General features: G+C 37.3%; 2 protein-coding genes and 1 non-coding gene across 3 annotated transcripts; 1 reads left to right on the plus strand and 2 right to left on the minus strand.

Moving 5' to 3' along the window:
* Window positions 1-7,747: 7,747 nt before the first annotated feature.
* LOC110933794 (proline-rich receptor-like protein kinase PERK14) lies at window positions 7,748-8,179 on the minus strand. Its single transcript, XM_022176998.1, has one exon. It carries the CDS (start codon window positions 8,177-8,179, stop codon window positions 7,748-7,750), a length of 432 nt encoding a protein of 143 aa, XP_022032690.1.
* Window positions 8,180-23,914: 15,735 nt separating this feature from the next.
* Window positions 23,915-24,021, minus strand: LOC118491803. The gene has a single exon (XR_004892248.1). It is a non-coding gene; the product is annotated as a small nucleolar RNA R71 (small nucleolar RNA).
* A 13,307-nt stretch (window positions 24,022-37,328) lies between these two features.
* On the plus strand, window positions 37,329-38,152 carry LOC110934951. Its single transcript, XM_022177633.2, has 3 exons — window positions 37,329-37,472; window positions 37,561-37,773; window positions 37,944-38,152. Exons 1-3 carry the CDS (start codon window positions 37,379-37,381, stop codon window positions 38,000-38,002), a joined length of 366 nt encoding a protein of 121 aa, XP_022033325.1. The 5' UTR covers window positions 37,329-37,378; the 3' UTR covers window positions 38,003-38,152.
* Window positions 38,153-72,089: the final 33,937 nt, after the last annotated feature.

Here is a 72,089-nt window from a genome sequence, read left to right on the forward strand (position 1 = left end):
CTTAAGGTCGGGTTACCATCAAGTACGGGTCCGAGAGGAAGACGTTCCCAAAACTGCATTTCGGACGCGATACGGTCACTATGAGTTCTTAGTTATGCCATTCGGGTTAACCAACGCACCAGCGGTCTTCATGGACCTCATGAACCGCGTGTGCAAGCCATACCTTGATGACTTCGTTATCGTTTTTATTGACGACATTCTAATTTACTCCAAGAACAAGGAGGATCACGAACGACATCTACGCCTTATACTAGAACTCCTGAGGAGGGAGCAGTTGTACGCGAAATTTTCGAAGTGCGATTTTTGGATTCGGGAGGTACATTTTCTGGGGCACATAGTTAACGAGATGGGCATACATGTGGATCCTGCCAAGATTGACGCCATTAGAAATTGGGCGGCACCAAGGAACCCTTCGGAGGTGCGACAATTTCTCGGTCTAGCAGGTTATTATCGTCGTTTCATTCAGAACTTCTCAAAGATTGCACAGCCCCTCACCATGTTAACACAGAAGAAAGTAGTCTATTCTTGGGGGACGAAACAGGAGGATGCTTTCCAGCTTTTGAAACAAAGGTTATGCAGCGCGCCAATCTTATCTCTACCAGATGGCACTGAGGATTTTGTAGTTTATTGTGATGCTTCGATTCAGGGTCTCGGTTGCGTGTTGATGCAACGCGAGAAAGTGATAGCTTACGCTTCTCGACAGTTGAAGGTTCACGAGAGGAACTACACGACACATGACTTGGAGTTAGGAGCAGTAGTGTTTGCACTAAAGATTTGGAGGCACTATTTATACGGCACGAAATGCACCATCTATACCGACCACAAGAGCCTTCAGCACATCTTCGACCAGAAAGAATTGAATATGCGACAGCGTCGTTGGGTAGAGTTGTTCAACGATTACGAGTGTGCCATCAAATACCACCCAGGTAAAGCTAACGTGGTAGCTGATGCACTTAGCCGCAAAGAGACAAAGCCTAAACGTGTTCGCGCACTACAACTCACTATTCATTCCAACCTTCCTGATAAGATTCGTACGGCCCAGACTGAGGCATTGAAAGAAGGGAACATCGAAGCTGAGGGTTTGCGCGGTATGGAAAAGCAGCTTGAGCAGAAATCTGATGGTATCTACTACATCATGGAAAGAATATGGGTTCCTCTGTTTGGTGATCTTAGAGAACTTGTGATGGATGAAGCACACAAGTCACGATATTCTATTCACCCGGGGTCAGACAAAATGTATCACGATCTTAAGGTTATGTATTGGTGGCCGAATATGAAAGCCCTCATCGCCACATACGTGAGTAAATGCTTAACTTATGCTAGAGTTAAAGCAGAACACCAGAAGCCTTCGGGTCTACTACAGCAGCCAGAAATACCTAAGTGGAAATGGGAACAGATCGCTATGGATTTCGTTACTGGATTACCAAGAACTCAGGCGGGAAACGATGCTATATGGGTAATTGTTGATCGACTCACGAAATCGGCACACTTTATAGCAATTAAGGAAACAGATAAGTTTTCGCAACTTGCAGCAGTGTATCTTAAGGAGGTAGTTGCTAAGCACGGAGTGCCAACTTCTATCATCTCAGATCGAGATCCACGCTTTACTTCTGAATTATGGCAGTCTATGCATAAATTGTTCGGTTCGAAACTCGACATGAGCACCGCTTACCACCCACAGACGGATGGTCAGAGTGAGCGCACTATTCAGACACTTGAAGACATGCTGCGGGCATGTGTGATCGATTTTGGGAAGGGGTGGGAGAAACACTTGCCACTAATAGAGTTCTCCTACAACAACAGCTACCACACAAGTATTCAGGCAGCTCCGTTCGAAGCATTGTATGGGCGGAAATGTCGTTCTCCTCTCTGTTGGGCTGAGGTAGGTGACAGCCAACTCACAGGTCCTGAACTCATTCTGGAAACTTCACAAAATATAGCTCGGATCAGGGATCGCATGGCAGCAGCGCGTGATCGTCAGAAAAGTTATGCTAACAAGCGTAGGAAGCCTTTGGAGTTCGAAGTTAATGATCGAGTCATGTTGAAAGTTTCACCGTGGAAGGGTGTTGTACGCTTCGGGAAGCGTGGCAAGCTTAATCCACGTTACGTTGGGCCATTCAAAATTCTAGAGCGAATCGGCAAGGTCGCTTACAGGCTCGAGTTACCTGCGGAATTAGGCAATGTACACGATGTGTTTCACGTTTCCCAACTAAAGAAGTGTCTGGTTGATGAGACACTAGTTGTGCCATTTCAAGAGCTCAAGTTGGATGACAAGCTGCAGTTTGTTGAAGAGCCTATTGAAATCATGGACCGGGAGGTCAAGGTGCGTAAGCACAGTCGAATTCCGATTGTTAGAGTTCGTTGGAATTCAAGGCGTGGACCGGAGTTCACGTGGGAACGCGAGGATCAGATGAAACTAAAGTACCCTCACCTTTTTCCCAAAGACAAGGCAGAGTCAAGCAAAACTAGTGAATCTCGGGACGAGATTCCCTTTCAAGTTGGGGATGATGTAACACCTGGGGAAAATCCGCAACAATCTTGAATTGTCACTTCACTCTCTCGTACCTATTTGCTAAATTTCGGGACGAAATTTCTTTCAAGTTGGGGATGATGTGACAACCCGACTTCTTGAGGTTAGTATTATTCTATTCCCCGACTCCCGTGTTGTATTTACATAACCTAGATCCTTGTGTTAGTGGGTATATGTGCAAACTTGTATTTGTTTATGGGTAACGTATTGGAATATTTGAGTTATACTAAGACATCTTTCAACCCAAGATCATTCGACCGAAGGATCCTGGAACCGAAAGATCCAACCTTCGAAGGATCCAACCTTCGAAGGATCCAACCTTCGAGGGATCACGAAGCATAGGAACCAACTTTCGATAACCTTCGATCCGAAAGTTCATCTTTCGAAGATCCTTCGAGCCAAGGCCCAGTCTCTCGACTAAAGGCCTTAACCTTCGGCCCAGGCCCAAAACCTTACGTATATTAAACGACAGTTACGTAGTAATGCACAGAACCAATCGAAATTCCAAACCCTAGTTCCCTCTTGTGCGACGGCAGCAGATTTCAGAATCCCTTTTCCTCTTTCGATACATTGATAATCTCGGTTAGTCTTGTATCTACTAATCGTTGTGTTTATGAAGTTTACGTTAAACGATTATGTTGTCTTGAATTGTTAGTTGGGGTAATACCATTGATAGTTGAAAGATGATTGTGTTCAATTATGATTGCTTATGACATGATACTAATTAGTCGAATTGGTGTATGATGGTTTCTTGTTATCTTGAGTTGATGATTGACACACAACCGACCGAAGGACATACTTGTTGTTTTGTGTTACATATTAGCCGATTAACAAATTCTGATATGATGAATGTGTATGTGGATTAGGTCGTTAGACATTATGCGTAAAATCTTGGTGACTAGTTAGCATGGATGTTGGTTTCGATTAAGGTCTTGTTTTGTTAGACGGTATAACATAAACTGCTGGGGTAAACGGGTTAGATCTGGATACATGTTTACGGTGATGCTTGATGCTCAATTAGGGTTTGTGCCGTAACTGTTTGTTGAATGAAAACTGCTGTGATTGAATGATAACCGTAGCATCGAAAGATAACTGTTGATCGAAACATTGTTGATGATCGAAAGATAACTGTGTTAGTCGAAACATATCTGTTGTACTCGAAACATATCTGTTGTGCTCGAAAGATAGCTGGGTTTGTCGAAAGATAGGTCATGTGTCGAATGATATCTGATATGTCGAATGACCATGTGTCGAATGATATCTGATATGTCGAATGATGATGTGTCGAAAGATGGTTGTTGTGTAAAACAGAAACATGAACCGAAAGATAATACTTGTGTACACTAGTTTGTGATCAATGTGAAACGATATGTGATGTGCTTGTATACAACTGACTGTTAAATGTAAATATCATAGGGCTTGGTAAATCACCGTGGTTAAACGAATAATTAATTCTACCGAGCAATCCCAGGTGAGTTCACTACATTCGAGCATGCGTCCCAGTGGTTGGGGACAGTCAGTGGGTATCCCATGGGGGGGATAAGTCTTGGGTAAAAACGGGTATATTGGTTAATATTCTCACCTATCATCTTTTGTAAGTCCCTCATCGGGTATTAGTTAGTAGCGCTACTTAGGTTTGGCACCCTCACCCCGTGCCTGTAGAGGACGGAGGTGAACTAATGACCCAGTCTGGCCCAGTACTAAATAGGAGTACGTGGGAAGGGCAGTCCGTGAGCCGTCCGTGTTTGGAAATGAGATATTAACAATATTACTTGCATTTGGGTATTAAACTGTTTTACATACACCGGGTAACAAACGTTTTCTAAAACTGTGAACTCGCCAGCTTTGTCTGATACGTGTGTTACATGCTCGCAGGTCCCTAGGTACTAAGACAGCAGGAACTTGCTGGCTGGAGGACGTGAGTGGTCATGGTTGCTTGCTGGATTTATTATCAGACTCTTTATATTATGTTCGTTTGGGATAACACTTATATTACGTTTCATTAATGCTTCCGCTAAACTTATGGTTTTTGAATGATGTATGTTGGGATTTTATTAACTTTAAACAACGAAGTTTTATTGCAAACTTGTGATTCAATGTAATTGGTGGCTCATTGCTAGTCGTCACACGCCTAACAGGGGCACTCCCTAGGTGGTAATTTTGGGGGTGTGACAATAATGGAAGGTATCATTCTGATATCACAACATGTTTAAGGCATATTAACTTAGGAAACCTGTATATGACTCTTATGGTTACTCGTTACGCACTTTATGCGTTCGGATCGGCGTAGGTAACTAGTTTACCCATTTTAGTCGAAACGGGTCAAACCATATCATTTCAGTCTCAAAATCCAGAATGTGATTAAGTTACCCATATTAAACAAGTATGCAAGCTTGTTGGGTCAAAACCACATTCTAAAACGGTCTTCGCCTTATCGTGCGTTTAAACCGTAATCTTCATTTGAGAACTAATCAGTCTAGGCTTAGGCCAAATTAAAGACCCGTTAGAAATCTAATAGGTTATTAAAAACCTTCGTTCCAGATTTAGGAGCCCAGTAAAAGCTATCTGTACTTGCTTGGTGGTATACGGCTGGGATTAAATTTATTTAGCTCAGGTAAATACGTTTAACTTATTTTCCCTATACGGGCTTGGGGTGCGGTATATAAAATACCGCTTGGTCGGGGAATTGACCTTAACCGGTCTTGGTTATGTGCAGTCAAATTAACCCGTTTGAAAATGCTGTTTTGTTTGTTTAACGCCTTTGGGGGCTACATGACCATGTCCCAGATATCCTTGGCATCATTCAAAGAATGGCCACGACCTTAGCACTCGGGTGTAGGCGTACACCCGTAGTGCTGTACAACATGTATAATTGTCGGTACGAGAGAAGTCTTGCGGCGGAATTATATTAAGTGGTGTGTCTATTAATCTTTAACCCGGCACGACCCGGGCTACTGAACGCAGAACGAACATGTAATTCTTTTACAAGATTATTAAGCAAAATAATTATCCCAAGTTATAAAAAGTTTTATGCCACGGGCATTTAAATAAATTTTTAAACGTTTTCAAAATGAGTCAGTTAAATTGTATTTACCAGTGAAAACTGACGTATTTTCCCAAAAAGGCTAAGTGCAGGTACTACACGTAATAGGCTGGTTTCTCCTAGCATCAAATAGAAGTCTCACAAGCTTAGATGTTAAAGTCTGTTGAACAAGTTTCCTCTTTGTTTTAATCCGCCTGTGGATCTATTACTTTCCGTTTGTAATACTTGGATATTAATTCATTTCGGATTGTAATATATTTATCTTTTGCTTCCGCTGTGCATTATAATTTGTGTTGTTTGACTATGATGATATCAACTACGTCACGGTAATCCCCCACCGGGCCCACCGGTGACACGTGGAAAAATAGGGGTTTGACAATAGGTGTCCTTAACCAAATCAACAAACTTCTCCCAAGAGAGATTGTACAAGTGAACCTTCCCAGTGGACTGCACTAGAGCTTTCCACCATGTGAAGGCATCGCCCTTAAAAGATTGTGATACAAACATAACCACATCCTCCTTAGCGCACCCGCTAATGTCTATCACAGTCTCCATCTCGTCTAACCATTTCATACAATCAATCGCCCCCTTTTCCCCTGTAAAGTCTCTCGGCTTACAAGAGACAAAGTACTTGTAGGTACAACCCTTGGTGTACCTAGGGGTCGGCTTGAGGACTACCTGCCTCTTGGGTTCACTACCCTGATTAGATGAGTGCTGAGACTCACTTTTCTTGTGAGTATGTGGCTGAGAATGGGTTCTTGAATGAGTTTGAGACCGAACAACACTCGGCTCTTTAAACTTAGCATCTACCGCTTGAGAAACTGCCGCGGTGATCATTGCTTGCAGTTCGGCACCAGTGATATTAATCCTGGTATTGCCTTCTGCAGGATGACTGTTTGCTTCATCCGAGCCAGCCATTTCTGAATACTAAAACAAACAAGGATGATATTTAAATTATATATTGATTCACCGCATTGATGATCAGATGGTCATGGTATTATTAAACCATTTAGACCATTTTAAAATAATGATTACTAATCAAAAGAATATAATATTCTCTTATATTTATTAGACAGGGGGAAACATAATTCACAACTGTCAACATCATAAAAGACATTTAACATTAGGCTCGTCTCGAAGGACATTTAGATAGCTTAGGAAGCTTGTCACAGGGACGATTTAAGATATAACCAACGATCTCTTGGATCAGTGATCTTATAAGGGTCGAACAAAGTTCATCGCCTTTTTGACAAGAAGTTTAAAACTATCATTGTCATTGTCACACCTTTGCTTATAAACATACATCTCTAATGGATGTCTTGGTGTACACATCATATTGATGTTTATTAGCCATGATTCGCATTGACCATTTAGGCTATATATATAAGTGACTTGGAAAATCCAAGTACATTTTGGAAGCTTGTGTGGTCTCTCGTACCGCACAGCTAGGAATGCTAACATGTTTTCAAATGTTAACAGAGATTTTATTGTCTTAAAAAGGTAGTACCATCATAGCTAGTTAATACTTTGGCTAGGTTATACCTCTAAGAACTTCTTTGGCAGATCAATTATAAATTGAAAAGATATAACACGATGTAAATAAAATACATATTTAAAAACCAAAGATAAACTTCATTAAACATGAAACTAGTACAAGCGCCCTAAACGGGTCTTAGAAAGAACAACTGCCCACGCAAGGGCTTACAGGAAAAGGAAATAAGTCCACACATGGACTTTAGTACAGAAAATAAAACAATGTCCTCGCAGGGACTTAATTGAAAGACAATACAAGAAAATTTATACAGTTCCCTACTTCTTCTTGCCTTTAATAAGGTTTGCAAGGCTCTTCATGAAACTATTATGCTTCTCCTTGGTTTTTCTAGCTTTCTACTCAACCCTATCTAACCTCTCCAGGATTTCATGAGTTTGCTGCTGCTGTTGTAGCTGCTGGGGAGGAGGAGGTTGCTGGTACGGCGGGTATTGATAATCCTATACTGGGTATCCAGTTGGATAAACTGGAGGGTAAGAAGAAGGGTAAAGATGATGGTATTGAGCAGCGGTAAGGTAGGGATCCTGGTTTCCATAGCTGATGGATATCCCGATGTGTTTTCAAAAGGGTTATACCTAGAAGAACCTGGGTAAGTCGGGATAGGGTTGTCGAAACCCATAGGCGGCTAAGGTGGTGCAGAAGAAGCTGGCGGAGGATCAACCTCCGGTGCCGCGTTCGACGGCCCACCCATTTGGGGGTCCTCTGGAATAGGAGGGTAAGAACTCGAACCCTGTGGAGAACTAAAACGAGGTCCTCCTCGCACTGACATACGTGCGTTCCTCCTTTGCCTCGGAGGCTCGGGAGGTGGCTGAGGTGGCTCCTCAACAGGAAGTGGTGGAGGTGAAACTGCCTGAAGCTGGGGCTCATCCAAGGGAGGTTGAGCTGGTGAGCTATGATACGATGGAGTAAAGTACCAATCATAGGTGGCCCATTTCTCCTGAAACGAATCGGGCCCACAGTATGGTGATCCCTGAAATGGAGATCCACTTGAAATGCTTATTGGGTGGCCCGGCGTTCCGGTCTGCATTTCCGGATCTGGATCATCGTCCATCTCCATTTCCTAAGAAAAATGGTCCTCAGGGCCCAAAGGGTTGTAGCCAAGGAAGTCGTTAACATAATCATTCGGGTTGAACTGCCCCGGGGAATAGAGGGAATCCGAATGATGGAAAGAATGTGATTGCAACGAGTGGTATGATTAGTGAGATTCGTGAGAGTGATGGGATTGTTGAGAGTGGTGCGAGTGTTGGGGCTCATCTGGGATAAGTGGTCCAAAAGATGGGTGAAAGGAAGGTGAAGAGCTTAACGAGACAGAATGTCTCGCCGGCTCAAAGGAGTGACCCCACAGATCGTGTGAGTCAGAACTAGAAAGGGACGCAGACGGAGTGCGTCGGTGAGATGGTCCTGCTGCTGATGGTCCCCCTCGCATGGGACCATTTCCTCTTCCTCTAACTCTGGGAGGCATTTTGATGAACTTCCTGTCAAAGCAAGAAATCAAAACAAAATAAAATATAAATAGCAAAGGAAAGTTAAGAATAAATCCTTGGTCATTTGCCTAGACTCGAGAGTCTAAGGAATGTGCTTATTGTGTCATTGAGATTAAACATAGAAGGTTAGTGTTTAATTCACTCAATGTTGGCTCTGATACCAACCTGTCACACCCCGATATTTCCACATATTACCGGTGGGCCCGGTGGGGAGTATCGTGACGTAGTTGATATCATCATTGTCAATACACACAATATTATAGCACAGCGGAAGGCTTGGTGAATAAACTATTACAAACCATAATGTCTGAGTGTTCGAGTTTATGAATATACAGAATGGAATGTAATAAGATCCACAGGCGGATCATAAATGTACAAAGAAACAAAAACAACAGACTTCAGGTATCTTATGGATTTGCAAGATCCTCTATGACACCCTATAGCTCCAGCCTATTTCGAGAAGTACCTGTCAATCAGCCTTTAAGAAAATACGCCAGTTTACACTGGTAAATACAATTTAGCTGACTCATTTTGAAAACATTTATGAAAATTGATTTGAGTACACATGGCACAAACCATTTATAACTTGGGACAATCTTTAATAAAATCTTGTATACAGTTTTACATGTTTGTCATACATGTGGGGCCGGTTTGGAAGCCGGACATGATTAACTGACTCACCAATTATAAAATCCACAGAGGAGTTATCCCCAACTTGTGGGTAATTGAATATTTAGCATTTGCATCTGTCAGGTACATGCCTGTACCCCGTGCATAGATCGTGGCCATTAATAACTTAAATGAGCCGAGGATATCCAGGACACGGTCGTGTTAACCCCCAATGTTTATGTTATCAAACAAAACAGATTAAAATGGGTTATGCAAATTTATTAATCACAAACCGATTAAATGATTTCATACCCGACCAAGCGGTATTATTATAATACCGTATCCCAAGCCCGTATAAGGGAAAATAAGTTAAAACTATTTACCTGATGCTAGCAGTAAAATTCCTAAAGCTTTTGAAGGCACCTTCTACTGGAAGCTATTTAATCTGTATAGAAGGTTTATTAACCTATTAGGATGCTAACGGGTCTTTATTTAAGTCAAGGACTTAGACCGGCTAGCTAGAAGAAAACCTTACAGTTCTAAACGCTAGATTAAGCGGAGACCGGGATAGAATGTGATTTAGACCCGACAAGCTTGGATACTTGTATAATATGGGTAAACTAAACACATTCTAGAAAATGAGATTTAAATGATAAGGTTAAGCCCGTTTCGGCTATTTTACGTAAACTAGTCATGTAAACCGATCCGAATGCATAAATGCGTAACGGGTAACCAAATAAATTATATACAGGTCTTAATCATTATTATGCTCAAAATATGTTAATATATCAGTAATATATTAACATATATGCCCAAAAAGTAATTTAAACCAAAATAAGTCCCATAAGGGCATTTTGGTAATTTTAATGCCCATAAAAGAGTTTAAATACTAAATTGAGTTCCAGGTCTGATTTAATCAGTAAAAACATGCATTTTTATAAGTTATATCAGTAGGGTATTATATATATGTGAAATATATCTTATATAACCAAACTATGCACCGTAGGGGCATATTGGTAATTTCACATAAGCTTTAAAGGTCAAAATAGACTTCTGAGTTTAAAAACTTTGGCTTACTGTATAATTATATAATTTAGCTTAAAACATCAGTGGGTAATAAGTTTTATATGCCAAAAATAGTTTTGACCCATACTAGGTGCTAAAAATGCTTAAAAGTTGGTTTAAAGGGGTTTTCGGGTTAAAATAGGAAATCTGAGTTTTTGATATGTTTATAAGGTTCAAAATATTCTATTTATCATATAGAATCAGTAGCAAAAGGTTTGGCATTGAAAAGTTATGTAAAACTCATTTTATGCATGAAAAAGGGTAAAACCGACAATTACCGAAATCAAGCTATAATCCTATGTTATGCTCAGCCTAAAAATAAACAAAAATCTTCAAAAATCCCAAAATATTATTTTACATCAGTAGGTAAAAAGTTTGGTGCCAAAAATCGGGTTTAGATAGGCTTTATGCTAATTACGCCATTTAAGTAATAAAAACTCCTTAATTACGCTATTGAGCATAACTCATATTCTAGACCTCAAACTGATGTCAAATTTTCGGGACATGTCTAAATATCAGTAGCAAAGGTGTTAGTCCATTCACATTGCTAAAAATCTCAGTTGTGTGTCAAAAGGGCGTTTAAGGCATTAATAAGCATAATTACGATCAAGTGCATATAATTCAAACCACTAAGCATCATGCAATATAACTCCAGAGGGTTATACTACTAAGTAATGTGGTCCTAATGGAAGCTTAAAACATGGAAGAATTAAGCTTAAACGGGTCAGAACTGAAAGTCAAAACAAAAGTCAAGCTTTTGCGACTTTCGGTTATAAACTGACCTTAGACTATTAATTGCCGGGTTAGGACTGATAAAACATGTTTAATTATTAATTACCAAGTCATTAGAATGTTAAAACATAATTAAGAACCTCTGGTTTATTAATTTTAATCATTTTTGCAATTTCTGTCCAGTTTGACTTTTTGTCAAACTACTTTGACCCGACAATAGACCAGTCAAACGAGATAATTAGGAGATGCCCTTTTAAGGGTTAATCACCTACACTAATGTGGTCCAAAAACTACTTTCAATTTGATTGGTGGTTAAACTATAAGTAATTAAAACGAAAGTCAAACTAAATTTACGATAAGTTTGACTTTAGAGTACTTAAGCTAATTAAAACGATTAAACAAGAAATTAGAGGCTTACTAAAGGTCCAAGCAGTCTTTTCTACACTTCAAAGTCTTCTCCTTGTCCTAAGAGAGCTCCAGATGTTGTAGATTAGCAAATGTTTGCAAGAGTGCTTTGGAACTCAAGAACTAGCTCCCTTATATAGTAAAGTCCTTGAATCTAGATCACTTCCAGGTGTAATGGGACATCCTAGGATCACCCCAGGTGTCCTAGTTGATGAATTAAACCGACTTATAGCTCCTTAGGTCATTACAAACTAGGCTAAGGCGGTGGAACAACCAAAACCCGCACCTGGCATGAATTTTCTGTTACTGGCACTCTCTGGCGGGCCGCGTAAGCCATACGGGGGGGGGGGGGGGGGGGGTTACGCGGGCCGCGTGACCTGTCTGAACTGGTAAAACAAGTTTCGATGTTGGCAGTTTTAGTCCCTTGTGCTTTTAAACCCTTTTTAACTTTATTTTTGGAAATCAAGGCCCTTGTAGTTAGTTTGTTGAAGTCCAATGATGTGTAAACAAACTTCGTTAAGCTCGGGTTCGTTAAATATCTCTATGAAAGCAAGTTTCGTCAAGTTGACACTTATAGCCCAAAGTCTTGAAAACATGCTTAACAATATCGGAATCATGTGAAATTTTTATCACTTATTCTTGGGAGTATATTTGAATATTTCGAAGCCACGGTTTCGTTAAAAGGTCACTCAGAGGTCAGAATTGACATATTGACACTTTAACCCTTGTAATTTTATAATCTTCCGATTATTTTCACAAACGGCTTCTTATATCCAATTGATCACCCGTTTAAGAATATTTTCTTCACGTATGGTCATTCAGAGGCACAAGTTTGGCATGGACACTTTCAGTCCATTCGTTTACATATTTTCACTGTTTGTCAACTTTAGTCCTTCAAACTCCATTTTTCGCATATTTAGAGTTTAGGACACGTGTTTATACCTAATTGGACACGTTTTTACGTGGTGTTACACATCTGGTCCATTTGGCGACCGTGAGATGTTATCTCCTGACCAAGGTACCGATCAACACTCTGGGCTATCCGGCCGATAGACGATCCTCCATATTTACTACCACAATGCTGCTTTTTCCAACGTGTGACAAAATAATCCACCAGGCATAGATGGAGGCCGCACGGACAAAAAAATAAATAAACGATAGAGGTAGAAAGATCAGCCTTCGTGAAGTGCTCATAACTCTTGCCACGGGCCGCGGTGCACGTGCTAAAGCAACGATGCAAGTAACGAACTAACGGGTCCTGAACCAACTTTGCGCCTGTGTAAAAACCGGTGGGAATCATATATGGTAATACGGTTCCTCTGAATCCAGGCGTATTGAGTTATACGCTTCCTATAGTGTACTTGAAGTAAAACTTTTCAGACCAATGATTAGGGAACCAGAGGAATCATATACGACAATACGTTCCCTGGAGGAATCATATAAGGAATCACCCATGCCAGTCATCAGTCACCCCATGTCATCATGCATCCTGCAGTGTCAGAAGTCGCATTTGCTCATCCTGGTTACGCAAAATTCTATCGAGAAGACAGTTGGTTGACCAAGGCAACCTAATCGCACGATAAACTCTTTGTGGATACTAATGATCCCTTCTTCATGCTGGGCGAGACCTCAACATCATCATGCCCGCCCTCCTGCTCAGCCTATCATTAAATGGGCTCTAGTTGGATCTTGGAACAAACGTTATTAATGTATGCCTCTAGTTATTTTATTAATATATATATATATATTAAAAATAATTCGAGGCAACCTAGTTGAACCGAACTGAGCGGACCTTTGCTCATGCTCGGTTCATTTCAAACCGAATTGATCCGAACCGAGTGCTTTTTTCAATCGAGCTGAATCGAACAAGCAAATTCCGAACATTTTTTGATCGAGCATCTGTAACACCCCAAAACCTGAATGTTAATTTTGAGCATGTTTTGTTTTACTCGATGTGACATGGTAACTAAGTTAGTTAACTTAGTTATAGATATAAGATAAATATTAGGAATGGAATCTTTGTGACTAACAATTAACAAATTCAAGGGTTAAAAAGAGGATAAATGGAAAGTGTTTTATTTAAAAGAATGAAGTTGTGGCAAGTATGGGAACATGGTGGATCTTGAGGGACTTAGGGTGCTAAAATAGAAACTAAATTTATTAAATAAAATATCACACACACAAGATGTGTGTGTGCGTGACTTCGATCAGGAGAAAGAGCAGAAGGATGAACCCTAGCTCTCAAGAACATCAACACAAATTCAGCCCAATCAGAGCAAAAATCGAATGGAAAATCATGCATGAATGAAGAATTAGCATCACCCAACATTAACAAACATGTGGTAAGTTGTAGATTGGTATTTGGTGAACTTTTAAGAAATGGGTTATGAGCAAATCCGTGAAATTGTATGAAACTAAGCATGAATGGGTGTTAGAATCATTAAATAGAATATGTGTTATGCAAGGTTTTGAGTAATTTGATGTTTTGGGGTGAAACCCACTTGTAGTAGTAGAGATGATGATATGGATGATTATGCATGTTCAATACTTGTGTGATGTTGATATTGATGTTGTATGTAATGAGTAATTGTTAGATAATGGTATAAAAGTTATATGATTCTAGTTGAAATTGATGATCTATGTAATGAACTAGGAAGAGTATGCATAAAATACTTGTACTATAGGCTTAAATGATGGCATGCACACCAAGTGTTTGATGAAATGCATAGGTGGAATTATTAGATGAGATTGGATGTAAACAATGAATGAACGTGTATAGGAAGTGATAATGGTGTGTTGAATAGTGAATCAACAACAGAAGTGTGCTTTAGATATGATTCATGTAGAAGATTTGAATTGCTAGTATCATGTGGTAGTAGTATGCTTTAGGAGTGGTACCTTATGCTTAAATGATACAATGGACACCATGTGTTGCTGGACTTTCTAAATATGGCTATGAATTAATTGTGAAAAACGTGAATGTATAAGGAAGAAGAAATATTAGAATGATGATTTAGGTTGGCGAATCGTGGATTATGTTGCTACATGTAGGATTACATAAATACTAGTATGAATGGAAGTTGTTATGTGCATGTGTGAAATCTAGGTGAATGTGGTTGTATGTGTCTTACTACATGAGCGTGAGGCGTATATAGTATAATGGTTATGTTCTAACATGCCACGATCTGATGTATGTGTGTATTTAGATTGGAGTTTAGGTTGCTTGATAGTTGACTTTCTGAAAGTCAATGAATGTAGAAATGTTGTGACTAGGCTTATCCAACATGATTGTGTGATTAGGAAGGTAATGTGATGCCTAATAGATCACCATGTGTTATTTGAAGATATGTTAAATTATGTGGAATTGGAATGAAATAATTATTAAAGTAGGACTTGTGTATGTTATAATAGACTAGTTAAAGTCAATATGACCCATGTGTTGGAAATGGATGTTATTACGTATGAGTATATATGCTAACAATGTTGTAAATATGATAGCTTGAAAGAGTAAGAACCATGTCAAGATGGACCATATCATGGGAGGCAAACGGGTCAAAGAGGAAGCAAAGAAACTAGCATAAACATGACGAGCACAAGGTAAGTGACTTCCGACTCACTTCTTAGTATGCATATAGAGTTTTTATGGTTATGAATATGGAGAAAATTATGTAAGGTTATGAAATAATGGAAGTTTTAAGATAAAGTATTGATCTAGTTAGACGAGGGTAGATATGTAAGTCGAAGGTATTTTGATGTGAATAAACGGGTTGAATAAGTATGTATAAGTATGGTAGCGGTAATGAAATTCATGAGGATTAACGACCCGGGGCAAGGATTCTTAGTCTAATATGTAGGGAAATGTTTTACGGACAATTAGAAATAAGTTTCAAGTGAAACGGACGCAAAACGAGCAAGTTATGTGAGTTTTAGTTTTTAAATGGTAGGCTGAACTGGGCTCTACCATAGCTTACGGTAGCCACCGTAAGCTACGGTAGGTTCTAGGCCTTTCTTCCTGCCGTATGGCAGTAGATTTGTACCGTAAGGGTTTGTGGCCACCGTAAGCTACGGTAGCCACCGTAGCTTACGGTGGAGGTCAGGTGCACTTATAAGATTTCGTAATCATTCGTTTTTCCTTCGATTTCGGGCCCCATGAACCCATTCCAAGCCTTGATAAGTTTTTATAATGCACCTCAACCCTACCAAAGGGCTTGGCAAGTTACGGGTGCGAATGGAACTCATTCTCAAAGATCTGAAGCATACCCGAATGATATTTTAAAAAGTATTATTGACGTGTGAGTAGTAACGGGATACATGAGTGAGTATGCGGGGCTATGAATTAAGTACGTGGGTACGTATGTGTGTATGTATGTATAGTTTTTACTAGTGAGGGTATGCATGGGTATAGTTGTGATTCGTTTTATATGTGGATGCATGTATGTAGGTATAAATGTATGCTAGTAGGCATGTAAGTATGTTCGTGGGTTTTCAATACGACTGAGTAATGATGCTATTAACAGTGTACCTTGAGAATAAAGTATAATGCAGGTACAATGTTGTAATCTCACCATGGAAATGGATACTCAGACGGAAGCGCCTTACATAGAGGAATGACGGAATGGAAAGTAAAAGAGTATGAATCTTGATACGTTTATAAGGTGTACTAACGTGTGAATTGGTATGGTGAGTGTAGGTTGTACGAGGCACGGAGTATCACTGAGGAGTGAAGATCAAGGATCGAGTCACAAGTTAGATTGTACGGGATGCTCGAATAAGTAATTAGCAAACATAGTTTATGTTTCCATTTCGCAGATGAGATCTATTGATGTAATATTGTAAGATTGTCACTTTTAAATGGACTTCGAGTAAATTAAGACATTTTTAAATGAAAGAAATTTTATGGTATCAATTTCCGCTGCGTCTTTTCAGTAAAAGCGTGTTAGGGCGTTACAAGTTGGTATCAGGGCCATGGTTTGAGGAAAATCAAGTATGTGGGGGTAAATACTTGAACTCAAACCAGAGTGCTCTTGTGACAAGGAACCCGTACAATCCAAGACTCGTTCAAAATTTAAAGATAGAAGCTAATGTAAGTGTGTATTTAAGCATGTATATTATGAAAAACTAACAATATGTTATGTGAAGGGTAAGCATAGTTGTTGGAGAGGATGATCTGCGAGTACAGTCTTGGACCGACACCAAGGCAAGTAGTATGATAAATTGATTCCAGGTATGTATATTTAATATGTGTAAGTCATGTAATGGTAAAATCTAGCAAGTAAAAGAAATATTTTAAGTGAAATATAATAATGGAATGACAATGAAGTTTTGAAAATGTTACACGTGCCGAAACTTAATTCTTCAGACATAAGGTGACGATTACACGAAGACACGAAACTAGTATGCGGATTGTGTACCTGGCCAGTACACAAGAAACATATGACGTTCGTGAGACCGTGATAATTGTTACAGGTATGTCCGCTAGAACTAGGTAGTAGGTGGACGTGGGGGTGAAGAGGAATGTAAGACTTTCAGGAATGAAAGTATGAATGATATGTTAGAATCCGCGAGACGGATTCGAAGCATGAAAGGAATGAAAGCATGAATGATGTGCTAGAATCCGTGAGACAGATTCGAAGCATGAAAGGAAAGAAAGCATAATGATATGTTTGAATCCGCGGGACGGATTCAAAACATGGAAATGAATGAAAGGTGGAATGAAAAGTCCGAATTTGTAAGTAAATGGGACCGAAGAAGTAAATATTTTTTTAGCAGATATTAACTAAGCTATGTTTTAATTTTTTTTTTTTACTATATATTTATGTAAATGCGTTGTATGCAAGATGGTTAGAAGGGCAAATGAGTCACACGGGTCAAATGGTGATTACCATTTGAACCCGGTATTTAATGTTTTGATTGTTCAAGTCTTACATTTGTAAGTAAGCATAATGCATGATCATCCAATACCACAAATTGGAAAGAAATAACCAACACAAGGAATGGATAACGAGTTAATGGAACCAACTTGCATCGGTATGTGTAAAGATTATGTTTTTTATAGGAGCTTATAGCTCGACTTGAGGAGGATGTGTCAGGAGTGGACAGTTGGTAAGCATAGGTCAGAATGTAATTATAAATGGACTACCGAAAAGTCAAACAAAGTAAATGGATAGTTATTTAACTAGTATTAGTTAATAGTATGAAATATTTGATTCATTAAGTAACTAAAAACCGACGAAAGCTATTATGGTAGCAAGAAACCTTAGTAGAACGAGGTAAGCTTGAAAAGAGTTACTTGCTAGACATGTAATTAGATTGGCTTTTGGAAGTTAGAATGAATGACGGTTATGACCCAAGTGAGTGCCTCGGGTATGGACGAGGATGAAGGGTTTTTGCAAGAAAATGTTAAAGTAATGAAATAATTTTTGTAAGAATGTTCGAACGGAAAGTAAGTACAACGCGTACTATGATACTTGTATAACACTAGGTACTGAGTGGCAGTTGACCTTGAAGAGTCAAATTGCAGATGTCGGTAAATAATTATTTATGAAAGTTGAAAAGTATTACGTAAGAGACGCAATGTGTAAAGTGAAATACTAGTAGTAAGGATTTCGGAATGACATAGGTGATTCAACACTGAATACCATGAAGGGCCGAGTAGAAATAGTATGCCAAGGAATGAATATGTATCGACCTGTTATGAATAAGGAGAATAAAGAAATTAAAATGTTAGGTAATGGTCATGTATTGACCTGTTTAAACAGGTTAAACGTACCAATGTTTTGAGAAATAAGTCGTGAAAGAATTAATATAAAAATAAGAAATGCAATAAACATTATGTTTGAACAAAGTTGAATGTAACTGTGGAAATTCTGATAGAATATATATAAAACAGTAAGTATCGTTGAAAATACTAACTTGATGCTAGGCTTGTTGGCCATGTTCATTTGAACAAGACATTATTGAAAGAACGCATTTAAATGGAAGCTTAACAAGGAACAAGTATGATCAACCCAAGTATCGCATGACTCACAATGAACTGGGTCAATTCGGGTCACAGGCAATTGGATTATGCAATGGAAACGAGGTTAGTAAAACGTTTAGCTTGCGATTATAAGTAAGAATTGGTACGTAGAATGTTTATGGTATGCGTATAGTGATACGCCGACCTTTCAATGAATGTGAAAGTAAGTAGAAGGGACGTTAGTAACGGGGGGTTAGGGTATGATCGTGGTGAACATAATGAAATAATATGTACGATATAATAATAGATTGGAATAATTCGTAAAAAGTGAAAATGACACTAATAAGAGCTCTGGATAAGTTTCCGACCTTCATGTATTTGTGAAGGTAAAGTTTGCTTAATTTAAGTAGGTAGGGACAATGCGTACAATTACATTAATTATGAATAGAAATTAGGCCAAGATTTTGAATGTATTCATAATGTATTATGCACTCTGAATGGGTACAAAGAAAAGGTAAGAGTAAGAATGAGCAAGGTTTCGGGGACGAAACCTCTTTTAAGGATGGTAGATTTGTAACACCCCAAAACCTGAATGTTAATTTTGAGCATGTTTTGTTTTACTCGATGTGACATGGTAACTAAGATAGTTAACTTAGTTATAAATATAAGATAAATATTAGGAATGGAATCTTTGTGACTAACAATTAACAAATTCAAGGGTTAAAAAGAGGATAAATGGAAAGTGTTTTATTTAAAAGAATGAAGTTGTGGCAAGTATGGGAACATGGTGGATCTTGAGGGACTTAGGGTGCCAAAATGGAAACTAAATTTATTAAATAAAATATCACACACACAAGATGTGTGTGTGCGTGACTTCGATCAGGAGAAAGAGCAGAAGGATGAACCATAGCTCTCAAGAACATCAACACAAATTCAGCCCAATCAGAGCAAAATTCGAATGGAAAATCATGCATGAATGAAGAATTAACATCACCCAACATTAACAAACATGTGGTAAGTTGTACATTGGTATTTGGTGAACTTTTAAGAAATGGGTTATGAGCAAATCCGTGAAATTGTATGAAACTAAGCATGAATGGGTGTTAGAATCATTAAATAGAATATGTGTTATGCAAGGTTTTGAGTAATTTGATGTTTTGGGGTGAAACCCACTTGTAGTAGTAGAGATGATGATATGGATGATTATGCATGTTCAATACTTGTGTGATGTTGATATTGATGTTGTATGTAATGAGTAATTGTTAGATAATGGTATAAAAGTTATATGATTCTAGTTGAAATTGATGATCTATGTAATGAACTAGGAAGAGTATGCATAAAATACTTGTACTATAGGCTTAAATGATGGCATGCACACCAAGTGTTTGATGAAATGCATAGGTGGAATTATTAGATGAGATTGGATGTAAACAATGAATGAACGTGTATAGGAAGTGATAATGGTGTGTTGAATAGTGAATCAACAAAAGAAGTGTGCTTTAGATATGATTCATGTAGAAGATTTGAATTGCTAGTATCATGTGGTAGTAGTATGCTTTAGGAGTGGTACCTTATGCTTAAATGATACAATGGACACCATGTGTTGCTGGACTTTCTAAATATGGCTATGGATTAATTGTGAAAAACGTGAATGTATAAGGAAGAAGAAATATTAGAATGATGATTTAGGTTGGCGAATCGTGGATTATGATGCTACATGTAGGATTACATAAATACTAGTATGAATGGAAGTTGTTTATGTGCATGTGTGAAATCTAGGTGAATGTGGTTGTATGTGTCTTACTACATGAGCGTGAGGCGTATATAGTATAATGGTTATGTTCTAACATGCCACGATTTGATGTATGTGTGTATTTAGATTGGAGTTTAGGTTGCTTGATAGTTGACTTTCTGAAAGTCAATGAATTTAGAAATGCTGTGACTAGGCTTATCCAACATGATTGTGTGATTAGGAAGGTAATGTGATGCCTAATAGATCACCATGTGTTATTTGAAGATATGTTAAATTATGTGGAATTGGAATGAAATAATTATTAAAGTAGGACTTGTGTATGTTATAATAGACTAGTGAAAGTCAATATGACCCATGTGTTGGAAATGGATGTTATTACGTATGAGTATATATGCTAACAATGTTGTAAATATGATAGCTTGAAAGAGTAAGAACCATGTCAAGATGGACCATATCATGGGAGGCAAACGGGTCAAAGAGGAGGCAAAGAAACTAGCATAAACATGGCGAGCACAAGGTAAGTGACTTCCGACTCACTTCTTAGTATGCATATAGAGTTTTTATGTTTATGAATATGGAGAAAATTATGTAAGGTTATGAAATAATGGAAGTTTTAAGATAAAGTATTGATCTAGTTAGACGAGGGTAGATATGTAAGTCGAAGGTATTTTGATGTGAATAAACGGGTTGAATAAGCATGTATAAGTATGGTAGCGGTAATGAAATTCATGAGGATTAAGGACCCGGGGCAAGGATTCTTAGTCTAATATGTAGGGAAATGTTTTACGGACAATTAGAAATAAGTTTCAAGTGAAACGGACGCAAAACGAGCAAGTTATGCGAGTTTTAGTTTTTAAATGGTAGGTTGAACTGGGCTCTACCATAGCTTACGGTAGCCACCGTAAGCTACGGTAGGTTCTGGGCCTTTCTTCCTGCCGTATGGCAGTAGATTTGTACCGTAAGGGTTTGTGGCCACCGTAAGCTACGGTAGCCACCGTAGCTTACGGTGGAGGTCAGGTGCACTTATAAGATTTCGTAATCATTCGTTTTTCCTTCGATTTCGGGCCCCGTGAACCCATTCCAAGCCTTGATAAGTTTTTATAATGCACCTCAACCCTACCAAAGGGCTTGGTAAGTTACGGGTGCGAATGGAACTCATTCTCAAAGATCTGAAGCATACCCGAATGATATTTTAAAAAGTATTATTGACGTGTGAGTAGTAACGGGATACATGAGTGAGTATGCGGGGCTATGAATTAAGTACGTGGGTACGTATGTGTGTATGTATGTATAGTTTTTACTAGTGAGGGTATGCATTGGTATAGTTGTGATTCGTTTTATATGTGGATGCATGTATGTAGGTATAAATGTATGCTAGTAGGCATGTAAGTATGTTCGTGGGTTTTCAATACGACTGAGTAATGATGCTATTAACAGTGTACCTTGAGAATAAAGTATAATGCAGGTACAATGTTGTAATCTCACCATGGAAATGGATACTGAGACGGAAGCGCCTTACATAGAGGAATGACGGAATGGAAAGTAAAAGAGTATGAATCTTGATACGTTTATAAGGTGTACTAACGTGTGAATTGGTATGGTGAGTGTAGGTTGTACGAGGCACGGAGTATCACTGAGGAGTGAAGATCAAGGATCGAGTCACAAGTTAGATTGTACGGGATGCTCGAATAAGTAATTAGCAAACATAGTTTATGTTTCCATTTCGCAGATGAGATCTATTGATGTAATATTGTAAGATTGTCACTTTTAAATGGACTTCGAGTAAATTAAGACGTTTTTAAATGAAAGAAATTTTATGGTATCAATTTCCGCTGCGTCTTTTCAGTATAATACTTTTTATTTTTAATCTTTTGCACTTTGCCTAAGTCTCTTACATCACTTGGTGAAGACAAGTGTTTAGTATAATACTTTTTATTTTTAATCTTTTGCACTTTTTATTTGGTTTTGTATTAATGACTTTAATAACTAGTTGCTTATGATGAAGGTAATCTTTCCTTATCGTTTGTCCGTGGTGTCTTGGCATTATTTTACTGTCTATATAAAATAAAAGATTTTCACCATTCATATCTCCACGGTCTATATGGAGATATGTTGGCTACCTGGTCGGGGGTTAAGGGAACGGTTTGGTAAGGGTCTTGCCCTTGTTCAGCGTTTAGAGGTCCTGCAAGGGACCTGGGTCAAATTTAGTAGGATCTCCTTCAATGCCCATAGGTATTGGATGGCGGGGATCCAAACTCTTTGACCCCCTCATAAGTTAACTACTATTAATACTATAACCCGGCTATTTAGGACTGTATCCCTGCTAACTCAGACTACTTAGTCGAGGGTAACGTCACCGCCAAAAGCGGGGCCTACCATAATTTGCATTAATAACTTAATTCATTATCTTCCAATAATCCAACCCTTTAGGATTGTATCCTTGCTGACTCAAACTACTGGGTTGAGGGTAACGTCGCCTTCAAAAGAGGGGCCTACTACAATAACTAAGATAATCTCTTAAACAAGTGCAAAAGTGCGAAAATAATCAAAGGTTATACTAATACACGAGTCGGATCCAAGTGATTCATCTTGTCTGTCTGTTTTTATTTTATTTTTATTTTTCAGCATTTAGTTAGTTTTTATTTTCTTAGTTTAAAACTTTTTCCAACTTTTTGATTTGATTAGACGTTGAGGATAAACCGGTACTAAAAGCTCTTGTGTCCTTGGACGACCTCTGGATCTTACCAACACTATACTACGTCCATGATGGGTGCACTTGCCCCTATGTGTGTTTAGTGTTAGTAAATATCGTGTTTTATAAATTTAAAACTTGGCTAAAAGTGTAAAAAGGGCTTAAATATACATCTAAAAATATGTTACACTACACGCACATCAAGTTTTTGGTGCCGTTGCCGGGGACACAAGGATTTTAAGAAAACTTAAAATCAACGGCCTAATCATATTTTTATCTTTCTTTTTAATTTTTTAGGATTTTCTTAGTTTTTCAGCTTATGCAGAGCTCAGCACGGGCCGTGCCTTGTCGGACACGGGCCGTGCCCAGCATAGTCACTGGCAGTTTTTAGTTTTCCAAGTTACAGAAGGCTGACCACGGGGCCGTGTCGATGCAACACGGGGCCGTGTCCAACTCTCCAGTAACTGGGATCTGGAAAACAATCACTGTAACTCCGACCACGGGCCGTGTTCACTGAGCACGGGGCCGTGGTGAACCTTCTGACCAGCATTCTTTTCTGTTTTTATTGCAGGACGTGGAACCAGACGCCATCCTACACAGTGTATGAGCTCCAGTTCTAATAAGGACATAAAAGAACCTCTAGAAGAACCCGAACGCTTTCTCAGAAAAAGACTAAAAGCCAAACACCAAGAGAAAGTTTCGGGAATCCACCTCCAATGGCGGACCAACGTACTCTCATGGATTATCTACGACCCACCGTAGGTAACCTAGGCGCCGCTATCAATGCACCGAATGTTGAAGCCAATAACTTCGAACTTCGGCCGCATTTGATACAAATGCTCCAAAACTCCGCAACCTTCCATGGGCTTGCGGACGAGGATCCCCATCTACATATTACTAATTTCTTAGAAATATGTGATACCTTTCGGATCAATGGAGCATCAAATGACGCCATCCGCATTCGAATGTTTCCTTTCTCGCTAAAAGACCGAGCAAAAGCTTGGCTCAACGCCCTCCCAGCTGGATCGGCAAACACCTGGGATGAACTAGCCCAAAAATTTCTATATAAGTATTTCCCTCCCGCTAAAACGGCTAAATTAATGACTGAAATTAATACATATTCACAAGAGGACGGGGAATCCTTATATGAAACTTGGGAAAGGTTCAAGGAACTATTGCGAAAGTGTCCACATCATGGCCTTGCGATATGGCAACAAGTATCCACTTTCTATAATGGGTTGTTGCCACACACAAGGCAGACACTTGACTCTAGCTCCGGGGGACTTTTAGGTAATCGCCGCCCGCATGAAATATATAACCAAATTGAGGAAATTGCTCAAACCAATTTTCAGTGGCACACTCCCCGAGGCAATAAATCTATTGCCCCGGGCGCCCATAAGGTTGATGAAATCACTTCTTTACAAGCCCAAATCGAGGCCCTTTCTTCAAAAATAAAAAAATTGGAAATGACAAAAACAGTCTCGGTTATGGCTTGTGAAGGGTGTGGTGGACCACATTAAAATTGGAGTTGTATGAAAGAAACAGACGATCAACAAGAGTCGGTAAGCTACATTGATAATAGACCTAGGCCGTTGGGTCCTCCAACGGGCACTTACAACCAAGGATGGCGAAACCACCCAAACCTTGGTTGGAGAGAGCCCGGCAATAGTAGTAACCAACAAACCCAACGAACAAACTTTCAACAACCAAGAAATGAGTCACAAAATTTCACTCAACAACAAGGTGGACGAGAAAGGCTGGAAGATACTATATCTCGCCTCATCTCCGACACTGAAAAGAAAAACTCGGAAAGGTTTCTACAATTAGAATCAAATTTTAGAAATCAACAAGCTATTATTCAAAACATAGAAAAGCAATTAAATCAACTAGCTCAAAATTTTTCCGAGAGACCACAAGGTGCATTACCAAGCAATACCGAAACAAACCCAAAAGCGCAAGTTTATCTCATCACGTTGCGAAACCGCACCGTGGGGCCTGCGAAAGCGCCACCGCCGACAGAAGAGACTATACCCCCGCCTCTGCAGGAAAAGAACTCCCCTCCATCATCAGAGCCTACCAAGGCTCCTCGAGTTCCGTACCCCGGTAGGTTAATTCGTCAAAAGACCAAGGAGCAATTCGCAAAATTCGAAAGTCTATTAAAACAATTGCATGTCAATATTCCTTTTATTGATGTTTTAACCCAAATGCCCAAATACTCTAAGTTCATGAGGGACTTCCTCACTCATAAAAAGAAAATAGAAACTTTGCAATTAGTTAACTTCGGCGAAGAATGCTCTGCCCTCGTACTCAACAAACTTCCCCAAAAGAAAATTGACCTTGGAAGCTTCACGATTCCTTGCTCAATCGGGGACTCCCCCGTTCGTAATGCATTAGCCGACCTTGGGGCTAGCATTAACCTCATGCCCTCATCAATGTTTAAAAGACTCGGCCTAGCAACAACGAGTCCTACAAAAATGAGCATACAACTTGCTGATCGATCCGTCAAATTCCCGCAAGGTGTCATCGAAAATGTCCTAGTAAGGGTAAACAAATTCGTCTATCCGGCCGATTTTATCATACTCGATATGGAAGAAGACACCGAAGTCCCCCTCATACTAGGGAGACCATTTCTCGCCACCGCACAAGCAGTGGTAGACATGAATGACGGAACGCTCACCCTAAGGTACGGGGATGATGAAGTAAAATTCGGGGTTGGGAAGAGAATAGAGGACGACGACCCGGTCAACTACATGAAGGTTATTGATTCGAGTTTGGATGCTGCTCTCCGATGGTGCAACATGGGATGCCAAACATCCCACTCGGAAAATATATAACCTCACACTGGGTCTAGCCAAGGACCCTTATAAACGTGGCGCACCAGGGAGGCATTCCGCGGAACTATCCTTAGTTTAGTTTAATCTTTTAGTTTTAATTTGCAGCAATAAAACACACTCGTGGTGGTAAGGGATAAAAAGGGGAACGAGAAAAATGACCCCATGCATAAGAACAAGGCAACCCGACATCAATCTCTCCGTTACAGAAGGTTTAACACGGGCCGTGTCCAACCAACACGGCCCCGTGCTGAACCCCCTGTAGAAAAATGCCCAGTTTAGGTAACTGGACACGGGCCGTGTTCACCAGACACGCCCCCGTGTCCAGGCTTCTGTTTCTTTTCTCTAATTTTCGTTACTGGCACCTGAACACGGGGCCGTGTCCGGTCCCCACGGGGCCGTGTCCAGACTGCCAGTAACATAAATTTTTGCTTTTAACACCATATTACATATCTAATCAACCTAAAAATTTATTTTTGGGACACATTGAGGATAATGTGTAATTTAAGTGTGGGGGGGAAGCTAAAACCTTGAAATTTTGCAAGTCCTAATAACAAGCCTTACACAAAACTCTATTGGAACCGCTAAACACCCCAAATTTTTTTTTCAAAAATTCTCATTTTTTTACTTGTCTAAAGTTTAAGTTAGGAATCCTAAGATTAATAAGGTTATATTTTTACAAATTTACAACCGAGAGCGTCGTGATAACAAGAACCAACATAAGAAAATTATGAAACGGCATGACAAGCTTAGTTAAAATTTGATTATATATACTTGATCACATAGAAAAACCCATTCCCACAAAAAGTGAGTTTTGAGCCTTTATTGAGCATACAAATTTACATATTTAGACTAAATGCTCATTTTTCGTTTCTTGTGTGAATAGCCGCTTGGTTCTTACGACTCTAGAACTTGCCACGACAATTCATTTCCAGTCCTTACCAACTTAAACCCAAGTAAGTAAATGATGGAGGCATTAGGACTAACCATTTTTCTTTCTACACCATTATTTTTCAATTTTTTTTACCACCTACCCAAAATCCCCCTAGTTAACCCCTTTGAGCCTAAACCTTTCATTTCTTTACCCTAAAACCTTTTTACCCACCAAAAACCCTTTTTATTTTTACCCTTTATTTTAGTAACAAGCTCGGTTTTTCGTGTGACTAAAAAAAAATGAATGATGAAGTTAGAAATAAACAAACAAAGCTCTTAAAACAAAAAGCTTGTTTGGAGAAATACTTCAAAATAAAAAGTCACTAAAACAAAGTGTTTTACGAAAACCGACGCTTTTTACGCTTTTCGCCCTTTTCTACTAACCCATTCACCCACCTTTAGCCCAAGCCTTTACCCAAAAAGGTCCTCTTGATATTTACAAAGGTAACAAGTTAAAAAGGAGGAGGATTGATTGCTTGGTAAGCTTATGGTAGGAATAAGTTCCATGCCGCTCTCGAGTGATTCACTAAAAATACACCTTCGGCCGAGTGTGAGTGATTTTTCTCGTGAGGTATGTGAACTTGTATATAAATGGAATTTTAAAAAAGGCATGTTATGCCCAAATAAGTAATTTCTCCTATGAAACGTTCTAACCAAATCATAACGAATAGGATTGTAAATAAATAAAAATAAAACCCAAAAAGATCTTGGATTCCCAACACTCTATGACAAGCCAAAACCTTCTCTTCTACCCATTCCATTTGGGAGTGTAAGCCACATATTAAAGAGTTTTGCTTGAGGACAAGCAAAAGTTCAAGTGTGGGGGTATTTGATGTGTGTAAAATGCAACATATAAATTACATCAAATGAGGCATAAAACTAACCCTTTTTAAGTACTAATGTTGGAAAAAGAGTGTTTTTGTCTTCCTTTTGTATTTTCAGGATTAAATGAGCTCAAATTCACAAAAGAAGCAAAAAGACAGCTAAATCTAACATAAATACAAGAAAAGGAACACAAGTGGACTGCCCGACCCCTCAACGGCATCCTCCCAAGCAAAATAGAGAAGGCAGAAGACTGAACACGCCCCGTGCTCAGCCAGCACGGGGCCGTGCCCAAGAAGCAGCAGAAAAGACAAACCTATAGAAGCTTCTATTGCCCACCACGGGGCCGTGTCCAGTGAACACGGGGGCGAGTCGAAAGTACAGCAGGCGCATTAATTGTAATTGCGAATTACAATTAATGAAGAGAGAGATTGTCAGACGGGCACGGGGGAGTGTCCAGCGGACACGGGGCCGTGCCCAGCCTTATGTTCAGCCTATAAATAGGAGTGCTTGGTTTCATTTCAACTCATCCCTTGGCACACCACCTCTCTCACACTTCATCCACCACCCACCACCATCACAACACCATCATCCACCACCATCATCCATTGTCCATCATAGAGTGTGTGAGTCGTCTCGGGATCCAAGATTGATTGTAAGAGTTCTTGACAATCAAGGCCATGTTTGCCTAAGTCTCTTACATCACTTGGTGAAGACAAGTGTTTAGTATAATACTTTTTATTTTTAATCTTTTGCACTTTTTATTTGGTTTTGTATTAATGACTTTAATAACTAGTTGCTTATGTTGAAGGTGATCTTTCGTTATCGTTTGTCCGTGGTGTCTTGGCATTATTTTACTGTCTATATAAAATAAAAGATTTTCACCATTCATATCTCCACGGTCTATATGGAGATATGTTGGCTACCTGGTCGGGGGTTAAGGGAACGGTTTGGTAAGGGTCTTGCCCTTGTTCAGCGTTTAGAGGTCCTGCAAGGGACCTGGGTCAAATTTAGTAGGATCTCCTTCAATGCCCATAGGTATTGGATGGCGGGGATCCAAACTCTTTGACCCCCTCATAAGTTAACTACTATTAATACTATAACCCGGCTATTTAGGACTGTATCCCTGCTGACTCAGACTACTTAGTCGAGGGTAACGTCACCGCCAAAAGTGGGGCCTACCATAATTTGCATTAATAACTTAATTCATTATCTTCCAATAATCCAACCCTTTAGGATTGTATCCTTGCTGACTCAAACTACTGGGTTGAGGGTAACGTCGCCTTCAAAAGAAGGGCCTACTACAATAACTAAGATAATCTCTTAAACAAGTGCAAAAGTGCGAAAATAATCAAAGGTTATACTAATACACGAGTCGGATCCAAGTGATTCATCTTGTCTATCTGTTTTTATTTTATTTTTATTTTTCAGCATTTAGTTGGTTTTTATTTTCTTAGTTTAAAACTTTTTCTAACTTTTTGATTTGATTAGACGTTGAGGATAAACCGGTACTAAAAGCTCTTGTGTCCTTGGACGACCTCGGTATCTTACCAACACTATACTACGTCCACGATGAGTGCACTTGCCCATATGTGTGTTTAGTGTTAGTAAATATCGTGTTTTATAAATTTAAAACTTGGCTAAAATTGTAAAAAGGGCTTAAATATACATCTAAAAATATATTACACTACACGCACATTAGAAGCGTATTGAGCTATACGGTTCCTATTGAAGAACGTACAAAGTTTTTGAGGGATGTGTAGATACCATCGCCCTTTAAAGTTACTATCCTCGTGATACACATTTATTACGTTTTGTTTTTGTGCAAACTAAAACTATGTAATGATGAAATTGTTAAGATATATGTTAAAGTTTTATAGATATCTCATGAAACTGGAACTAACTCAACGCAACTAATTTTTAGTGTACACATCATGTTAACGTAGTTCACTTGAGAGCTGAGGACGTCAGTGGTATGGATATGAAGGCTACCCTACTCAAAGACTGGCATCTAGTTTGTTTATGTTTTGCTATTGAACATTTACGTTGGTTAAGGATTATGTAATGTAATTGACTTGGATGTTATGCTTCATTATTTTTAAACGTCGTCCATTGCATACAAATGAATTTTCAGTTTTAGAGCTATGTTACAAAGTTTAAACGCAACATATATGAGACCCCCGGGAATGGGGTGTTTCATTGTCGAACTTGCTACCCAAATCACATAGGACCTTACATGATAAACCACATATTAGTGACAAGTATAACACAATAACTAAACAAATTCTTTATAATACGATACCGAATTATTATGAGATTATAAAACCATCAAGAACCGATAAGTAATTTCAATAACAAAGGTTAATTAAAAGTTTTGTACTTCAAAATGTTATCAACTAATAAACTGAAACAAAATTTGCCGCTCCCTTCTATAATACTTCAACCTTTTCACTTGTCTAATACAAGTATACAACCCAATTACGCAGGGGCGGACCCTTAGGCTTGTCGGGCGGAGCCCGGGCTACGGCTCAACTTTTGACTAGAAGTGTAAAAAAATTTTTTTTTTCCGATTTTTATACATAGGACACCCCTGAACAAGTACGAGGACACCCCTGAAAAATTTTTTTACAAAATAATAAGCCCAATTATATAGGCAAGAATTATTTTCAAAAACAAATTACCATATTATCTTTCATGAGCCCAATTCAGAATTATTGTGCTAACATGTTTCTGTGGCAAGAAATCAAGAATTATTTAATAGCCCATATTATGATTCATGAGCCCAATTCAGAAATAATAGCCCAACTACTTATTTTGGGCGGCAGTTTAGGCATATCAAACGTCAGTGACAAACTCCAATTATCAATTTCTAATTCTAATGATCTCAATATCTCATCAAACGAACAAAGAGGCAATTAGGCAAAACCAGTCCGCCCCTGAATCCCTGATTATATACGACCGAACAGAACTGAACAATCGTACGATTATATACGACCCCTGATTCGATTTTCGACTGCAGCAATAACATAACAGGTTTGTTTCGATTTCGATTTTCGAACATATAATTATTACTTGTTAGTTTGATGAATGATGATGATGATTGATACTTTGGCAGCGAATAAAAAATCGAAGCTCGATTGCTCGAACAACAGCGATAGAAACTTTGGCAGCCCATTCGCACTTTGGCAGCCCATTGATTCAGCAGGGGCGGACCCTTAGGCTTGTCAGGCGGAGCCCGGGCTACGGCTCAACTTTTGACTAGAAGTGTAAAAAAATTTTTTTTTTTCCGATTTTTATACATAGGACACCCCTGAACAAGTACGAGGACACCCCTGAAAAATTTTTTTACAAAATAATAAGCCCAATTATATAGGCAAGAATTATTTTCAAAAACAAATTACCATATTATCTTTCATGAGCCCAATTCAGAATTATTGTGCTAACATGTTTCTGTGGCAAGAAATCAAGAATTATTTAATAGCCCATATTATCATTCATGAGCCCAATTCAGAAATAATAGCCCAACTACTTATTTTGGGCGGCAGTTTAGGCATATCAAACGTCAGTGACAAACTCCAATTATCAATTTCTAATTCTAATGATCTCAATATCTCATCAAACGAACAAAGAGGCAATTAGGCAAAACCAGTCCGCCCCTGAATCCCTGATTATATACGACCGAACAGAACTGAACAATCGTACGATTATATACGACCCCTGATTCGATTTTCGACTGCAGCAATAACATAACAGGTTTGTTTCGATTTCGATTTTCGAACATATAATTATTACTTGTTAGTTTGATGAATGATGATGATGATTGATACTTTGGCAGCGAATAAAAAATCGAAGCTCGATTGCTCGAACAACAGCGACAGAAACTTTGGCAGCCCATTCGCACTTTGGCAGCCCATTGATTCAGGTTTGTTTTATTGTTATTCAGTTATTTGATTCATAATTGTTTGAACTTTGAGTGTTATTTGATTCATAATTGTTTGAACTTTGAAGTGATGACGAAACCAAAATCCAAAAAACAAGCTTTAATTGGGAACTTTTTCAAAAGAAAATTCGAAGAAATTAATGATAATGAGTCAAGTCCGAGTGTTGATAATGAGAATATCCAAGCAAATGATGACGTTGATGGCGATGCAAGTCCGAATGTTGATAATGAGAATATCCAAGCAAATGATGACGTTGATGCAAGTCCGAATGTTGATAATGATAATCCTACAACTTCAATTCCAACAACACGAGGTATTATTGATTTAAATGATCTTCCTTCGGATCCACATGATAGGCCACCTATTACTAGTTATCACCCAAATCAAATAGATGACATAAGAAGGTCATATCTTGTTAAAGGAGCTTTTCAACCTCGTAGTCATAAGTTTCCCATTAAAGACTGTTATGGAAAAAAAAGACGTTTTGTTGTTAGTTGGTATAATGATTGTAGTTGGTTAGAGTATAGCATCAAAGCAGACAAAGTATATTGTTTATATTGTTACTTGTTTAAAGAAGACGTTGGTAATCAAGGCGGAAGAGATACATGGTCTTCTAGTTCTAAAGGCTTTTGTGATTGGAGTAAAAAGGGGTCATTAAAGGAACATGTTGGGAATGTTGATAGTCATCATTTAAGGGCGGCACAAAAATGTCATAATCTCATGAATCAAAAGAAACATATGGATGAGAATATGAAGAAGTTGACTAAAGAAGAAATGATTGCAAACTATTATCGATTACTTGGTTCCGTTATGAGTGCTAGATTTTGTTTAGAAAACTCTTTACCCTTTCGTGGCCATGATGAGTCGGAAGAATCTAATTCTCAAGGTATGTTTCTTTCGGTGTTAAACTTGATTAGTACTAACCACCCGGAAATTGGAAAGTACACATTAGGGAACGCAAAAAAGAACAATAAACTGACATCGCCAAAGATTCAAAAGGAGATTATTGAATGCTTTTCAAAGGAAGTAACAAAAAGCATTTGTGCAGAAATTAAAGATGATGTGTTTGGGTTGTTGGTAGATGAATCTAGTGATGTTTCTTTAAAGGAGCAAATGGCTGTAGTTGTTAGATTTGTTGATAAACTTGGGGCTATTAGAGAGAGTTTAATCGGAATTGTTCATGTGAAAGACACGACTTCTAAAACTCTTAAAGAAGCCATTGATGATTTATTAGCAAGCAACCAGTTAAGCATAAAGCAAGTAAGTAATAAAATTCATAGATTCTTTACATTATTGTAATAATCATTATTTTTAATGTTATAATTCTTTTTTGTTTTAGGTGAGAGGGCAAGGTTATGATGGTGCAAGCAACATGCGGGGAGAATTTAATGGGTTAAAAGCGTTGATTTTGAAAGATAACCCGTCAGCACATTACATCCATTGTTTTGCTCATCAACTTCAGTTGGTTATTGTGGCTGTTGCAAAAAAACATAGCGGTGTCAAAACTTTCTATGAGTTCCTTTCCATGGTTGTCACTACGGTTTCAGCTTCTTGCAAACGAAAAGATATGTTAAGGGAGGAAAAAAAGGCTAGAGTGGAAAAAGAATTACTTGAAGGTGAAATTAAAACGGGTAAAGGATTAAACCAAGAGGTTTCCCTAGCACGACCCGGTGGTACGCGATGGGGTTCACATCATAGAACCATCATCAGTTTGCTTAGATTGTTTCCGGAAGTTGTGACCGTACTCCAATATGTTAAAGAAGATGGAGATTGCAGTCAACAACGAACAAATGCAAAAGGTATTCTATCGTATTTTAAAAAACTCGAGTTTGTTTTTTATATGCATTTGATGGGAGATATATTAAGTTACACAAATGCTCTTTCAAAACACCTTCAACAAAAAGGTAAAGATTTATTAGAAGCGGCCAACTTGATAAATGGTACAAAACGAGCATTAAATGCTTTAAGACAAAATGGGTTTGAGCCGATGTTGGAAAAAGTGACTTCCTTTTGTAAAAAATACAACATTACAATGTTGGACATGTCGGAAAGTTATGGTAACCCAAGAAACCGAAAGAATGTCATTACAAATCGACATCATTTTGAGGTTGACATTTTTAATGAGGTTTTAGACATGCAAATTCAAGAATTAGGAAGTCGATTTAGTGAGGTAACAACTACTTTGATAAAAAATATGTCGGGTTTAAATCCTTCTAACGGTTTTTCTAAGTTTGACCCATTGAAGATATTGGCGTTTGCTAAGATGTACCCGGATGATTTTACTACACAAGAAATAGGGACGCTTTTGGGTGATATTGAGTCATTTCGTCACACAATAAGCGATGATGATAACTTTGACAACTTGAATGGAATAAGTGATCTTGCGCGTCTTATGGTTGAAACGGGAACGCATATTTCTTGTCCTATAGTTTATCGGGTAGTTAAGTTAGCTTTGCTTGTACCGGTTGCAACCGCAACCGTTGAAAGATGTTTTTCGAAATTGAAGCTTGTCAAGACGGATTTACGCAATCGAATGGGCCAAGAATATTTGAACAATGCTATGGTTTGTGCGGTCGAAAAGGATTTTCTTCGTGAAGTAAAAGACGAAGATGTGATGGAACGATTTCAAGCTATGAAAAAAAGAAGAGGACAAATCTATTAGGTAATTCTTTTACTTTATTTATTTATTGTCGTTTTTTTTTAATATTGTATAATTGCACGGTAAAAAAAATTTTTTGGGATACCCCTGAGTTAATGTTCTAGTTCCGCCACTGTGATTCAGGTTTGTTTTATTGTTATTCAGTTATTTGATTCATAATTGTTTGAACTTTGAGTGTTATTTGATTCATAATTGTTTGAACTTTGAAGTGATGACGAAACCAAAATCCAAAAAACAAGCTTTAATTGGGAACTTTTTCAAAAGAAAATTCGAAGAAATTAATGATAATGAGTCAAGTCCGAGTGTTGATAATGAGAATATCCAAGCAAATGATGACGTTGATGGCGATGCAAGTCCGAATGTTGATAATGAGAATATCCAAGCAAATGATGACGTTGATGCAAGTCCGAATGTTGATAATGATAATCCTACAACTTCAATTCCAACAACACGAGGTATTATTGATTTAAATGATCTTCCTTCGGATCCACATGATAGGCCACCTATTACTAGTTATCACCCAAATCAAATAGATGACATAAGAAGGTCATATCTTGTTAAAGGAGCTTTTCAACCTCGTAGTCATAAGTTTCCCATTAAAGACTGTTATGGAAAAAAAAGACGTTTTGTTGTTAGTTGGTATAATGATTGTAGTTGGTTAGAGTATAGCATCAAAGCAGACAAAGTATATTGTTTATATTGTTACTTGTTTAAAGAAGACGTTGGTAATCAAGGCGGAAGAGATACATGGTCTTCTAGTTCTAAAGGCTTTTGTGATTGGAGTAAAAAGGGGTCATTAAAGGAACATGTTGGGAATGTTGATAGTCATCATTTAAGGGCGGCACAAAAATGTCATAATCTCATGAATCAAAAGAAACATATGGATGAGAATATGAAGAAGTTGACTAAAGAAGAAATGATTGCAAACTATTATCGATTACTTGGTTCCGTTATGAGTGCTAGATTTTGTTTAGAAAACTCTTTACCCTTTCGTGGCCATGATGAGTCGGAAGAATCTAATTCTCAAGGTATGTTTCTTTCGGTGTTAAACTTGATTAGTACTAACCACCCGGAAATTGGAAAGTACACATTAGGGAACGCAAAAAAGAACAATAAACTGACATCGCCAAAGATTCAAAAGGAGATTATTGAATGCTTTTCAAAGGAAGTAACAAAAAGCATTTGTGCAGAAATTAAAGATGATGTGTTTGGGTTGTTGGTAGATGAATCTAGTGATGTTTCTTTAAAGGAGCAAATGGCTGTAGTTGTTAGATTTGTTGATAAACTTGGGGCTATTAGAGAGAGTTTAATCGGAATTGTTCATGTGAAAGACACGACTTCTAAAACTCTTAAAGAAGCCATTGATGATTTATTAGCAAGCAACCAGTTAAGCATAAAGCAAGTAAGTAATAAAATTCATAGATTCTTTACATTATTGTAATAATCATTATTTTTAATGTTATAATTCTTTTTTGTTTTAGGTGAGAGGGCAAGGTTATGATGGTGCAAGCAACATGCGGGGAGAATTTAATGGGTTAAAAGCGTTGATTTTGAAAGATAACCCGTCAGCACATTACATCCATTGTTTTGCTCATCAACTTCAGTTGGTTATTGTGGCTGTTGCAAAAAAACATAGCGGTGTCAAAACTTTCTATGAGTTCCTTTCCATGGTTGTCACTACGGTTTCAGCTTCTTGCAAACGAAAAGATATGTTAAGGGAGGAAAAAAAGGCTAGAGTGGAAAAAGAATTACTTGAAGGTGAAATTAAAACGGGTAAAGGATTAAACCAAGAGGTTTCCCTAGCACGACCCGGTGATACGCGATGGGGTTCACATCATAGAACCATCATCAGTTTGCTTAGATTGTTTCCGGAAGTTGTGACCGTACTCCAATATGTTAAAGAAGATGGAGATTGCAGTCAACAACGAACAAATGCAAAAGGTATTCTATCGTATTTTAAAAAACTCGAGTTTGTTTTTTATATGCATTTGATGGGAGATATATTAAGTTACACAAATGCTCTTTCAAAACACCTTCAACAAAAAGGTAAAGATTTATTAGAAGCGGCCAACTTGATAAATGGTACAAAACGAGCATTAAATGCTTTAAGACAAAATGGGTTTGAGCCGATGTTGGAAAAAGTGACTTCCTTTTGTAAAAAATACAACATTACAATGTTGGACATGTCGGAAAGTTATGGTAACCCAAGAAACCGAAAGAATGTCATTACAAATCGACATCATTTTGAGGTTGACATTTTTAATGAGGTTTTAGACATGCAAATTCAAGAATTAGGAAGTCGATTTAGTGAGGTAACAACTACTTTGATAAAAAATATGTCGGGTTTAAATCCTTCTAACGGTTTTTCTAAGTTTGACCCATCGAAGATATTGGCGTTTGCTAAGATGTACCCGGATGATTTTACTACACAAGAAATAGGGACGCTTTTGGGTGATATTGAGTCATTTCGTCACACAATAAGCGATGATGATAACTTTGACAACTTGAATGGAATAAGTGATCTTGCGCGTCTTATGGTTGAAACGGGAACGCATATTTCTTGTCCTATAGTTTATCGGGTAGTTAAGTTAGCTTTGCTTGTACCGGTTGCAACCGCAACCGTTGAAAGATGTTTTTCGAAATTGAAGCTTGTCAAGACGGATTTACGCAATCGAATGGGCCAAGAATATTTGAACAATGCTATGGTTTGTGCGGTCGAAAAGGATTTTCTTCGTGAAGTAAAAGACGAAGATGTGATGGAACGATTTCAAGCTATGAAAAAAAGAAGAGGACAAATCTATTAGGTAATTCTTTTACTTTATTTATTTATTGTCGTTTTTTTTTAATATTGTATAATTGCACGGTAAAAAAAAATTTTTGGGATACCCCTGAGTTAATGTTCTAGTTCCGCCACTGCAATTACGAGTCTACGTAGTATGCTAGCAATTTCATAAAACATAATAATAATAATAATAATAATAATAATAATAATAATAATAATAATAATAATAATAATAATAATAATAATAATAATAATACCATTTAAACTTACAAAAGAATAACTTAGAAATGAATCGTGAAAAGATTATTTAAATATATAAAACCAAAACTAGATTTTCCAAAATGGAAAGAATCGATCATCGAGCAAAAGCTTTAACCAAAGCATATTCCATACCTTTTTCCTTCAAAGTTCAACCCTAAAGTAATTATAAAAATACCATTTACCTTTGCATCTACAAAACCCTTTTGTGACAAACACCCATTACAAGAAAAGAACCTAACCAATCATTATTAAAGCAGAATAAATTAATAAAACATGTAGAACGATCTAGCATTCTTGTTTCAGTACCAAGTCTTACAAAATTTAAGATAATGGCTGACGAAAGAGTGGCGTTTCTTCTTATATTGATATGGAATGCTGTGCTATTGTTCATCTATTGGGAAATGCATAAAAGCCATGTCGAAGGTTTCATAATCTATACCAACCTGTGTGCAATATATGTGCGTGTTATATATATATGCTCTTAACATTTTAAATGTACATGTTGTGTTAGGTTCAAGATCTGACTTGTTGGCTTATTTTTCATCAATTTACTGGTTGACGGAAAATGCAATATTATTCTGGGGATTTGGTTTAGCATCTGCATTTGGTGCAATTTTTTTTCTTGCTGCGAAAACTTTACCTGAGGAATACTTTAGAAAAATAGCAAAAACAATAATTCTTGCTACTGGTATTACTATTGTGGGTCTTGCTATGTTGACAAGAGGTACATTTTATTCACCCTATATATTGTATAGGAAATGATCTTATTCTAATAAGAAATATCTATCTTCAAAAGAAACATATATATCATAATATAGTGTGCATGTGTGTATAGCATTCAAAATCTAAAATGTACGAGCGAGTCTAATTGGATTTCTTATTTCTATTTCTCAGGAAAATTATATGGAGGGATTAATTACAACGAACGCAATGAAATGGAAACCTTGCCGTAAATTTTAATTGAATTTACTATTTATTGGTGTTTTAGTTTTTATTTTCTCTTCTTTTTTCTCTTTCTTTTAAAGCAATAAATATCATCTTTATGATAAGAACTACATAATTGTACATGTGAAGTTCAAATAAAAAGATTTGATTGAAAATCATTTGTATTTAAGTAACATATGGCAAGAAAAATCGTCATCATATGATATTTCCAAATGACTGGAAATTCTGATGATAGTTTTGATTTATTTGAGATGCAGGTGTATATATTTTCATCTCATAAATATTGATAATAAATTTGGTTGAACCGCTAAGTGCAATCTCAATCTCAGAAAAACGAAACCAAGCCATATTGTGGGTTAGGTGGGTGGGTCGGACCACCTGATTTTATAGTTAGTTTGTGAGAAGATCAAATATAAATAGTCTTAACATAAAAAAAACTATTAAGAGATGGATAAAGAAAATTTAAATATTTTTTCCCTACTACTTAAAAATGATGTTTAATTACAAAATCTATTATCTATTATCTATAATAAATGAATATATTTGGGCTGAGGTGGCATGATATTAGAGCCTTTTGGAATGCTTTTTGGCGGGAAAATAGGACGGTGCTCGCGGATCTTTTTTTTGAGCAACCCGACCCAATGAATTCGGACAGTATATATTTATGTAACCCTAATTCCATTTTCATTCTTCCTTGAGAAGCAACTAATCTCTCTATCTCCTTCTTGACGGTCATTTCTTTTCTAAAACCTAGGTATGATTTCCGTTAAATATCTTCTTATCATTCAATTGATTGTATCATCTTTGAAAACCTCAAGTCCATTTCGGATCCGGATGTTGTTCAAGGTAAGACTGTTTATCTGTTTTGTTCCATTCTTTTTCGAGGTAAGCCCTAATATTCGTGATTCTTTGGGTTTTTTAGATATGGACCGACGGGTGTTGACAAAAAAGGAATTACTGTTTGTTTTCGGAAGGATGTTTGGGGGTTTAGCTATGACATGTTGTGCTGATAAACTTTCTGATGTACCGACTGATCTTTAGGTCAAATTTAAACTTTCTTATTTATTTATTTATTTTCGGTCTTGCAGTTCTCTAATGGAGGAAGATGTACTTGATTATAAATGGCATATTTACCATCCCATACGACACTGCAATTTGGTGAGAGATGTGGACTGAGGTTGTTTCTGCCATGAAAATAACTTATGTGGTAGTTTGTTAGTTTCATTTTTATGACACATTGTTCATTGTTATTTATTATTTTGCGATTTTTTTGTCAGGCACCCAAGGCAAAATGGGTTCCTTTTTTAAACGTTTGTAAGTTCTTATGGATTTCTTTGAGTACATCTTTTTGTTATTTTGTCTTTTTGATTTGTCAATGTCTCACCACTTAGTTATATATGTTTTCAGGAGTTGGAGAATATATGTTTGGAATTTCGCATCATACATGCCTGTCACGTTGACTTGTGATCACCATGTTATTGATGGTATGTGTTGTTATGGCTATAATTATGTGTCTAAGTGGATTCGGTTGGGTAACGGGTCAGATGGGTACATTTGTTGATACATATATTTGTTCATGTATATTATTTAATCAAAAACAATTAATTATTAACTAATAAGAGTTCTATTTTTTATATTGGTTGCTTTTTGAACTAGGGGAAAATGGTAATGGGTAAACCCGAACCATGACCTTTTTGCAAAAGTGCCAAAGGATCATGGTTCGGGTTGAAAAGAAAGATTACTAATTTAGTCAGCTAGAAGCCAAATGTCATGGTTGGAAAGAAAGATTTTTATTTATTTAAAGTACCCAACAAAATAATATTTGGCATGTGTATTTTTAATCAAGTTATATGTTCTTAAAGTTCAGAAAAGAAAACACCGACCAAAATGGTATAGCTCAACCTTTATCCAAGTCATTGAAAAGGCTAATGTAAAAAGATCAAAACGGCCACCTTCTGTTTTAATAAGTTGGTTTTGTTACGTTAGTTAAGGTCTCAAGAAATGCAGAGACTGGGATGCGACCATGAGCTGACTTGGAGAATCCAAAGTTGAATTGCTACTCTAGATGGTTCAGTAAGTTTTTAAAATCTTTCGCGTACATACCACCATGGTGTTGCTGTGCTGCTGTATGTATCAGAGTGAAAAATTTGCATATATAATTAAATACAATCATTTAAGGGTCTATAATGATATCAAAGAAATTAAACGTTTTATGTTTTGATACATATAGTACCATACATTGTTATAGTCTAAATCTCTATAGTTAGTATCAAAAATTAGTTATTTTTAATAGGATGTTGACGGGCATGATATGCCAGTCTTGTTGTCAGTTGACATGAATAGTAAGTTGGGAAGCACTATATCAAGTTCCCGGCCTCAAAAGAATCTGGTACTTGAGTCACCCTTACAAAATGTATGCTAGCAATCTTGCCTTGACGGTTAAGCATGAGGATATGAGAAATCACTTTAGCAAGTTCTGTGAGGTGATCAGCACAACATGTGACATTTGTGCACTTTCAATCTTTGTACAATTCCGAACAATTTCTTATTCAATGAAACCTTGTGTTTATTTCCGAGATTATATAATTATTTGTGACATTGGTGCCTTTCAATCATTGTACGATTCCAAACATTTTCGTAATCAATAAAATCTTGTGTTTTATTTGCAAAAATGTATAATTATCAATCATTAAACAAATCCGGATATTTTTATTCAATAAAATCTTGTATTTTATTGGTAAGAATGTAAAATTGTGCAATGATTAACAATTTCGGTCATTTTCGTGTTCGATAAAGCTTAAATACTTTATTTGAGAAACGCGTAACCGTACAACCGAACGAACCGACATCCACGATATTTCCAGACAAAATCCAAGTTACATATGCCTTAACACCTTTATGTAACCTAAAAATTGGGTTAAAAGGGGCTAAAAGCGACAAAATGCGACAATACAAGTCCAAGGGCCAAATCTGCCAAAAAGCAAAACTTGGCCCCTGACCACAGCTTGCGGACCGTATGCCCACACCCCTTACGATCCGTATGGGGTGCCCAGCACAGCAGCAACCTGGCAGCTTCATGTTGCAAGCCTTGCTCCCCAAGAACTCGAAAATTCCAGCTTCTTGCCTTCAATTGACATGTGTTGCTAATTCTTTATTTCAACTTGCTCAATTCTTATTTTCTTTCTCCCACTCTATTGGAGCTTGCTTCCAGCTTTTGGAGGCCTCCTAATCTGAGTTCTTATAGTGTTCTCCTACACATGTAAGTACTCTTCCTAGTTCTTTCATTATTTTGGCATTTTTGAGCCAAAAGTCAACATTTTGACTTTCTGTTTGACTTTCGGTTCTGACCAAAATTGGTCAAGACAAAGTTCAATTGAACTTTGCAACATGATCGTAATCACGAAGGTTATAATCCCTTGCGATTGCACCTTCTGATTGCCACATTTACTAGGCGAAATGACGAGTCAAAGTTTTAATCAAAGATGCGCATAAGTGCATTTTACGACGAAACTATTTTTGGGCATTAAAACTCCAAGTTTTGATACCAAATCAGTTTTTATAACTTAATTAGACATGATTCAACATGTCTAACTCATCACTTCTAGTTTAGTGCTTTTATTTGGGTCATAAATCGAGCGGTTTGACCACCGCTTTGACTTTCGAATCCGACCCGTTTGGTCGATCTTAGGATTCGACCAAGCACATTTATAGGACCATAGTTGTATAGAGAATAACCCTCTGAGGTTATACCTTATGGTCTTATGATTTGATTAGTTATATGATGAGTTGATATTTATGCACTTAAAAATGACCAAACGCCCTTTTTGCGCATAAATTGGTTTTAAGCATATGTAACCAAAGGTTTGACATCTAAATTGATGTTGTAACATAATCAAACGTGTTTTGGTATATAAAACTCATCATATGAGTTATTTGACCATCCGATCATATAATTACGCTTATAACCCGTTAAAGTAGCGTAAACTACGTTAACGAGTCATAACGGGTCAAAAGCACTTAGGATCCTTTCCAAATCAGAATGTTAAGTTTTGTAAACCATATCATATGAGTTCCAACACTCATTTGGTTTATAAGACTTCATTCTATCCCATCCTCCGATTAATGTCTCGACATACTAACATAGTTATCCGACACACTAGGATGCACTTGAGCTTTGTTTATTCCATTGATCAAGGACACTTTCGCAATCCCAAGTGAGTACATAGCTCCCCTCGTTTACGCTTTCTAAATTTTTTGGGATAACTTATATGTGCTAAACCATTTTCAAGTTTTCAAAACAAAGTCTATGGTTTATATATAACACTACGATTTCAATAATGTGAATAACTTGTTGGTGCGTTATCCATGACACAAATGACATTCATTAGCTTTGGCTGAGCCAACTAGTAGTATGTTATGGTACCATAGGATTGACAATCCCATTATCGGACTGTCCACTGGATTTGGTGGAAGTTTGGGTAATGACAGAAACTGTTATGATTAACAAATCATTTGTTGGTTTGTTAATCTATTTAAAGAGACCCTTTGGTGGTCTATTAAAGATACCCTTTGGTGGTATAGTCAACACAGGTTTGAATGTGTTCATTAAAGAATGACACAATTTTCACAATTAAAACACGGACGATTGGTTTATAACACGGATGATTGATTTATGACACGGACGAATGGTTTATAACACAGACGATTGGTTTATCACACGGACGAATGGATGATTGGTTTATGGTAAGTGATTTAGATAACGAGACGGGTGTAATATGATAAAAGCATGGTAGATACGCCGCTAGTACTTCCTATATATAAGTGCTTTTATCGTATTACATATCGTAGCGTTATCCAAATCACTTGAACAAATGGTTTTGAACGATGTCATGCAACAATTTTCACTTAAGGATATAAACCACATGAAGTTTTCTTTTAAATCGATTTACTACTCGGTTTTACAAAAGAAATGTTTTGGTTAAGATTCATGGCTACAAGGTTTTCACAAACTTAAACCAACATGTTTTAGTTGGTTAGTTATATTGCAATATCAAACACTTTTGATACAAGGTTTTTATTTAGCGATTCTCGTAGTCGGACGAGGTATTGCAATATGTATCAAAGCCATAAATTTGAGACACTCACAAAACCTATGTACTTGCCAGCTTTTTATGCTGAGTCTCTTTTCACATATATTTCAAGAGCCAATGCTTGATGATTTGATTGCATACTTCACATAGGATGGACGCGGGCTTTAGTGACTTTAAAACTTGAAAGATAATTTATTTGTATTTTGTTTCTGCTTATCCCAAGACAATGTAAACAATTAACTTAATAATACAAAACTTTAAATACCATGTGTTGTGAAACAATTCCTGTAACGTGACTCCCTGATATTTCCGCCGCGTTTTGTTGTTTTACGCAATCGGGGTGTTACAGAGATTGGTATCAGAGCCATGATTATAGGGAATTAGGTTATTAGTAATACTTTTGACCTAGACTATAACCTTTCTAGGACCCTAACACAAGTTATCTTGTGTTTGGATCTTAAAACAATATCATCACATATCCATAGGTGATTACCAAAACAAACCCACAAATTACAAATTCGTTGTGAAAATCAATCATCTATCTTTAGATGATTTATTTTTAGCTTATATGCCATCAATTTTTTTTAAATCTCGTCAAAGTTTGGGTCTTATTAATGTGAAGACATGCAATCTAGAAGGGTGGGTGCCTGTACCCTGAGTTTTCTGTCTAAGGCTAGAGTGTTCGTATAAATTCGCATTATCGGACCAGTCACTCTTACCTGGGAACTCTTGGGGTGAGTGTCCACTTATAGTCTAAAACATGTCTTCGCGATTGATGCGTGTTAGTGTATATATGTTTTAGATGTATATTTTAAGCCCTTTTTACACTTTAGCCAAGTTTTAAATTTATAAAACACGATATTTACTAACACTAAACACACATATGGGCAAGTGCACCCATCGTGGACGTAGTATAGTGTTGGTAAGATACCGAGGTCGTCCAAGGACACAAGAGCTTTTAGTACCGGTTTATCCTCAACGTCTAATCAAATCAAAATGTTAGAAAAAGATTTTAAACTAAGAAAATAAAACTAACTAAAATGCTGAAAAATAAAATAAAAATAAAAAAATAGACAAGATGAATCACTTGGATCCGACTCGTGTGTAGTGTAACCTTTGATTATTTTTGCACTTTTGCACTTGTTTAAGAGATTATCTTAGTTATTGTAGCAGGCCCCTCTTTTGAAGGCGACGTAACCCTCAACCCAGTAGTTTGAGTCAGCAAGGATACAATCCTAAAGGGTCGGATTATTGAAAGATAATTAATTAAGTTATTAATGCATAATGTGGTAGGCTCCTATTTTGAAGGCGACGTTATCCTCAGCTAAGTAGTCTGAGTCAGCAGGGATACAGTCCTAAGTAGCTGGGTTAAAGTTTTAATAGTAGTTTAACTTATGAGGGGATCAAAGAGTTCGGACCCCCGCCATCCAATACCTTTGGGTATTGAAGGAGGTCCTACTAAATTAGACCCAGATCCTTTGCAGGATCTATACACTGAACAATGGCAAGACTCTTACCAAACCGTTCCCTTAACCCCCGACCAGGTAGCCAACATATCTCCATATAGACCGTGGAGATATGAATGGTGAAAATCTTTTATTTTATATAGACAGTAAAATAATGCCAAGACACCACGGACAAACGATAAGGAAGAATCACCTTCAACATAAGAAACTAGTAATTAAAGTCATTAATACAAAACCAATTAAAAAGTGCAAAAGATTAAAAATAAAAAGTATTACACTAAACACTTGTCTTCACCAAGTGATGTAAGAGACTTAGGCAAACATGGCCTTTGATTGTTAATAACTCTTACGATCAATCTTGGATCCCGAGACGACTCACACACTCTATGATGGATGATGGTGGTGGATGATGGTGTTATGGTGGTGGTGGGTGGTGGGTGAAGTGTGAGAGAGGTGGTGTGCCAAGGGATGAGTTGCAAGAGCTCCAAACACTCCTATTTATAGGCTGAACAGAAGCTCGGGCATGGCCCCGTGCCTGCTGGGCACGGCCCCGTGCCCATCTGACACCCTCTCTCTTCATTAATTGTAATTCGCAATTACAATAAATGCGCCTGCAGTAAGTTGACTACGCCCCCGTGTCCGCTGGGCACGGCCCCGTGGTGGGCAGTAGAAGCTTCTATAGGTTTGTCTTTTCTGCTGCTTCTTGGGCACGGCCCCGTGCTCGCTGAGCACGGGGCGTGTTCAGTCTTCTGTCTTCTTGTTTTGCTTGGGAGGATGCTGTCGGGGAGGCCGGGCTTGTCACTTTTGTTCATTTTCTTGTATTTATGTTAGATTTTGCTGTCTTTTTACTTCTTTCGTTATTTTGAGCTCATTTAATCCTGAAAATACCAAAGGAAGACAAAAGCACACTTTTTGTTGGGTTTTTCACATGTTTATCAAAGTAATTTTATCCGAATAAAATTAAAACGCAGCGGAATATCTATTTAAAACATGTTACTTTGCAAGATTTAAAAACATTTTAAATGCAAAAACCCAAAATCGGATCCATATATGAAATGCATGCTATCAAAATACAACCATAGGGTGTTTTAGAATACTACCATTCCAAGAGCAAGGTGATATGAAGAGGATGATATACTTGAATGGAAATCTTCAAAGGAGAAGATCTCAAGCTCGCATACCCCAAGCTTCCAACGAACACCTTATGTTGCTAGGATTTCTACACTTGAAACACAAAAGAATCCCTCTTGATCAACACACTTTGGCCGAAAATTTGAGAGAGAGTTCTTGTGTGTTCTTGCACTTGAATTCTTGAAAAATAAAATGATGGTTACAAGTCTTGGAACTCCTTTTCTCAAAAGGATGAGAGAGATAGTTGCCACCCACAATGGCCAATCAAGGAGCATCTATATATGCAAAATGCATGGACTATGATTGGACCAAAAAAAAAGTGTGAGTTCCCATGAGGGGGGGCGGCCCCTAGCTTTTATTTTAAAAAAAAATTTCTTTTATAAATTTAAGTCTTGTTTATTTTATAACCTTTTATAAAATATAACATCTCATGTTTACAAGACTTATGCAACCTTTTAAAATTGTTATTTAACCCATTAAATAACAAATAAAATATTCTCTCATAATAAATTATCCATATAATTTACTAGCTTGTCAAGTGCAATTTATTTAGAAAACCGATTTCTAAATATTGTAAGTGTTAATATTTATTTGTTTGATCATATCATAAATAAATATTGTAGGTGTTTGTCTAGCTTGTTATTGGGTATGACCCGACTTGGATCATAACGCACTAGCCACATCAATCTAATATGTGTCTTGGGCATACAGTGTCCAACAATCTCCCACTTGCACAAGATACATAGAAGATTGATGCAAGCAGTAAATGACGCCTAACAACGGTTTACTACCCCTAATACGTATGATGAAGTGCCATTCAATAACATCATCTCCTTCAAGTCCCTTACTTGAACATGATTTAGGTGAATCTATCATTTATCCTTTCGTTATAGATGTCATGTCAAATCCAGAGACACAGTGTGATCATTCTCTGTTGATTTAACTTTAACAGGCCTTAGACATCTTACTCTCAACGAATAAGAGGAACAAATCCCTTCTTGACTACATACATCTCTCACAATCACCTCGTACCACACCTGAGCTTAGCCTTGTGTACTGTCTTATTACAGACAGCGAAGAACTAAGTCAAGGTACAATATTTAGTGAATATCAAGACCCAATATGTATCTCAGGTCAGAGGATACTATGATATTCGCCTTTGCTCAAATTTACTTATGATCAATGACAAATGATTCCATGCAGTAACATTTGAGAGCGGGTCAGTCCAATATTTGTATCCCACAAATATCTATGAACTTTGGCAGCAACACTTTGCTCTATATTCATACCTAATGAATATCCACCAATCCAAGTTCATAATAGTCTTACATTCATATTTGTTCCCACAAGTATGATCGACTACGGACATTTAGAATAATTAATTTATTCACGGATTTAAACATGCTAAAATGGAACATAACTCAAAATACCATAAAGAGTTAAAATAACAATTGTTCCAATATCCAAATACAAAATAGATCAAATCCAATCACTAGAATATCGAAGTCCTAAGGCACAAGTATGACCCTCATGTTTTGGCCGTTCAAGGAGCTTCGTGAGTGGATCTGCAATGTTTTGATCGGTGTGAACTTTGCGAATACATATCTTTCCCTTTTCAACTTCATCCCTTATGTAGTTGAATCTCCGCTCAATGTGCCTAGTCTTTTGATGTGCACGAGGTTCCTTGATTTGAGCAATTGCACCCTCGTTATCACAAAAGATCTCTAGGGGGTCTTGAATGGTAGGGACTACCCCTAGGTCGGCAATGAACTTCTTTAACCACGCAGCTTCTTGTGCTGCCAATGAGGCGGCGATGTATTCTGATTCTGTAGTGGACAATGCTACAACATCCTGTTTCGAGCTCTTCCAAGAGACTGCAGCTCCATTCAAAATGAAGACATACCCAGATTGTGATCGTGAACCATCTCGATCAGTTTGGAAACTCGCATCCGTGTAACCTTTTACAACGAGTTCCTCTTCACCAGATCCATAAATTAGAAACATATCCTTAGTCCTTCTAAGGTATTTCAATATGCTCTTAACAGCCATCCAATGACTGTTACCTGGATTTTGCTGGTATCTGCTTGTCATGCTTAAAGCGCATGACACGTCCGGTCTAGTACATATCATTGCATACATTATGGATCCAATAGCAGACGCATATGGGATTCCTTTCATTCTTTCTTGCTCACCCTTTGAGCTTGGACATTGAGTTACATTCAATATTGTCCCCTTTTGAATAGGTACCAAACCTTTCTTTGAGTTCTCCATCTTGAACCTTTTCAAGACTTTGTCAATGTATGCACTTTGGTTTAAACCTATCAAGCGCCTTGATCTATCCCTATAGATCTTTATTCCCAAAATGTAGGCAGCTTCTCCAAGATCTTTAATGGAAAAACATCTTCCAAGCCATGCTTTTACACCTTCCATGGTTGGAATGTCATTTCCAAATAGTAGAATGTCATCGACATACAATACTAAGAAAGTGACGGTGCTCCCACTAGCTTTCTTATACACACAAGCTTCATCGCCGTTCTTGATGAGCCCAAAATTCCTAATCTCTTCATCAAAACAGTGATTCAAACTTCTCGATGCTTGTTTCAATCCATAGATTTATTTCTTTAACTTGCATACTTTGTAAGGATGTTTTGGATCGACAAAACCTTCAGGCTGAACCATATAGACATCTTCATCAAGATATCCATTGAGGAAAGCCGTTTTGACATCCATTTGCCAAATCTCATAGTCATAATATGCAGCTATGGCAAATAATATCCTAATCGACTTTAGCATCGCCACTGGCGAGAAGGTCTCATCATAATCAACCCCTTGAGTTTGAGTGAAACCTTTTGCTACAAGTCTCGCTTTATAAGTATCCAAGTTACCATGCATAGCTGTTTTCTTCTTGAAAACCCACTTACTTCCAACTACTTTGGAGTTAAGAGGTGGCACAACCAATTCCCAAACTTGGTTGTCATACATGGATTGCATCTCTACGTTCATGGCTTCAAGCCATTTGTCGCAATCAGATTTTGACATTGCATCATGGTATGTGGTTGGTTCATCTGAATCTACCACATAGCATCCATCCATGAAAAATCCATATCTTTCAGGTGGATTACTAATTCTACCAGATCTGCGAACGTTTTGTGTATGTTGATCAACCATTTGATCATTTTCAACAACCTCTTGTTGAGTGCTAGTATCAACCAAGAGTGTATCGGGTTGTGGTTCTTGATCCTCATCAAGTTCCACTGTTCTATTAGTTCCTTCCATAAGGAACTTATCCTCCAAGAATTTACCCTTTCGAGCAACAAATACCTTTTGCTCTGTTGGATCGTAGAAATAATATCCTATATCATCTTTAGGATATCCTACGAAGATACACTTAATGGATCGTACTTCTAACTTGTTTGGGGTGTATTGCTTCACATAAGCATCACAACCCCATACCTTCAAATATGATAATGATGGAACTGTTCCATGCCATATTTCAAAAGGTGTCTTATCCACTTTCTTGGTTGGGGCCATATTTAATATACGAGCCGCAGAGAGCAAAGCGTAACCCCAAAATGATAGAGGCAATGTGCTTCTAGCCATCATAGATCGAACCATATCCAATAAAGTTCGATTCCTCCTCTCAGACACACCATTATGTTGTGGTGTTCCAGGTGGAGTGAGTTGTGAGATGATCCCACAGCTCCTAAGATGATCTTGAAAAGCATCACTAAGGTATTCACCCCCTCTATCGGAACGAAGAATTTTGATTGTCTTGGTGAGTTGATTCTCTACTTCGTTTTGGAAGACTTTGAACATTTCAAAAACTTCATCTTTGTGTGTTAGCAAGTACACATAACCATAACGACTGAAGTCGTCGGTAAAAGTTACGAAGTATTTTTCACCATTCCTAGTCATTGGCTTAAAAGGACCACATACATCTGAATGTATGATGCCTAATAAATCTTTTGCCCTTTGGTTTGTGCCACTAAAGGGTTTCTTGGTCATTTTTCCTTGTAAACAAGATTCGCATGTATCAAATGAACCAATTTCATTTGTTTCCAAAAGACCATTCTTTTGAAGTGTTTGCATGCGATTTCTATTTATATGACCAAGACGACAATGCCAAAGATAGGTCTCACTCAAATCCATTTTGAGTTTCTTGGTGTTTGCTTGGTACATCGAATTACCAAATGATGTATTATCATGAACCAATTCATAAATACCATTTGAAGGCGTAGCTTTAAAGTAGATCATGTCATTCATCAAAGCATAAATTTCATTGTTCACAAACTTCAAATCAAATCCATATTGTCTTAAAAGGGAAACAGAAATAATGTTCCTAGTCAAACTAGGAGCATACAAAACATTTTTCAAACATATTTCCAAACCACTTGGAAGTTTTAAAACATAGTCTCCTTGGGCTTCAACTTGAACCTTCGCTCCATTGCCCATGAAGAGACTAGTGTCTCCCTTCTTGTAATGCTTATTTCTTTTGAACCCCTGCAACGAATTGCAAATATGAGTTCCACATCCGCGGGGCCGGCTTAACCAATTTGGTGGCCCAAAGCAAACTATAAATTCGGGGCCTTTTATCCGTACTTTCAATCTGATATAATATAACTATTCAATTGAAAACAATGAATTTACTTCATCATTAAAGTCTCACTAAATAGAAATAAGCAATTTTGATCTCAAATGAATCAACAAATATAAAAAAATTTAGTCTACAAGTTGGAACTGCAGATACCTTCTGATTACAAATATCAAAAAAATTAAACGATATTTAAAATCAACATGCCCTTAAAGTATCTAACTACAGATGCTTGAACACAAGAGGATTAGGAAATATCTGTTCAACAAAGGCTTGAAATAGTCAACAAACAAAAGGAACTGTGATAGTTGATAACTTTATATCTTAGGCTTTAAATTGAACGAGCAACCTATTTATCAAATGCTTAAACATAAAATAACTAGTACACATAAAATTAAAAGATCTAATAACTGGGAATAATTGGTAAATAAATAAGGTTTAACAAAAAGAATGACTTGTTCAATAAAGGCTTGACTCTTCAACCCAACAATCTGTGAGTGAGAAAACAGACCACATATCACATTTGCAACAAGTAAGAATAGAAATAAGAAAAAAAAAAGTCTCAAAGTTCACATAAAGAACAAAATAGAAAGGAGGAAAAAAGAAAGAAGATTACCAATAAACAAGTGAAACTATAATACATGTTGTTGTGGATATCTATATTTCGAATCAAACCCCTAGATGATCAAAATCTTCATACAATTCACAATTGACCAATATTATAAATCACGAAGTCTTGAAACATTGAATCGTCAAAATTAAAATCCTTGGTTCAATTGTTTTCTACCGAGTCCTGAGAGTCAATCATGAGTATTTCCATAACCATCCTCCTCATTTGATTGGATATCGGTGTCGGTTGCTCAACCCTCAATGATCGCCCCTTTGTTTGCCATAAACATCGTCCCCTCGTTTGCCTCGTTTTTTACAGACTTGTGGTGTGAACAAACCTAAACCCTTTTACTCTGGGTCTTTGAGTGGTGGCCCTTGAAGGGTGGTGGCCCAAAGCCCTTGCTTGGGTTTACTATCCCTAGGGCCGGCCCTGCACATCCGGTATCTAATACCCATGTGTTAGAAGAAATAACATTTAGATCAATATGTATCATAAAGATTGTACCTGAGGTTTGCCCTGCATCCCTCTTGTTTTTCAACTCTTTGGGATAGGTTGGACAATTCCTTTTCCAATGTCCTATCTCTCCACACTCAAAGCATGGATCGCTTGTGGCAACTTTTGCCTTCTTCTCTTTTGGTTTTGGTGGTTCTGCTTTTGCCTTTCTTTTTCCCTTCCCTTTGACGTGTCCCTTTCCCTTGGCAACATTTGCTTTGGTGTCGGGGTGATGCCCTTTCTTGCCTCCCTCATTAATCGTTAGACGTGTAAAGCCTTTTTACCCATTCCTGCTTCGGCCGTTTTGAGCATTGCATGAAGTTCACCAATGCTCTTGTCCCATCCGTTCATGTTATAGTTCATAACAAAGCTCTCAAATTTCTTTGTTAAGGAGTTGAGGATCAAATCCGTAGCCAACTCTTTAGAGACGGGACAATTGAGCCTCTCGAGGCGATCAATGTGGCTTTTCATCTTAAGGACGTAAGATGAGACCGATTGGGTTTCCTCCATTCGACATGCATGAAGCGCTCGAACCGTTTCAAAGCGTTCTACCCTTGCTTGTTGTAGGAACATTTCCTTCAATTGGGTAATCATGTCGTATGCCCCATGATGTTCAAAGTCCTTTTGAATCTCGGGAATCATAGTTCCCAACATGAGGCATGAGGCTTGCATGGAGTCCTCGGTATACTTAACCCAATCATTGTAGGCTTCTACATCTTCCTCGTCAGGTTGATCGGGAATAGGATCGTCCAACACATAGGATATCTTTTCTTGCTTGAGAACAATTCTCAAGTTTCGAAACCAATCCATGAAGTTGTTATGGTTGAGACGATCCTTTTCAAGGATGGTTCTTAGTGATAGGTTACGGACGGTTTGGGTAATCGGGTTTGCATTGTTAGCGACCATCTACAAAATTTAACAAAGTTCAATTTTAGTATTTTCGATATTATTAAAATTTTAATCATTAATACCCTTTAAATGTCTCATAGACAATTAAGAATTAAAATCTAGAATCCAACGTTACATTTAAATATTGGTTAGGTGACCTTTATCCCATTATTTAAATTAACAAGGTAGTCAACGTTTGACGATTGCAACCCTTTGCAACTTCTAGCTATATGGGATCGGTTAAACATCTTTATGTTTAGTTGGCATGTTTAATCCCATCAACACCTTTGTTCCCCATGCTTCGGTGACCCTAAGTTCATGGTTTCCAAATCAAGTCGTCCAACTTATACACACGTGTGAGTTTACACACATAAGTGGTTAGGTGACCTTTATCCCACAAACATGGTGAACCCACCTCAAATATACAAGTTTCCTCAAATGTGGTTAGGTGACCTTTATCCCACAAAGAGTTCCCAAGTAATTCGAGTGTTGTATAAAAGGATGGTGTTTGACTTGTTTTATAAAAGGGATTTTTATTTTTCAAAATTCTAGTTTAGAAAAATTTTATGTACCATGTATTTGCATGCATTCAAATCAATGGTACTTTAGTGAAAACCAATTTTTCAAGGTTCTTTTAATAAAACTCATTTTATTATAAAATTATTAATTTTTAATAAAACCTTTTATTAATCGTTTTAATGATTTTGTAAGAACCAATTTTAAGCTTGTTGTTGATTTTTTTTAGTTTGTTAAGCATGCATATCCAAATATCATCCAAACAACATTAATAAACAACCACACAAGCACAACACACATATCAATAGGTGCATAACCATAGCCAACTATTTTGACCATACTTGGTAGCCGAAACAAGTGTTGTCAAAAGGTCCTTCCTAAGGGTGAATATAGACACAAATAATGTGTCGTTGAACTCCCACTTGATCCCGCATCCAAATGCTTCAAGTCTTCATCTTGTGTTGTGATTTCTTCACATTCTTTGAGCTTCCAAATGTCTTTAATATTCAGCTCCAAACTCCTTTGGACTTCAAAAAATGTGTTTTGGTTATCGGGCTAAAATCCCATTAAGAACTATGAAGTCCTTTATGCCCGAAAATGGCAAAACCCAAAACCGCGTTTTTGTGTACATCTTCTTTTACATAAAAGTATCCTAATACATTTTTCTAGTAAAATAAAATGCATCTAATCTATTTACTTACATGCCAAATGAAAATAAATAAATTACATATTTTTACAAATGGAAGACAAAATAATAATTATTACAACCCATTGAATAATAAAATCACAAACACAAATATATCCACACAAGGTCATGGCTAGGTTATGAACACCAAAATATATATCCAAATATATATAAATTTGAAGAGCAAAATGGTTTCCTTTTACAACCTATATTTTTCGGCCAAGAATGAAAACCGAAAAATGTGGGTTTTGTCCAAACAAAACAAATCATCCATATGACATAATTTTTTCAAGATTCCTTTATGCATGTAGGAAGTAAATCTTGGAAAAACAAAAGGAAATCCATGGATAAAATTTCGGCTATTGGGTTTCTCCAAACCCGAAAACCCGAAAATTTTTAAATCCGATGAAGCAAACACTCATATAAGCGGCTCTAGATGCCATTGTTGGGTTTTTCACATGTTTATCAAAGTAATTTTATCCGAATAAAATTAAAACGCAGCGGAATATCTATTTAAAACATGTTACTTTGCAAGATTTAAAACCATTTTAAATGCAAAAACCCAAAATCGAATCCATATATGAAATGCATGCTATCAAAATACAACCATAGGGTGTTTTAGAATACTACCATTCCAAGAGCAAGGTGATATGAAGAGGATGATATACTTGAATGGAAATCTTCAAAGGAGAAGATCTCAAGCTCGCATACCCCAAGCTTCCAACGAACACCTTATGTTGCTAGGATTTCTACACTTGAAACACAAAAGAATCCCTCTTGATCAACACACTTTGGCCGAAAATTTGAGAGAGAGTTCTTGTGTGTTCTTGCACTTGAATTCTTGAAAAATAAAATGATGGTTACAAGTCTTGGAACTCCTTTTCTCAAAAGGATGAGAGAGATAGTTGCCACCCACAATGGCCAATCAAGGAGCATCTATATATGCAAAATGCATGGACTATGATTGGACCAAAAAAAAAGTGTGAGTTCCCATGAGGGGGGGCGGCCCCTAGCTTTTATTTTAAAAAAAAAATTTCTTTTATAAATTTAAGTCTTGTTTATTTTATAACCTTTTATAAAATATAACATCTCATGTTTACAAGACTTATGCAACCTTTTAAAATTGTTATTTAACCCATTAAATAACAAATAAAATATTCTCTCACAATAAATTATCCATATAATTTACTAGCTTGTCAAGTGCAATTTATTTAGAAAACCGATTTCTAAATATTGTAAGTGTTAATATTTATTTGTTTGATCATATCATAAATAAATATTGTAGGTGTTTGTCTAGCTTGTTATTTGGTATGACCCGACTTGGATCATAACGCACTAGCCACATCAATCTAATATGTGTCTTGGGCATACAGTGTCCAACACTTTTTCCAACATTAGTACTAAAAAGGGTTAGTTTTAAGCCACAATTGATGTAATTTATATGTTGCATTTTGTGCACATCACGATACATTATAAAGACCCATTTACTTTGATTAGTCACTGTGTGTCGTTTGTTTGTTTTAAGTAACGAACAAACTACCACCATTCATACGTTTCGTCGACATTTTAACATCTCTTTTGATTATCTAATGTCAACCGACGCCATATGGGTACCATACAAGTATTAATCTTCATTTGTTCATGTACCAGTTCATTCCAGAATGACATCGATCAACAATTTCCAGGTATTTATAACGTTTGTATCTACTCTCTTTATAAACATATGAACTACAAATCAACATTTGTATTTAAATTTTTGTTTTCATTAATGTATAATAATACAAGGTTGATGCTTTGGTTTGCACTATTTTTTTATTAAAATCTTTAAATGATTCATCTCTGAATCATTCTACTAACTTGAGCATTTGTTATTCTCTTAGATCTGAACGTTTTCTATTTACAGTTTATAGAAATGCATGTGATTTCTTCAACTCTGACTACCGTCGAAGAGACTTCAAGGATTACAGTGAACGCCGCCCACAGAATCGTTCGAGCTCTCGATTACGATGTTGATGAATTTTAGGCCACCTGCGACCCAGGTATGTCTTATGTCTGTGTTCATGTGCAACCAGGTTTTGTAATTTTACTTTTGGTGAATTTGTGTGATTTTGAGACTTTTTCTATGTTATTTATTTGATGCTCTAAAGTGATAGGTTTGATGCAACTTAAAATACGAGCATGTTAGGTCTTTGAGTTTGCAGGTGTGGTAAGTATTGGTTCTAATTAGCCCTAAATTCTATTTTCTTTTTTATAATTATAGGAATTAAGTTGTATGAACTTCACATGGTTCGATGAAACTGCTGACTATTGATCAATTATATCTTATAAACAAATCGAATGCTGGTAGCTACTGCCTGCTGGTGTGATGAGCGTTTCTTTGTCAGGTCCTAGACATGTTTTGGGTGGAGATCTTGCTCGTATGATACAAATATAATATAGCCTTTTTCAGTTAAAAAAGGGCACCGTGTTTGAAACTTTGAGTACTTAAATAGTTAACTTATATATTGGTAAAAGTTGGTTTGTTGTATTTAACATAAGTTTTATAATTTTCCTGTTACTATGGAATGTTTATTCATTTTATTTGTAGGGGGCGGGTCTGCTTGGACAACTGGTGTAAGAAGAAGTAATAGAATTAAAACAAAACCCTTGGGATATTGGAAGGGTGAAAGGCCCTTGCATGCATGAGTTCATAACAGTGAGTGCTTTATCCTCAAAATAAATGCTTTTACTTTCGACATTTTACATGATCCATCGTGATTTAAACTTTGACTTTTGCAAATTTGACCCGTTTACTTTTACATGGATCGATGCAGGTTATGTTAAATATCTAATGGGTCAAACATGTATAATAATAAACATGCTAATGAGCTAAGTATGTGAAACGGGTCTATATTTGTTTAATTCACTATAATAAGTTCTTGGCTTTCTGTTTTTGAGGTTTAGGATTAGCAAAAGTGTTGTTGACAAAATCATAGCTTAAAGAATGTTTTTATATATTTTGTATTTGCTTTTATTAGAAAACTCAGAGATATTGCCTGCATTGTTTTATCTTTGACATAAGACCTTTTACATTTAATTTTGTTCTAATACCTTGATATTATTATTCTCTTTAAATTTAACAATTCTTTGACGAGGGATAAGCTCGGAACCGGTACTAAAAATCGTCAAATATGAGTACCAGGACGGTACCAGTATTTGAAGGTAAAATTCGGTAAAATACAGGTACGTACTGAACCGATACCAAAAATGCCAAAAAGTGGGTATCGAATCGGTACCGAAAATAATTCGGTATGGAAAATTCGGTACCGGTACTGGTACCCGGTACCAAATGCTCATCCCTAACTTTGACACAAAATTGTAGTTGTGATAACAAGTCGTTAATGGTTTCACTTATGAGGTTTTAGATAATTGTTCAGATTTTTATCTTTTGCTCATTGTAGGGATGTAGTTTTTGGAGTTGGACCGGCTTCATGAATCTTAATAAAGATTCCCTCACATGCTTAAAGGTATATTATGCTTAGTTGGTGTTGTGCAAATTTCTCTATATTTATCACTTGGTTTGCAAGAACAAAATCTTGGTTGATGTTTTGACCTTCACAATTTGTTTTCTTTATATATATTTTTTGTGAATCCTTTTTATTTAGGGTTATTGGATTTTAATAATCCTAAGTTTCACCAGTTGGCCGATAATAATCCCAACTTTAAAAATTCCCTCCAATAATCCCAACTTGTAAAAGTTTGGCCGCCATTGATCCTTTTCAAACATATAAGAATTTGGTATCCTCAATAGATTTAATTACACATAGAGAGACTCGTTAATTGATTTAAGTGCACCTAGGTTAAAATATGTTAGAAAAAGATCAGTGGCGGCCAAACTTTTACAAGTTGGGATTATTGGAGAAAATTTTTAAAGTTGGGATTATTATCGGCCAAACGGTGAAACTTAGGATTATTAAAATCCAATAACCCACCTTTTATTTATGTTTATGATTTCATCATCCAAAGTTCAAACTTTGATAAACAGAATCTATCTTGGATGAAGCACAGTTCATCATTTTCCTTGCATTTTTATTTTTTCTCACTTATCATTTACTTCTTTGAGCTGTTGAAGCGGATCTATCGATGTAAACTTATCTATTCTTGTGGGAGATTATGATCCATTTTAAACTTTAGTGAGTTTTGTTTTATTTGAAAATTTATGTTTAGGTCAGATTATGATAAGGGATGAGCTTTACCAAAAATTTCGGTACCAAAAATCACCAAATATGTGACAACTGGCACCCAATCGGTAATTTCCGTACACTTTAATTATTATTTAATGACTGCAATTATGTGCTTAAATGTCAACATTGTCTGATTACATACTAAACAAGTGAATTCATGCACGTTTTATACTACAAGAATTACTTTATGCATTAATGGACAGCGTTGCGTCAGAAATACTAGTAAACTCACCGGTAAGACACATTGTGCCAACCACTCTGCAGAAAGCAGTTAGACGATAGAATTGGAGCCTAGGTGTAGGACCAACGACAAGAATACATTAAAACCCAAGAGTACATACAAGGGTTTATATATAGACTTTCTGGAAGCTAAAATACGCACTAAAAAGCACCCGAAATACACTTTAAAAGCTGAATTTTATATAATTCAGCAAAATTCAGCATTATAACAAGATTGTACCATGCAAAAATATGACAAATTGATCCAGAATACTTTCCTATGTGTCGGGAATTGAAAGTATCACAAAAGGGGATATAAAGGACACTAAACAGTGCAATTTAGCACTTTAACGAACCGGTATTTAACCGAACAACCGGACATTACCCGGAACACCAAAATTATGCTAGAAGCATTGTTTATTTATTTCTGAGCTAGTTATGGTCCCCGAACACCATAACACCCCTTATAACATAATAACACACTAAATCCCTAAACTTTATACTTGGAACTTAACTTATTAATGTAATTAGAGATTGAAAGTTTCATTTTACCCCCCCCCCCTTAAGAGTGGCCGGTCATGGGGACCCCACTTGTGATCTCCACAAGATATTACATAATCCTCCTAAGATATGATGAAGATATAGTGTAAGATTTGTCATGTACTTTAAAGACATATTAACCAAAGGTTAATACATCAAAATGGTTATAAGTGGACTTAGGCCATTCATTCTCACATTTCACCACTCAACACCACACCTCCCTCCTCCCTTCTCCCACCTACGGCCGTGAGCCACCACCCCCATCACCACCATCTTCAAACTTAGTTCATCCATTCCAAGCTTAACATAAGGTACAAGAAGGTGATTAACGAAGTGTGGAGCTTGTGAATCTTGAAGGACCTCACCCGTTTGCTATTATCCACTCAATCTTCATCATTGTTTCTTCCCTAGCTTTAAGTTAGTTGTAAGATTCTTGAACACCCTTGTTTACTTCCATTTTAGTTGGTTAAAAGATATAACATGTTGATTATCACAAGAACCCTAAAAGACATACACATGAATCTTGAAACACAAAGTGAAATATGATGATATCTTGATGAAATAGTGTTGTTTAGTGAATGTATGATGTTTGCTTGATGATTACTAGAAATATTGATGTTGATCATTACATGGAACTTGCTAATTTATGATTAAAAACATGATTTATCAAGATAAGGGATGATTATGTAACAACATGAAACAATCATCTCCTTGATTAAACATGAACTTGAAAGTAAAATGATTTTTCTTGAAAAGTAATAAACCAAGTGAACTAGTAACCTTGTAAATTCAAGACTTGTGAATGATTTTTCTAAAAGAACCAAGTTTAAAATATGATTTTTAAAAGATCTTGGTTTTTAATTAAACCTACACTATTTTTATTAGAAAAACAAGTGTACAAACACTTATGAAACAAGAAAAATACAAAAGAAATATTTTTAGAAAAATCATCTTACAAGTTGTAAATGGCTAACTCCTTCAAGAATGAGATTTACAAACAAACAACCATGTTTTTAAGGGTGCTAAACCTACTAAATAACATGGTAAGTTACTACAAGTTTTTACAAGAACTTCAAGTTCATGATGTAGTGTGATTTACATGATCTAGGCTTATGGTAAGACTTGATTGTGTTGTTGATGTTGTTGATGATTTAAAAGAAAATAAACACATGTTTTGGAAACATGGGAAACCTCCATTTTTAGGGGAAACTATGTCAGAATTTTTATAAATTTTGACACTTAGAAAAATATAAGTTTTTAAGAAACTTATTCCCTAAAAATGTATCTAAAAATACTTACCAAGGTTTCTCTAATTTTTGTGTTAAGAAATGATGTTTTCTTCAAGATTAAAATTGATATTAAGTATGTATATTTTTGAGAAAAATATATATATATTTATTGATCACCAAATTTTGTGTTAAGTATATGTAGTATGTATTACATGTAATAGTGTATTAGGACTTGAAAATACACTAAATACTCCTAAGGAGTGAAGATACAAAAATACACATACAACATACTTAGACAAATACAAGAGAATATATTTATGAAAATATATCACTTGATAGAATAAATAACTTGGATAAGTTATGAACATGAAATGAAGTTTTGGACAAAATACATAATTCGGGAGAAAAATACAAGATACTTATTTTTATTTTTGAGAAAATAATATAAGTAAGATACATAGTTAAAAATATAAATTATTTTTAACACAAGAACACATATACAAAAGATAGTGACTTGTACTTGTGCGATGCAAGTCTAGTGACTAACGTTAATAAAACACGTTTAGGTCACGACGCTAGATAAGCAAAAACCCGTGAAGTTTACAGCGCAAGGAGCGCAAAGTTGTGAGTTCATGCTCCCCCTTTTTTTTATCTGTTTTCAGTTTTATAACTTCGGGGGTGAAATACATATTACAAATATTACAATGTTTACTAATGGTATGACGGATACAAAAACAAGAAGCACTCTTGGTGATAACTAGTACCAAGTATGATGCGTTTTAAGGAATGATACGAGAAATCGTGTCACGAATAGGGTACCATAAGCACCATTAATCGTGTACATACTAAGACCGCAGAACAAAAGGTTAGATCTAATGGGTTTTCGGGCAGCCACACTCTTGGTGAAAACTAGTACCGAGTAGTGCTTTTGTGTCTCCGTTGTGAATCGACAACTACAAAAATGCCTATGGTTTGGTTGCTTCCTATGTCGTGTCACATGTTAATGGCCTTGCAACCCATTAACAACTTGATACATACAAGAATACTTGATTTATACAAGATACATACCATGTTTTTCATACAAAGTATACAAACGTTCAATACAAGAACTGCATGAATTCACACCAACATTATGTTGACGTTTTTCCAAAAACTTACATGTATTTCAGGTGACTGAAGTGGATGTGCGCGCAGTCATACTCTTGCTCTGGATGTTGTTTATGTTATATTTGAATAAAGTTGTAAACTTTTCAGACAATATGCCGTCTTGTGTTGTAAACACTTAAACTATGATCTCGGTTATGTAATGTTTGGCATTTGAAGTTATTTTTATGAGCATGTAGTATGTTTACCAATCGTATGCAATGAAAACCTTTCATGATCACACCTCGTGCTTCCGCCTAAGAAAGGGGTGTGACAGATTGGTATCAGAGCTGCGATTGTAGTGAACCAGGATTCCTTCTCGAGTCTAGTCTACAATCTCTAGGATCCTTTCACGAAAACAATTTTTCAAAAAGTTTTCATTGCATAAAACATTCCGCGACATCCACTGCCTGAAACTGTTTACAAGAGTCAAGAATAGACACTACGAGACTTAGGGTGCACTGGAGTAGCACTTGTCTGTGATTAAGAATTACTTGCAATTATGTGTGATAATTGATATATACATATACTAGAAGTAGAATGTCACAAGTATACGTGACTTCGTCTGAAAACAATGGCCTATCTGAAGGAAGAGATACGAGGATGAAACGAACTGTGCGGACTGTGCAAGGAGTTACATAATTATGGATGGATACATAATTATGGATGGATACATAATTATGGAATTCAGTGCACAGAAACCACAGCAAGTCTTGTCACGTATAGATTCCCTCAGTACAAGAAATGGGCAAACGTGAACACCCTTTCCCCAAGACTATTAAATACCCTTTGGAGTAATGACTTAGGGTATAAAGACAAGAACCGCCAATGTGAAGTAAGGTGTTTACCTAATTATACATGCTTGTTGCTGTATGAATTAATTTATACATTTGGCGGATTGTTTGATGTCACCTATGTGGTATATGCCTGTGTATATATATATACTACTACTGTCTCGTATGACGATATCAAACAAATGTCTAACCCTATTGGGTTGTGTTCTGTCAGAACATGGCACCCAGAAGAGCTGTGAACGCTCGTGATCAACCTCCCCCTCCCCCACTGCCAAGAACTGCTGAAGAGCTAAACGCCCTACTGGAGGAAAGGATCTCCGCAGCTATCGCCCAGTACGAGGCGAACCGTACTGAAGACAGTGGAGGACCAAGCAATGCATGGCGTAATGGGAACGGAGACTCATCTGGAGGAAAGGCAGCTCAGGGCTGCACTTTCAAGCAGTTTCTCGATTGCAAACCACTGAACTATGATGGCACTGGAGGTGCAGTGGCTTTGTACGTTGGACAGAAAAGACTGAAGCCACTATCCGCATGAGCAAGTGTACCGCGGACCAACAAGTCACTTTTGCTACTGGGTTGTTTGTTGATGAAGCTCTGACTTGGTGGAACTTGTAAGTCCAAACTCTGGGTGATGATGCCGCGTATGGCATATCTTGGGATGAGCTGAAGGAGAAAATGAGAGAGAAGTATTGCTCTCGTGCTGAACTCCAAAGGTTGGAGACTGAATTCTGGCATTTGACCATGGAAGGTGCTGACATTACTGGGTATACTCGAAGGTTCCACGATTTGTCAAGAGTGATCCCCTACATGGTGACACCTGAATTTAAACGCGTTGAACGCTACATCTGGGGATTGGCTCCAGAATTTCGCAGCTTGGTAACTTTGGCCAAACCCGCAACAATCACTGAGGCTGTAACTTTGGCTGTCAGCCTTACTGAAGATGTTGTCCGAATGAAGAAGTTATCACTAAACCCTACTGAAAAGACCGAGACGCATGCTGAGTCGTCTGGTGACAAGAAAAGGAAGCATGCGAACCTAAATCAAGCAACACATAACAACAAGGGATTCAACAACAAGAAGCGTGACACAAACCCGCCTAAGGAGGCAAAATCTCTTGCAACCATGAATGACGCTCCTGCCAAAAGGTACCTGGGCACTCTGCCCATTTGCAACAATTGCAAGCGTCATCACGAAGGGGTTTGTCGCATTCCAAAATGCGACAAGTGTGGAAAATTGGGTCACTATACTGAGGATTGTTAGGGAAAAGGAAAGAACGGAAATGGAAACCGCAACGGTGCTGGTAATAGGAAAAATGGTGGAAATGGAAATGGCAATGGTAATCCGAATGGGAATGGAGCTGGGCAAAACCAAGGATGCTTCAGTTGTGGAAGCAAGGATCATTACATGAAAGACTGCCCAAAGGGAAATAACGCTCAGGCTCGAGCATTCGTGATTGGAGCAAGGAACGCACGCGAGGACCCTAATGTGGTCACCGGTACGTTTCTCGTTAACAATCACTTTGCATCAATATTATTTGACACTGGTGCCGACTATAGTTTCATGTCTGTGGAATTTAAACACATGCTTGGAATAGAATCTAGCAGATTAGATATTCCATATTCTATAGAACCAGCCAATGGTAAGCTCGTTGAATCAGGCGAAGTTGTTAGAGGCTGCACATTAGAACTTGGTGAGCGAAGATTTAGCATCGATCTCTTACCTATTCAATTGGGTAGCTTCGACGTAGTGGTCGGAATGGACTGGTTGTCCAAGAACAAAGCTGAAGTTATTTGTCATGAGAAAATCATTCGCATCCCTTTGGCGAATGATGAAACTCTCATCGTACATGGAGAAAAACGAGACGCGTCTCTGCGAATCATCAGTTGCATGAAAGAACAGAAGTGCCTAAGGAAAGGATGCGTCGCTTTCCTAGCACATGTTGTAGACAAGAAGGCTGAGGAGTCGAAACTCGAAGACATTCCTGTGGTGAAGGAATTCCCTGATGTTTTTCCCGAAGATCTGCCAGGACTACCTCCGCAACGACAAGTCGAATTCCGTATAGACTTGGTTCCAGGAGCCACTCCTGTAGCCAAGGCACCCTATCGGCTTGCACCATCCGAAATGCAAGAATTATCTACACAACTCCAGGAGTTGTTGGATAAAGGATTCATAAGGCCAAGCTTCTCACCTTGGGGAGCTCCAGTATTGTTCGTGAAGAAAAAGGATGGAACTCTGTGGATGTGTATCGATTACAGAGAACTGAACAAGCTCGCTATCAAGAATCGGTATCCATTACCGAGGATTGATGACTTATTTGATCAGTTGCAAGGATCAAGCTACTATTCCAAGATCGACCTTCGATCTGGATACCATCAGTTAAGGATACAAGAGGAAAGCGTACCAAAGACTGCATTCAGAACACGCTATGGGCATTACGAGTTTCTTGTGATGCCATTCGGACTGACGAACGCGCCAGCGGTATTTATGGATCTGATGAACCGCGTATGCAAACCATATCTCGATAAATTCGTGATCGTATTTATCGATGATATCCTGATTTACTCGCGAACAAAAGAAGAACACGAGCAACACCTCAGAACCATTCTGGAATTATTGAAGAAAGAGAAACTTTATGCAAAATTCTCAAAATGCGAATTCTGGATTCGCGAAGTACAGTTTCTTAGTCACGTTGTGAATGAGAAGGGCATTCATGTAGACTCATCCAAGATAGAGGCGATAAAGAATTGGGAAGCCCCCAAAACCCCAACTGAAGTTCGACAATTTTTGGGCTTAGCGGGCTATTACCGACGGTTTATTGAGAATTTCTCAAAGATAGCTCAACCGCTAACCACCCTCACGCAGAAAGACAAGAAGTACGACTGGCGTGTTAAGCAGGAAGAAGCCTTCCAAATACTAAAAAATAAGCTATGCGATGCACCGATACTATCCTTACCCGAAGGCACTGAAGACTTCGTGGTATACTTCGACGCTTCACGACAAGGTTTGGGTTGCATGCTCGTGCAACGCCAAAAAGTCATCATTTACGCTTCAAGATAATTGAAGGTACATGAAAGGAATTACACCACGCATGACTTGGAACTATGCGCGGTGGTATTCGCCTTGAAGATCTGGCGACATTATTTATATGGTACTCGATGTACAATCTTCACAGATCACAAAAGCTTACAACACATATTTGATCAGAAGGAATTGAACATGCGCCAGCGGCGATGGGTCGAGCTGCTAAATGATTACGACTGTGAGATTAAGTACCATACTGGAAAGGCAAACGTTGTAGCAGACGCACTAAGCCGAAAAGAAAGGGTTAAGACCTTAAGGGTTCGAGCATTGAAACTGACTATTCAAACGAACCTCACAGCACGTATTCGGGACGCGCAACAAGAAGCCCTTAAGATGGAAAACCATAAAGCTGAATACCTCCGGGGTATGTTGAAATATATGGTGCTGAATGAAGAGGGAACCTTATACTTTAAGAAGCGTATTTGGGTTCTGCTCTATGGCAATATTCGAGAAGTCATCCTTGATTAAGCGCACAAATCGAGATACTCGATCCATCCAGGATCGGACAAAATGTATCAAGACTTAAAGGAATATTATTGGTGGCCGAGACTCAAAAGCGATGTTGCTGTTTTTGTTGGAAAGTGCCTAACCTGTGCGAAGGTTAAGGCTGAATATCAAAAACCGTCCGGCCTACAGCAACAACCAGAGATTCCCATGTGGAAGTGGGAGCAAATCTCGATGGACTTCATAACGAAATTACCCAGAACCCCGAGAGGGCATGATATGATATGGGTGATAGTTGATCGATTGACGAAATCTGCGCATTTCCTACAAATCCGAGAAAAGGATAGCACTAGAAAGCTTGCTGAGATATACTTAAAAGAAATTGTGGCACGTCATGGAGTGCCTATCGCAATTATTTCAGACAGAGATGGACGCTTTGTCTCAAGAATCTGGCAATCCTTTCAGGAAGCCTTTGGATCTCAGCTAGACCTAAGCACAGCCTCCCATCCACAAACAGACGGCCAGAGAGAACGAACCATACAAACATTAGAAGATATGCTTCGCGCATGTGTCATGGACCTAGGCGGCAGCTGGGATACTCATCTACCTCTAGTTGAGTTTTCCTACAATAACAGTTATCATACAAGCATAAAAGCCGCACCGTTCGAAGCTCTGTATGGCCGCAAGTGCCGCTCGCCCTTATGTTGGGCAGACGCTGGAGACAAACGCATGGTTGGTCCTGAACTTGTACAAGAGACAACCGACAAGATCATACAGATCCGAGAGCGCATTAAGGCGGCTCGAGATCGACAAAAGAGCTACGCTGATCGAAGACGAAAACCATTAGAATTCGAGGTGGGAGACAAAGTTTTGTTGAAGGTCTCACCTTGGAAGGGTGTAGTAAGATTTGGAAAATGTGGGAAGCTGAATCCCCGATACATCGGACCATTCAAGATCTTAGAAAGAATTGGTACCGTGGCATACAAGTTAGAGTTACCGGAAGAACTTAATGGAGTACATGATACGTTCCATGTATCCAACCTCAAAAAGAGTCCAACACAAGAAAACGTGATAATCCCTGCGGATGAAGTGCATATTGATGACGGCCTCCGATTTACAGAACAACCCGTTGAGGTTACCGACTGGAAAGTCAACAAGACCAGGAGGAGCAGTGTGAAACTTGTCAAAGTACGTTGGAACTCTAAGCACGGACCCGAGTACACGTGGGAATGTTAAGACCAGTTTAAAGAAAAGTACCCCCACCTGTTCAAGAAAACTCCTGCGGGAAATAGATCAGCCTGAATTTCGGGACGAAATTCTTTTAACGGGGGGAGAATGTGACAACTGGCACCCAACCGGTAATTTCCGTACACTTTAATTATTATTTAGTGACTGCAATTATGTGCTTAAATGTCAACATTGTCTGATTACATACTAAACAAGTGAATTCATGCACGTTTTATACTACAAGAATTACTTTATGCATTAATGAACAGCGTTGTGTCAGAAATACTAGTAAACTCACCGGTAAGACACATTGTGTCAACCATTCTGCAGAAAGCAGTTAGACGATAGACTTGGAGACTAGGTGTAGGTCCAACGACAAGAATACATTAAAACCCAAGAGTACATACAAGGGTTTATATATAGACTTCCCGAAAGCTAAAATATGCACTAAAAAGCACCCGAAATACACTTTAAAAGATGAATTTTATATAATTCAGCATAATTCAGCATTGTAACAAGATTGTATCATGCAAAAATATGACAAATTGATCCAGAATACTTTCCTAAGTGTCGGGAATTGAAAGTATCACAAAAGGGGACATAAAGGACACTAAACGATGCAATTTAGCACTTTAACGAACCGGTATTTAACCGAACAACCGGACATTACCCGGAACACCAAAATTATGCTAGAAGCATTGTTTATTTATTTCTGAGCTAGTTATAGTCTCCGAACACCATAACACCCCTTATAACATAATAACACACTAAATCCCTAAAGTTTATACTTGGAACTTAACTTATTAATGTAATTAGAGATTGAAAGTTTCATTTTAACCCCCCCCCCCTGTAACACCCCGAAAACAGGTTTGGTAATCAAACCACGTTAATAATAAAAGACGGGTAAAATACCGTTAGTGGTAAAAGTAACCCGGTAAATATTAGGATTTAAATAAATAAACCTGATATTTAATAAAACGCGAATAAATGCTTATAAGGAAAATAAAGTTTATAAAAGGCCCGAGTTAACGGGACCTAAAATAAACTTAGTCATAAATATTCCCGAACCCGCTAAGTTAACTAGGAATATTAAACCTAGTTAATAAGTGGGAATATTGTTGAAAATAATTAGGTTGTGACCTAATTAATAACTAACCAAACACGAGGGACCAAAGCTGGGTATCTTGTAAATGGAATTATAAACTTAAAAAAAAGAACAAAACACAAACACACACTCTTGTGTGTGTGTGCGTGCGTGAGATGATCAGGAGACAAGCTCCATGGGAGCTAACCCTAAAACTCAACAAAACCTTCAAATTGGAGGATCAATCGAAGGCCAAATTCAGATTTGAATACATAGAAACGATCACCGAGTCAAGGGGATCGTAAGGTATGTCGAATTTCCAACATTCATGAAGTTGTGAAAATTAGTTAACTTTGCATGATGCGATCTATGCATGAATCATAGAGGCTATGGCCGAATTTATGAAGTGTGATTGCTTAGGAACAAACCCTAAGTAGAAATTTGAAGTAAAATTTGCTATGATTCGAGTAATTAGATGATTTACCACTTTTAGACAAGTGGGTTTTGATTATGTAGTGAAGATGATAATATACACATGTTTAAAATCATCATAGTTGATATTAGAAACAAGATACTTGAACAATTTGCAAGTTTGAGTGTTGATCATACATGACTTGAAATGGGTTTTTATAATATGATGATGTTAATGCCTAATTTGTGATTAGAATCATCATATTTGATAGTAAATATATAGTACTTGAACAATTTAGGTGTTTGGGTACATGAATCATAATTACCATGAATTGGGTTTGGTATGAAAAGATGGAATTATGAAAGAAACGCGTAATTAGCTAACTTGACTAATTACATAAAATATGGGATAAAACGATTTCTAATCATAATGTTGATTTGCCTTGATTGTGCATATTATGTGATTAAAGGCATTTGATTTTAGAAAGTCGAACTAACCAATGATGAAGTAGAATAGAAATTTCGACACAAAATCCGTAAGATGAAATAGTCATAATAATGATGACTAATCTAACCGTCTTACGAATTATGATGATAGTTTGACTCTTGACAAGCTACATGGAGGCTTGGGAAAGAAGCGGGTCAAACGGATCGTGTACGCGAAAAGAGCAATAACCGGATGCAAGGTAAGTGAAACTTACACCATTTTGTAAAATACTTATTTATTCTATAAGTTTTAAACTCGATAAAAACAATATTGGGAAATATGGATTTCTGGCGCAATTGATACGAGTCGGGACATACAGAAAATTGATAAAAACCATGATGATGGTAAACAGGGGTAATAGTAATATAGCAGTAAATGACAAGCATACAATGAATCTTGAGATGTTACCGTAAGGGGTAACTCATAATAAGGATAGGGATAAAATGTTAATTTAGTCGTGTGTTGATAAATATAAGTAAAAGTTATAAGACACCCTACGGCGTAAGCCAAAATGGGTTAAATAACGAGATGGTATATATATACCATTCTAAATTCAAATGCAAAACGTTTGGCCGTTTATACCAAACGGGTAAAAGGGTGACTTTTAATGCCATCTGACAAATGACAACTAATATGTGCGTGTCAAGTCTTATGCTTACATGATAATAATGGTATATGGATTAAAGCGCTACGAATTAGCATATTATAGAGGCAAGGTATCGAAACGGGTCAATAAGTTGACCCGAGCCAGGTACGTGTAATTATGGTTGTAGATAACATACTTCATGGCCAAATATGTAGCGAAAGCCCTTTGTAGTAAGTGAGGGGCTAATGTTGACTAAAACGCCCTTGAATGGTAAGTTGGGCAAACGACCCATAAAGGTCGGTTAGGAACTTATATTATGATTTTGTAACCTTTAGATGCGTATGAAAATTGTAGGCATAAATTATCAAGGGTTAAATGCCTTAAAATGTGTATTACCGCAAAAACAATATTTTTGAGGGATAAAACTCGGAATAAATAGTCTATTACATTGAATCCACCACGTTCAAAGCTGTGGTGGAAGACTAACCAAAATGAACTAGTGCAATTATGAGGCATAAGGGAAATGAGCGAAATTATGCTTAAAAGGACGTAAATGCCCTTAATGGGTCAAAACAAGCATTTGAGTATAAGCGGGTTTAAAATGCGTAGGAAACCCGTGGTTTGAGCCAAATATGATAGACAATATAGAAATTAGGAGATTCACGAGAATTTGGGATCAAACAAACAAGTTGTTTGATAAATACATGAATGGGTCAAAATAGGTAAATTTTAATTTGAGCCTAAAGCTTAAAACTCTATAAAATTTTCAATCCGGATGTCGGATGTTAACTCCATAAGATGGAGAATCAAACTACAAACGCGTAGGAAAAAGAATCGTGCAAAACGGACAAGCGGATTAAAAGTTTTGAAGGTTTTCGTTTTAGAAAACGACAAACTTGGAAAATCCAGCAGAGGCCACCGTAAGTTACGGTAGCCTTAAAGTCTTTACGCCACACACCCACTACTTTACGGTGGAAGAATTGACATTCAGGGGCTACCGTAAATTACGGTAGCCACCGTAATTTACGGTAGACCCTGTAACAAAATGTAATTTATTCAGTTTCGCTTCCCGGACTCATTTAGACATGTTTTAACCTCCGTATGACTAAAGAATTTCATGTTTATGAAATGTAGGTACATTTTGGATGCCGGAAGACGATCAAGCTCAATGAAGAACCGAACACAATAAAGATTTCATGCTTCCGCACATTGCCTCGTCGTAAATTTAAACGATGAATCCGATCACGTTATGTTGAATAACTTATTATCTGTAAAAGTTTTAATAAACCCGTATTTTTATAGTATGTCTAGTCTTAACTATACACCTAATTGTTGGTATTTTCATGTAAAACCGTTAAATAGTAACTAGGGTGTTACAAGTTGGTAATCAGAGCTCATGGTTAAAGAGTAAGGTGCGTTCGGTTCGATGCTTGATCGCAAATCCCGTAAGTACATGTATATCAATGGTCTAGTATGATTAAAGTGTTGAGAACAACCCATATGGTTATCGTGTAATACACGTTACGCCAATAAAATTCGATATAGAGTAGATATAGTCAACGAAATTACACGCGTTGATGCGTATAGTAGAAAAGCCTTGTATTATAATACGGGCGATTATTGAAGTTGATGTTACTAATTCTTGTATATGTTCTAATTGAAGTACACTCGCATCTGAAGATAGCGAGCGTTTAACAAATTGCGGATATGACGATGGGACGGTCCAAAGTATGACAAGTAAAGCATGCTCACCAAGGACCTAAATCGCGTAACGATCGCGAATAAGTTAACAGCAAAGAAAGCCTTTTAAACCAAGCATTATTAGGTGCACGTTTTAAATTATAACATGAATGGTAATATGCAACAAATACATAGATATTGAAAGTTGCATATGTAGATATAAAACTTGGAAAAATCTGAATAGAATACCTATCCAGGATATTGTCTCCAAAAAAAATAAAAAAATAAAAAAAAGTAGAGGTATTACTTACATGGGGTGTAATGTGAAAATTATAAAAAGGTCATGTATACCAGGTGTTGATCGCTTACTCTGGCCAAGTAAGTAGTGAACACGGGGTACCATGAACTTTTTATGATGGAGATGCTTACATCCGATGTAGTAAGGACGGGGTGAGTGGGACAAATTAAAAAGTACCCAAATAAATCAAATGAGCAAAATAATCGATAATAATGTAAATGCACAGCCGGATGATGGAAGCGTATTACATTAGGATAATGAGCCCGAGTGAAGGGACAAACATTAATGTAAAGTGATTAAGATATGCATTGGGAGGGGGTGTACTTACACTCGAACCCGGATGATGCAAACATGTAAAGTGATTAAGATATGCATTGGGAGGGGGTGTACTTACACTCGAACCCGGATGATGCAAACATGTAAAATGATTAAGATATGCGAAGGGAGGGGGTGTACTTACACTCGAACCCGGGAAATGAAAATATGTCTCATAACGGGCCATTTTTTTTGTAAAAACGTCAAACTTGAGGACAAAGTCGGAATATAAATGTGAAGTGAAGTCATAATGCATACCGGAAAGATTACAATAATAAGGACTTCCGTAAAACACCTGGTGGATGGGTAAGGATTAAACACATGCGTAGACCGAGAAACGGGAACTCGGATGGAGAGTTAAAAGACTCGGGTTTTGAGTCACGACTAAAAGACGACAAGATGATGTAAATAGAAATTTTGATAAATCATGTTCAACTATTGTAAAGTTGAACGGGTCAAAACAAAGAATGAAGTTGACATCCTTAAATGATAAAATTTCACATGAATAAGTCAAACGGGTCGAATATAATATAATGCCAGATGGCATGAGTAAACGCAAGCGGTATAACGGTAGCGTTAAAAGCAAAGGAATAATGGGCCCGGTAATGGGACATAATCGAATACGGATATATGTAAACTGGAGAATGGTGAGTATAAGATGAACCGATGCATAAATGACATGAGAAGTCATAAAGTCGGAAAATTTCGCCCGAAAATAAACAAATGAAGCCTTAGACTACGGTCAAGGTCAACTAAAGTTCAAAAGCGAAAATATACGATTCCAAATATAACAAGACATGCTTTGAAGCTATATATGTATATATACATTTGAATATAGACACAAATAAAAGATGAATCTGCGGGA

This window comes from Helianthus annuus, chromosome 4 (genome assembly GCF_002127325.2).
Source record: "Helianthus annuus cultivar XRQ/B chromosome 4, HanXRQr2.0-SUNRISE, whole genome shotgun sequence".
In the NCBI taxonomy this organism is placed as follows: Eukaryota; Viridiplantae; Streptophyta; class Magnoliopsida; order Asterales; family Asteraceae; genus Helianthus; species Helianthus annuus.

What these genes read in the sequence shown, in the direction of transcription:
- LOC110933794 (XM_022176998.1), bottom strand. Translation starts at nt 8,179, where the DNA reads ATGGAGATGGACGATGATCCAGATCCGGAAATGCAGACCGGAACGCCG.
- LOC110934951 (XM_022177633.2), top strand. Translation starts at nt 37,379, where the DNA reads ATGGCTGACGAAAGAGTGGCGTTTCTTCTTATATTGATATGGAATGCT. An exon ending in GCATAAAAGCCATGTCGAAG is followed by an intron (nt 37,473 to 37,560) that starts GTTTCATAATCT and finishes ATGTTGTGTTAG; the next exon opens with GTTCAAGATCTGACTTGTTG. An exon ending in TCTTGCTATGTTGACAAGAG is followed by an intron (nt 37,774 to 37,943) that starts GTACATTTTATT and finishes TCTATTTCTCAG; the next exon opens with GAAAATTATATGGAGGGATT.